This window comes from Arachis stenosperma, chromosome 2 (genome assembly GCF_014773155.1).
Source record: "Arachis stenosperma cultivar V10309 chromosome 2, arast.V10309.gnm1.PFL2, whole genome shotgun sequence".
NCBI classification, from domain to species: domain Eukaryota; kingdom Viridiplantae; phylum Streptophyta; class Magnoliopsida; order Fabales; family Fabaceae; genus Arachis; species Arachis stenosperma.
In genome coordinates, this window is record NC_080378.1 from 42,925,141 (window position 1) to 42,997,229 (window position 72,089).

The window sequence follows — 72,089 nt, forward strand, 5'->3', positions numbered from 1 at the left end:
GCCCAAGACCTAAAGGCCGAAAAGGCCTAGGAGAGGCGGTTCCACAAAGATAAAGATAAAACTCCCAAAAGGATAAGATAAGATAAGAATATCTTATCCAGGGAAGATCACGGCCAACTACTATAAATACACTGGAGCACCCAGGTATAACACATACTCTAATTCTACTCAATATCTGCTTGGACCCATGCTAACTTAAGCATTGGAGTGTCATTGCAGGTACCACCACCAACCACTCGGCATACCAAGCTCGGGTCATCAATCCCTCCATCTCGGGCCTCCCTAAGACGACCGAGCTGCACGTTTCAGGTAACCCTCGGAACAGAAGCTATGATGATTCTAACAGAAATTGAAATTAAAATGCAGCAAGGTTCACAGATGAACCAAAAGGAAATTGGGATCTCAGGGTTCAAGAGACTAGGTAGCAGAGCCTAGATCTCAATTACCTTCCCAGATCCAAGTAATCAAAGAAATTAACAAGAATTAGAAGAAGAAGCAGTAAAGGAAATTGAAATTGAATTCAATTATGCAGAAGGTGATTGAAGAGATTTTGAATGGAGGTTGAGACAGAATTTCCTCAACTCTTCACACCCAAAACTCAAAACAAGAAAATTAAAAGTGCTCAGGCAAGAATGAGGAAGAAGAGAGATCAATTCTCCTCCCCAATTCTCTGAACTCTCGGTCAAATTTCTCAAGGAAAGTGCAAAAGCTCAAAGCTCAAAGAAAGTGCCAAATTCAAAAGCAAAGCTAAAAGTTCAAAGTAAAGGTCCTAATTACATCAAACTAACTCCTATTTATACACTTTCTATTCTTGGATATTGGGATTTGGATGGGCTTTTGATTTTGTGAAGAAATGAATTAAATGGGAATTTTAATTGAATTTTCGGCCCAAAAATGATAGCTCCCAGGAGGCTGCCCTGCCCTTGCAGAGGGCAGGGCAGGATTTGGTGTTTGGTGCGTTGTTGGTGCGGCATGGTGCAGGCTTGGTGCGCAGAATGCTGCCCTGCCCTCGCGTAGGGCAGGGCAAAAAAATATGGTGCTGCCAGGATCGCGTGTGGTGCGCGCTGGTGCTGCCAGGAAAGTGATTTGGTGCGCCAGAAACGTCCCTTGGTGCGCCAGATTCATGCACCAACAAAATGCTGCCCTGCCCTCGCGGAGGGCAGGGCAGTGTTTCCAAAATGAGGTCCCGTGTTCGAATCTGGGCGGAAACACACGCTCAATCATTTTCCTTGGTTTCTTGGCATGGTAATGGACCTTAGTTCCTTGCTTCCTCATGGTCCCGTGTTCAACTCTTGTGGCAAGCATTTGGAGACATTTTCCTTTGATTTTCTTCCTTGGTGAGCCCGATACTGCCCTTGTGGAGGGCAGGGCAACATTTTCTTCTTCTTGATTCCAAGGCACAAATTTGTGCTCTGCCCTTGTAGTGGGCAGGGCAGAGTTGCCTTCTTTGCTTAGTTCCCTTATGTTGCCCTCCTAGAGGGCAGTGTGCCCTTGTGGAGGGCAATGCTTGCCTCCCTCATTGCATGCGACACACTTTTCCTTCCTTTGACCACGCTTCCTTCTCCTTGGGTCACGCTTTCTTAGGCCACGCTTTTCTCTTTTTTTCTTTTCTTCACCTACAATAAACCAAAACAACCACTCAAAGTATCACTAAATTCAAGAGGCTTATAAATCAATTAAAATTCAATTAAAATTAGCTTAAACCTCATGATTTAACATTAATTTCATGGTGGTTGCTTGATTTAAAAAAGTTATGCATTTTCACTCCAAATCACTTACTTAGGATGCAAGAAAGTGCATAAATGCTAACAAAACAAGTGAAATTAGCTTGAAAAATGGGTATATGATGACTTGTCATCAAAAGGCAAGGCTACTACTGGCAAGCATAAAAGAGGAGAATCCTCCATGTCCATCATCGATCTGATGCATGACTCCTCCTGGAGGGAGAAGAACTTTACCCAACAGGAGAAAGCTGACCAGCTGCTCCCTGCCAATGATCCAGTAAAATTTGCAAACCGGTACTGTGAGCTAAAGTACCCGGTGTTTGCAACCTCCAGGAACCTATACCTGGAGAGGACTCTAAAGATCCCAGGAGAACTCCAGCAATACACCACTGAGCAAATCAAACAAAGAGGCTGGTTTTTTCTGGAGAGAAATTTGGCTGAGGTGAATGCATCTTGGGTAAGAGAATTCTACTGCAACTACTTCTTGACTTCCCTGGATGCAGTACACCTAAGGGGAAAGCAGATTCTGGTCACTGAAGAGGCCATAAAGGACATTCTACAGCTCCCACCTAAGTCTGATCAGCCTGATGGCTACAAAAAGGCTGAGGAAGACATGCGCCTAATGAAGTTTGATTGGGATGCTGTTAAGGCGAGGATAGCCCGACTGTTCCTTGGGAGATGGGTCAGGACACCACCTTGCCCAAGGGAATCAAGAGGGCGTACTTAAATGATGAGGCTCGGATATGGCATCAGATCCTGAGTAATTATGTGATGCCGAGTACTCATGAGACAGAGATTCCAGCTGCTATGATCACCCTCCTATCGTGTGTGATGGAGGGTAAGGACCTGTACTTGCCACGATTTATCCGGACCTACATGGCCAGGGTCCACCTCCGAGGCACTCTTCCCTTTCCCTATTTGGTTACACAGATGGGCCATCGTACTGACGTGCCTTGGGAGGATGCCGATGAGAGACCACCGGCTGCGGACTGTAGGAAGATCATTCCTCACAGTAGGAACTTCCTAGCTTTGGGCTACAGACCACTACCTTTCACCGCTACTGATGAGACAGCCCCACCGTCCGCCGGACCCTCTTCCTCCACAGCTGTCCCTGCTGCCACCACTGCACCTCCACCTACCTCAGAGCCAGTGTACTGCCTCGTGCACTGCTTGTTCCGACAGCTAGATCAGATGGAGCACCATAACCGGCGCTGGTATGAGAGATAGGAGCGTCGCAGCAAGCGACGCTATGAGCATCTGAACCTGATGATCCGACAGGGCAGTGACATCCCCTCCGAGCCTGACTCACCATCAGAGCCATCAGAGGAGGAAGCAGATGAGCACGAGGAGGATACCCATCCGTAGGCAGGCATAAAATAGGCTACTCCCCATGCAGAGGTTCGACATCAAATTGAGGCTGCCGATCCTGAGATCCCGATCCAGTCAGCACCTCCTTTACAGCAGCCAGATCCTCCGCCCACCACCACCGAGACTCCAGCTACCATTCCTACCAGTGATGACACCCCTTCACACCCAGCTTGAGTGTGCATCGAGGACGATGCTTTATTTTAAGTGTGGGGAGGTCGCCATCTCTGGCGTATTATCTTGGTGAACCACTACAGACTCTTTTCTTTTATTTTGGATATTTTTTCTGTATTTTTCTCTTTATTTTTATTTTTATTTTCTGAGTACTTATACATTGCTACTTTCATGTATTTTTACTCTATTTCTGCATTTTGCACTTTAGTTCATATTTTAGCCATTTAGTTTAGTTTGTAGTTCTAACTTATTAGCTATAGAGTAGGTGGATTAATTAGTATAGTTTACCCTTTTTAGTATATTATAGTTGACTTAATTGAAAAATAAAAAGGAAGTAAGCTAGAGACTTTAACAAAGTTATAAACAATCCACACCTTGTATATATAGCATTACATGTTAGTCAGTTAACAGCATTTCATCAAGGAGAAACACTAAAACCTTAAAGGCCACCTAAAACAATTTTTTTATGAGAATAATGGGAAATTTTAACTAAACCTCCATGACATACATGAGTGATATATGATTTATGAGTTTGAGAACATACAGCCTGTGAGTTTTGAGCTTAATTATATGGTTACATTTAAACCATAATATTTTATTCCTGTGTGTTCCACTCTTCTTTTTTATTCTGGTATTCTTTGCTCTGTTTTAATCTATATGTCCAGTTATAGAATATAGATACATACCAAGAGAGTGATTGAGGCCTTGTTTGATTTTTAACTCACTATCCCAAAGAAAGCCTACCTTTTATGCCATCCTTGTTAGCCCCCTTTGAACCTTTTAATCCCCTCTTGTTCTATAACCACATTACTAGCCTTAAGCAGAAAAACAAATAAAAAAATCCCAAGTTGAATCCTTGGTTAGCTTAAGATAGAAATTGTGTAATTAATTAAGTGTGGAGAAACTTTATGGGAACATGGATGACAGAAACAAGGGTAGAAAAATTGAAAAAAAATTAAGAATTTTTGGGGAACATGCTCATGTGAAATTAAAATAATTAAATACTATGTGCATTAAAAAAAAGTTTTTATTTTCAATAAGAGGGATACAAAATAATTCCCCAAAAATGCAAATTAAAGCAAATGCACATGGTATAAGAACAAAATATGAGCATGTGACATAAAAGTGGGAATTATGGGAAAATGGGTAAAGAAGCTTTACTTTAGAAATTATGTATGTTAGGTGAGATCTTAGACTAATTAAAGATTCACTTATTAGCTCACTTAGCCTTATACATATACCCTTACCTTTACCTTGGCCCCATTACAACCTTAATTAAAGACCTCATGATTTTTGTTATGTCTATATTTTATAATTGTTGATTGGTTAGATGAAAACAAAGTTATAGAAAGTAAGGATAAAAAGAAGAATAGAGTGATTAACCCAATAAACACTGAATGATTAGAGAGTAAACACAAAATCCAGTGAGGGTTCACTGACTCATTAACATATATCTCTGCTTAAATTACTAATTGTCTTGCAAGTTTATAAAATGTTTTTCTCTCCCATCTCAATTGTAAAAGTGCTTCATCAGTATCTAAGGTTGGCTATATATATATATATATATATATATATATATGATTCCTTGAGAATGTGAATTGATTTAACTACATGTAAGCTTTATATATGAGTGAATAAAATTAGAATTGCATCATGCATTTAGTTAGTTGCATTTAGATTAGAATTTCATTGCATGGCATTCAACCACTTCAACCTTACTTTTTACCATGGACATAGCATGAGGACATGCTATTACTTAAGTGTGGGGAGGTTGATAAACCCATATTTTATGATATATTTTGTGCTTAATCTGAGTAATTTATTTAATCCTTCACCCACTTATTCATACTAATTATATGGTTTTACTTTCCCTTCCTTATTATGTGATGTATGTGAAAAACATGTTTCCTATGCTTTAAAATTAATTATTTTAATTACCTTTATTTCCATTCGATGCCGTGATTAGTGTGTTGAGTAGTTTCAGATCTTCTAAGGTAGAATGACTTAAAAGGATGGAAAAGGAAACGTACAAAAAACGGAAGGAAAATGCAAAACGGAGTTTTGAAGAAATTGCCATCCACGCGATCGCATGGACGATGCGATCGCGTGCCAAGAGCGAAGAAGCATCGACGCGGCCGCATGACGGACGCGACCGCGCGACTTGAGCAAATCGCATACGGCGCGGACGCGTGACCTACGCGACTGCATGATAAGAAGAACTCCAGGTGACGCGACCGCGTGACCCACGCGGACGCGTGACAGAGGCCACGCACCAGAAATTGCAGAAAACGCTCATAGCGGATTCTGAAGCCCTTTTTGGCCCAAATCCAAGTCCAGAAGTCATAGACCAGAGGTTATGAAGTGGAGGAATGCATCCATTAAGGGAATCTCCGAATTTTTAGTCACTTTCCATGATTTAGGTTTAGTTTTGAGAGAGGTTCTCTCCTCTCTCTCTCTTTAGGATTTAGGATTTAGGACTTCTCTTAGTTTTAGGAGTGACTCTCAATCCAAGGTATTTTGTATTTATTTATTTTCAATGTTCCATGTTTAGATTGATTTTCTTAATTAATGTTATTTGAGATATTTCAGATTGATGATTGCTGTCTTTTATTGATATAAATAATTTGGATTTTCCTGTTGCCCAATTAGGCTTATGAATATTTTCCATGTTAGATTTTACTACTTTGAATGAATTAAAGGTATTTCAGATAAGATAGATTTTAATTTAGCTTTTTACATTCTTGGCTGTGGTTGATTAATTGGTGACTCTAGAATTATCAAACTCATTGTTGATTGAAAATTGGATTTCTTCATTTCATTAATTCATATTCCAATAACTCTAGCCTTTTCCAAGGAAAGACTAGGACTTGAGGATTTGAATTAATTCATCCACTTAACTTACCTTCATAGTTAGAGGTTAACAAGGTGGGAGAAGAAGCCAATTCTCATCACAACTGATCAGGATAACTAGGATAGGACTTCCAGTTTTTATACCTTGCCAGGAGTCTATTTTACAGTTATTTATTTTTATTGCTTTGAAAATATACTTATGCCCATTGCCCAAATTTCAAAAACCCCAATTTTACCTTTTTCATAGCCAATAATAAGAACATACCTCCCTGCAATTCCTTGAGAAGACGACCCGAGGTTTAAATACTCGGTTATCAATTTATTTAGGGATTTGATACTTGTGACAACCAAAACTTTTTGTACGAAGGGATTTCTGTTAGTTTAGAAGCTATATCTACAATGCGAATATTTTTATAAATTCTTTACTAGCAAAAATCCTAACGTCAACCTCCCAACACCAAACTTAGAGTTTGAATGTGGGGGTTTAACACCAAACTTAGAGTTTGGTTGTGGCCTCCCAACACCAAACTTAGGGTTTGACTGTGGGGGCTTTGTTTGACTCTGTATTGAGAGAAGCTTTTCATGCTTCCTCTCCATGTTTACAGAAGGATAACCTTGAGCTTTAAACACAAGGTAGTCCAGGGTTTGACTGTGGGGGCTTTGTTTGACTCTGTATTGAAGGACTAGTTCACCTCTGTCAACATCAATCATAGCTCCTGCTGTGGCTAGGAAGGGTCTTCCAAGGTTGATGCATTCATCCTCCTCCTTCCCAGTGTCTATGATTAGGAAATCAGCAGGGATGTAAAGGCCTTTAACATTCACTAACACGTCCTCTACCAATCCATAAGCTTGTTTTATTGACTTGTCTGCCATCTCTAATGAGATTCTTGCAGCTTGTACCTTAAAGATCCCCAGCTTCTCCATTACAGAGAATGGCATAAGATTTATACCTGACCCCAGGTCACACAGAGCCTTCTCAAAGGTCATGGTGCCTATGGTACAGGGTATTAAGAATTTACCAGGATCTTGTTTCTTTTGAGGTAGAGTTTGCTGAACCCATGTATTTAGTTCACTAATGAGCAAGGGAGGTTCACCTTTCCAAGTCTCGTTACCAAACAACTTAGCATTCAGCTTCATGATGGCTCTTAGATATTGAGCAACTTGCTCTTCAGTTACATCTTCATCCTCTTCAGAGGAAGAATAGTTCTCAGAGTTCATGAATGGCAAAAGGAGGTTCAATGGAATCTCTATGGTCTCTAGGTGAGCCTCAGATTCCTTAGGTTCCTCAGTTTAGAACTCCTTTTTGTTCAGAGGACGTCCCAAGAGGTCTTCCTCACTAGGATTCACGTCCTTCTCCTCCTTTGTGCATTCGGCCATATTGATTATATCAATGGCCTTGCACTCTCTCTTTGGATTCTCTTCTGTATTACTTGGGAGAGTACTAAGAGGAGTTTCAGTGATTTTCTTACTCAGCTGGCCCATTTGTGCCTCCAAATTTCTAATGGAGGACCTTGTTTCACTCATGAAACTTAAAGTGGCCTTAGATAGACCAGAGACTTTGTTTGCTAAGCTAGAGAGACTCTGCTCATAATTCTCTGTCTGTTGCTGAGAAGATGATGGAAAAGGCTTGCTATTGCTAAGCCTGTTTCTTCCACTATTATTAAAGCCTTGTTGAGGCTTTTGTTGATCCTTCCATGAGAAATTTGGATGATTTTTCCATGAGGAATTATAGGTGTTTCCATAAGGTTCACCCATGTAATTTACCTCTGCCATTGCAGGGTTCTCAGGATCATAAGCTTCTTCTTCAGAAGATGCCTCTTTAGTACTGTTGGATTCATTTTGCCATCCATTCAGACTTTGAGAAATCATGTTGACTTGCTGAGTCAACATTTTGTTCTGAGCCAATATGACATTCAGAGCATCAATTTCAAGAAGTCCCTTCCTCTGAGGCGTCCCATTACTCACAGGATTCCTCTCATAAGTGTACATGAATTGGTTATTTGCAACCATGTCAATGAGTTCTTGAGCTTCTGCAGACGTTTTCTTTAGGTGAATAGATCCACCTGCAGAATGGTCCAGTGACATCTAAGAGAACTCAGATAGACCATAATAGAATATATCCAAAATGGTCCACTCTGAAAGCATGTCAGAATGACTCCTTTTGGTCATCTGCTTGTATCTTTCCCAAGCTTCATAGAGGGATTCACCATCTTTTTGTTTGAAGGTCTGAACATCCACTCTAAGCTTGCTCAGCTTTTGAGGAGGAAAGAACTTAGCCAAGAAGGCCGTGACCAGCTTATCCCAAGAGTCCAGGCTATCTTTAGGTTGTGAGTCCAACCATGTTCTAGCTCTGTCTCTTACAGAAAAAGGAAAAAGTATGAGCCTGTAGACTTCAGGATCTACTCTGTTAGTCTTAACAGTCTCACATATCTACAAGAACTCAGTTAAAAACTGATAGGGATCTTCTGATGGAAGTCCATGAAACTTGCAGTTCTGTTGCATTAGAGCAACTAGTTGAGGTTTCAGCTCAAAATTGTTTGCTCCAATGGCAGGGATTGAGATGCTTCTTCCATCAAATTTGGAAGTAGGTGTAGTATAGTCACCAAGCATCCTCCTTGCGTTATTGTTGTTGTTATTATTTTCGGCTGCCATCTCCTCTTCTTTTTCAAAAATTTCTGTCAAGTTCTCTCCAGAGGGTTGTGCTTTAGCTTCCCTTAGCTTCCTCCTTAGGGTCCTTTCAGGTTCAGGATCTGCTTCAACAAAAATGTCCTTGTCCTTGCTCCTGCTCATATTAAAAAGAAGGGAACAGAAAATAATAATAGCGATCCTCTTTACCACAGTAGAGAGATTCCTTTATGTTAGTAGAAGAAGAAAAAAATAGAAGAAGGAAAAGAGGGAAATTTGAACTCAGAGAGGAAGAGGGGGTTCGAATTTTAAGATGAAGAGAAGTGTTAGTAATTAAATAAATAAATAGAAAGAGATGAGAGAGAGAGATAATTTCGAAAATTAATTTTGAAAAAGGGTTAGTGATTTTCAAAAATTAAGAGAAGAATTAAAATTAAAATTAAAATTTGAAACAATTAGTTAATAAAAAAAATTTTGAAAAAGAGGGAGGTAATTTTCGAAAATTAGAGAGAGGAAAGTAGTTAGGTGGTTTTGAAAAAGATAAGAAACAAACAAAAAGTCAATTAGTTAGTTAAAAAAGATTTGAAAATCAATTTTGAAAAGATAAGAAGTTAGAAAAGATTTTGAAATCAAATTTTTGAAAAGATATGATTTGAAAAAAAGATATGATTGAAAAGATATTTTGAAAAAGATTTTATTTTTAAAATTAAAATTGATTACTTGACTAACAAGAAATTAAAAGATATGATTCTAGAATTTAAAGATTGAACCTTTCTTAACAAGAAAGTAACAAACTTCAAATTTTTGAATCATTCACATTAATTGTTAGCAAAGTTTTCAAAAATTTGAAATAAAGATAAGAAAAAGATTTTAAAAATAAATTTTAAAAATTTTTGAAAATAATAAAAAAATGAAAAAGATTTGATTTTTGAAAAAGATTTTGAAAAGATAGGATTTTTTTAAATTGAAAATTTGACTTGACTTATAAGAAATAGCTAAGTTTTAAAAATTTTTGACTAAGTCAACTCAAATTTTCGAAATTTTGAGAGAAATAAAGGAAATATATATTTTTTATTTTTTTAATTTTTAATGAGGAGAGAGAAAAACACAAAAATGACCCAAAACATGAAAATTTTGGATCAAAACCAATGATGCATGCAAGAACACTATGAATGTCAAGATGAACACCAAGAACACTTTGAAGATCAATATGAACATCAAGACTTATTTTTGAAAAATTTTCAAGAAAAGAAAAACATGCAAGACACCAAACTTAAAAATCTTCAATGCTTAGACACTATGAATGTAAAAATGCATATGAAAAACAACAAAAGACACAAAACAAGAAAATATGAAGATCAAACAAGGAGACTTGTCAAGAACAACTTGAAGATCATGAAGAACACATGCATGAATTTTCGAAAAATGCAAAAGTTTTTAAAACATGCAATTGACTCCAAACTTAAAAATTGACTCTAGACTCAAACAAGAAACACAAATTTTTTTTTTATTTTTATGATTTTATTATTTTTTTGGATGTTCCGAAAATTAATTTTTGGAAAAATGAAAATAAATAAAAAATTTTGAAAGATTTTTGAAAACTTTTTTTTTGAAAAGAAAATTACCTAATCTGAGCAACAAGATGAACCGTCAGTTGTCCAAACTCGAATAATCCCCGGCAACGGCGCCAAAAACTTGATAGGCAAAATTGTGATTTACTCTTTTCATAACTTGAACAATTCTTAGCAATGGCTCCAAAAACTTGGTGCACACTACTATGGTTCACTCACATTCTTCACAACTTTGCACAACTAACCAGCAAGTGCACTGGGTCGTCCAAGTAATAAACCTTACGTGAGTAAGGGTCGATCCCACGGAGATTGTTGGTATGATGCAAGCTATGGTCATCTTGTAAATCTCAGTTAGGCGGATAATAAATGGTTATGGAGTTTTCGAAAATAAAGATAAATAAAGCATAAAGTAAAGATAGAGGTACTTATGTAATTCATTGGTAGAAATTTCAAACAAGTGTATGGAGATGTTGTATTCCTTCTGAATCTCTTCTTTCCTACTGCTTTCATCCAATCTTTCTTACTCCTTTCCATGGCAAGCTGTATGTAGGGCATCTCTGTTGTCAATGGCTACTTCCCATCCTCTCAGTGAAAATGGTCCAAATGCTCTTGTCACAGCACGACTAATCATCTGTCGGTTCTCGATCATGTCGGAATAGAATCCATTGTTTCTTTTGCGTCTGTCACCACGCCCAACAATCGCGAGTTTGAAGCTCGTCACAGTTATTCAGTCCCTGAATCCTACTCGGAATACCACAAACAAGGTTTAGACTTTTTGGATTCTCAAGAATGGCCGCCAAAGGGTTCTAGCTTATACCACGAAGATTCTGATTAAGGAATCCAAGAGATACACGCTCGATCTAAGGTAGAACGGAAGTGGTTGTTAGTCACGCGTTCATAGGTGAGAATAATGATGAGTGTCACGGATCATCACATTCATCATGTTGAAGTGCAACGAATATCTTAGAACAAGAATAAGCTGGATTGAATAGAAAAAAGTAGTGACTGCATTAAAACTCGAGGTACAGCAGAGCTCCACACCCTTAATCTATGGTGTGTAGAAACTCCACCATTGAAAATACATAAGTGATGGTCCAGGCATGGCCGAATGGCCAGCCCCCCCAAATGTGATCAAAGATGTAAAATCCCAGATATATTCCAAAGATGTCTAATACAATAGTAAAATGTCCTATTTATACTAGACTAGTTACTAGGGTTTACAGAAATAAGTCTAAATGCAGAAATCCACTTCCAGGGCCCACTTTGGTGTGTGCTTGGGCTGAGCTTGAGATTTACACGTGCAGAGGCTTGTCCTGGAGTTAAACACCAAGTTGTAACGTGTTTTTGGCGTTTAACTCTGGTTTGTGACGTGTTTCTGGCGTTTTACTCCAGAATGCAGCATGGAACTGGTGTTGAACGCCAGTTTGCGTCATCTAAACTCAAACAAAGTATGAACTATTATATATTGGTGGAAAGCTCTGGATGTCTACCTTCCAACGCCATTTAGAGCGCGCCATTTGGAGTTCTATAGCTCCAGAAAATTCATTTCGAGTGCAGGGAGGTCAGAATCCAACGACATTAGCCGTCCTTTTTCAGCCTGAATCAGATTTTTGCTCAGGTCCCTCAATTTCAGCCAGAAAATATCTGAAATCATAGAAAAACACACAAACTCATAGTAAAGTCTAAAAATGTGAATTTTGAATAAAAACTAATAAAAATATCCCTAAAAGTAGCTAAATCCTACTAGAAACTACCTAAAAACAATGCCAAAAGGTGTATAAATTATCCGCTCATCAGTCCCTATGGTGTGTATGTGTTGAGGAGAGGCTTGAGTTAGTAAGTTTGAGGGGTGCTTTAACATCTAACACCTTGAACCAACTGGGTCGGGAGTGTTGACTGAAAGCTTACCATAAAGGGCTTCCTCAACACAGAACACCAAGCTTCAAATAAAAACAATAGGCTTCTAGCAAGAAAAAGAAAAGCAATAAGTTCAAACCAAGGATCAAAGAATAAAAAGGTTTCATAGAAGCAACAGAGTTAGTGTTTAAGGGGATATTGTTACCTGGAAACTAATAAGTTCATGAGCTTCAAAGATATCATGCATGAAACCCCATGAAACAGAATTAAATGTCTTCCAGTAAGGGTTTATACCTATCTCTGTCCTCATTCGTTTCTCTTTTGCTTTACTGCTTGCTTGGAGACAAGCAAGATTTAAGTTTGGTGTTGTAATTCCTAGGCATCTTAGGCTAGTTTCACAAGCCTTTTTCATTAGTTTCTACTTAGTTTCATGCACTTTCTTAGGCAATAAGCATGCATTTGAGAGAGTAATGTATGCATGTCTTGATTCAATCAAACATTGTTATTTACAAACATTTTCATGAGATTGATGCAAGAATTACTTGATGCAATGAATAGTGCATTATCTTGTGATTATGGCAAAACTTTGATGCATTTGTTTGGTTGATGATAGGTAAGGAGAAGCAAAGGAAAGGCAGAGAAGAAGTAGAGGCTATAGCGTTAGTGGCCAAAGTTAGCCCACTAACACTATGGCTAACGTTGGCTTAAGGAAGGAATGCTGGAGTTAGTGGCCAAGTTAGTGCACTAACTCCAGCATTAACGTTGGCTCAAGGAGGCAGTAATGTTAGTGGCCTAAGTTGGCTCACTAACGTTGCTACTAGCTTTGCAAAAGAGGAGAAGGTAACGTTAGTGGCCAAAGTTAGCTCACTAACATTACAACAAGGAGAAGAATGCAACGTTAGTGGCCTAAGTTGGCTCACTAACGTTGCCACTAATGTTGCCAAGGATGAGAAGCAACGTTGGTGGACCAAGTTTGCTCACCAACGTTACTACACAAGGAATGGTGCCAACGTTAGTGTGCTAACATTACCTCAAGTTAGCAAATTAACGTCTTCGATAAATTCTCAAGTTGAAGCTGGAAATTTGCTAGTGTGCGTACGCATGGAGCATTGTGCGTATGCACAAAGGGAAAAATTGCTAGTGTGCGCACGCACGAGGCACTATGCGTACGCACAACAAGAAGAACATTAGTGGCATCGTTGGTGTACTAATGCCAGCGGCAACGCTCTAAAAGAACTTTAAAGGCAACGTTAGTGCCACCATTAGTGCACTAACGGTGGTGCTAATGCCAGTGCTAACTTCAGATTCAATGGCACCCATGCAAGTCTGAGAACATTAGTGAGCTACGCCAGTGTTAACTTCTGAAAAAGCCACTCCTTACTTGCTTCAACTAAGGCCAAAGCCCACATCCAAAGACTTGAAGACTGCTTTAAGGAGTGTATATATAGGATAGTTTTTGAACTTGAAAAGAAGGCTGGGAAGCAGGGACCCCAATTGGGAAACCCTGAGTCCTTTTCTTTCTGTACTTAGTTTACTTTCATATACTTTCCTTTTCTCTTTGGATTTTCTGAGCAATGATGAACTAAACCCCACATCATTATGGGGAGGAGCTCTATTGTAATTCAAATGAATGAATGAAATTCTTCTTCTTCTCAATCCGCTTGTTGTATCTAAGAGATAACTTCTGTGTTTATTTGATCTACTCATTCCGGAAGGGGGTTTAGATCCATTGAATTTCTATGTGAGCCTTGGGAGGGAAATCATAGAAATTAGTTTGAAGCCCTTTCTCTCACAACTCTCTTAATCAATACATTTGGGATGAATTGAGATCTTGAGAACTTGTATGGCTCATGGATAAAAGAAATGCACTTCACCTCTTCTCATGACAATTAGATCAAGGAATTGGCAAATTGATTGTGTTAAGAGAAATTGGGTTGCCAAGGAATTAGGACTCAATTAATTATAATCCACCATAGATCTACTTCATATGATTGAGAATGAAGTTGAGACCCATTGATTCATAATGGATTATGATATCTTCAATCTCTAATGAATCTTTCTCTTTGTTATTCTTCACTTTAATTGCCTTGAGTTTCCTTTAATTGCTTTGAGTTTACTACTTTCTTTAATTCCCAGCTCCCAAAACCCATTTACATTTCATGCAATTTACCTTTTATTGTGAATTACATTCTTGCCTTTACTTTCTTGTCATTTAAGCTTCAGCTCATTTAAGTTTCTTGCCATTTACGTTTCAGTTCTTTAGTTTCTTGCCATTTAAGCTTCTGCCATTTACATTTTACAATTTACTTACAGCACTTTAATTTCCAGCAATTTAGTTTCTGTTGATTAAATTTCACCAAAACCATCAAATATTAGCTTGACTAGACAAATCACCCCACTAAAGTTGCTTAATTCATCAATCCCTGTGGGATCAACCTCACTCTTGTGAGTTATTACTTGAAGATTCGGTACACGTGCCGAAGGGGTTTGCGCTGTGCAAATTCCCACGTAATCAGTGGGATCGACCTTCACTCGCCTGAGGTATTACTTGGATGACCCGGTATACTTGCCGGTCTATCTGTGTGAAACGTGCGGAGTCAGTTTCGTGCACCAAGTTTTTGGCGCCGTTGCCGAAGATTGTTTGAGTTTGACAAACTACTGGATTATCTTGTTGCTTAGATTAGGTACTTTTTACTATTTTGTTTGACTCTTTTATTTTTTTTTCAAAAAAAAATCAAAAAATTTTTCAAAAATCTTTGCTTTTCTTTATTAATCTTTATCTTTTGTTTGAGTCTAGTGTCAGTTCTTAGGTTTGGTGTCCTTTGTGTGTTCTTTATTTTCCTTAAGTTTTCAAATTGTTCTTGAGTGTTCTTCTTGGTATTCAAGTTGCTCTTGTTTCTTTTCTTGTTTTGATCTTAAAATTTTTAAGTTTGGTGCTTTTGGTTGTTTTTCTTTCTAATTTTCAAAAAACTAGTGTCTCTGATCTAAAAATTTTAAGTTTGGTGTATTTTGATTGTTTTTCTCTTTCTTCATTAATTCAAAAATAAAAAATAAAAAATTTCTTTTCTATCTTTATTCAAATTTTTGAAAATCTTGCTTTCTTTTTTTCTTGATTTACAAATGTTAAAGTTTAGTGTTTTCTTATTAGTGAAGTTAACTTCTAATTTTCATTTCTTATCTTTTCAAATCTTTTTCAAATTTCTATCTTATCTTATCTTAATTTCAAATTTCAAAATAAAATCTTTTTCAAAAATCAAATTTCAAATCTTATCTTTCCAACTTGTTTTCAAACATTTATCTTATCTTGTTTCAATTTCTAAATTCAAAATCAAATCTTGTTTCAAATATTTTCAATTCTTATCTTATCTTGTTGACTTTTTCTTTCCAATTTTAATTTCAAAATCTTTTAAAATCAAATCTTTTTCAAATCTTCTATCCTATCTTATTTTCAAATCTTTCTTAATTAGTTACTTATCTTATCTTATTCTCTTCAATACTGTTCTTTCTCTTTCCTATTTTTCAAAACTTCCTAACTAATTTCTCTCTTCTATTTTTGAAAATTTATTACTTTTTTCTCTCTCTTCTTTTTCGAAAATCATCTTTCAATTTTCAAATCTTTTTAGTTAATTAGCTTTTAATTTTCCTCTTGTTTTTCGAATTTAATTAATACATAAAATAAAAACAAAAATATTTTAATTCTAGTTTCCTTTTTTTTCTCAATTTTTGAATTCTTTCCCCCCCTCACATTTGAATTCAATCTCTTTTTCTACTCCCATTCTCTTTCTTTTTCAGATATCTCACAAGAAATTCTCTATACCGTGACACAGAGACTTCCATTCTTCTTCTTTCTTGTCTTTCTTTTACTGGTTTATGAGTAGGAATAAATATAAAGAACCTCTCTTTGATCCTGATCCTAAACCTGAGAGGACCCTAAGGAAGCATTTGCAAGAAGCTCAAGCACAACACTCCGGAGGAAACCTCACAGAGCTATTCGAACAAGAAGTTTGAAACATAGATATGGTAGTCGAGCCTAATAATAGAGGAGATGTACGGAAGATTCTTGGTGACTTCATTGCACCAACTTCTAACTTCTATAGAAGAAGCATCTCCATACCTGCCATTAGAGCAAATAACTTTGAGCTAAAGCCTCAGTTAGTCTCTCTAATGCAACAGAATTTCAAATTCTATGGACTTCCACCGGAAGATTCACATTAATTCTTATCTGAATTCTTGCAAATCTATGACACTGTTAAGACCAATGGAGTGGATCCTAAGGTCTATAGGCTTATGCTTTTCCCTTTTGCTGTTAAAGACAGAGCTAGGATATGGTTGGATTCCCAACCTAAGGAAAGCCTAGACTCTTGGGAAAAGTTGGTCAATACTTTCTTGGCCAAGTTCTTTCTACCTCAAAAGATGAGCAAGCTCAGGGTGGAAGTTAAAACCTTCAGACAAAAAGAGGGTGAATCCCTATATGAAGTTTGGGAAAGATACAAGCAACTGATCAGGAGATGTCCTCCTGACATGATCTCAGAATGGACTATCCTAGGTATCTTCTATGATGGTCTATCTAAGATGTCCAAGATATCCTTGGACCATTCTGCTGGTGGATCACTCAACTTGAAGAAAACACCTGCAGAGGCATAGGAACTCATTGAAATTGTTGCAAACAACCAATTCATGTACACTTCTGAGAGGAACCCTGTGAACAATAGGGTAGCTAAGAAGAAAGGAGTCATGGAGGTTGACACTCTGAATGCAATATTGGCTCAGAACAAGATCTTGACCCAACAGGTTAATATGATCTCTCAGCATTTGACTGGAATGCAAGTTGGTCAACTGAGTAAGAGGATCCCTGAGACTCCTCCTAATACTCTTCCAAGTAATACTGAGGTTAATTGATGAGTCCATATTATCCGATATATTTCAGCTTGATTTGAGTGGATTTCATCACATAAACCTACACATAAGCACCAAAATTGCATACTTTTGTATTTGATCCCTAAATTGAACCTAAATGTGAAAAAATGCATTTTTGTGCTTAAATTGAGCAATTAAATTCCACTTTTATTCTATTTGATGCCATGACATGTTTGTTGAGTGATTTCAGGCCAAAGAGGCAAGAATGGATGTGCAAAAGTGGAAGGAAGCATGTACAAAGAGAGAAAACATGAAGAAAACAAGGAGGAAGCACTCAGCCATGCGTGCGTGCGTACGCAGAAAATGGAATTCAGCATGCGTGCATGCGTACAACCCTCTGTGCGTACGCACAAGTGGAAATTCGGCAAAGTGTGCGAACGCACACATCTGTGCATACGCACAGGTACCAGCGCATGCCTTCATTAAAAAGTCACGTGCTACACAGTTTTGGGGGTCTCTAGGCCCATTTCTGAAGTGCTAAAGGCTGGTTTGAGAGGCTATATTAAGGAAATGTCAACACATAACAAGAGAGCCATCTTAGAATAGGAAAAACACATAGTAGGAGTAGCAATAGTGTAGATTAGGAAATTCTCTCTTAGGGTTTACATTAGGGTTTTGTAGAATTTTATACTTCAAGTTTGATTTTGGATTCTAGCAATTTTCATTGTAAGTATTTCTTTAATTGTCTCTTTTATTACACCACTTGTTCTACACTTACTTTTATTTTCATCTCCTTTGTCCATATTTACATGGTCTTACAATTTTGGATTCCTAGTTGATTAATTTGATGTTTAATGGCTTTTATATGATTGTTTGAGTTGCTTTTATTGATTTTGATCATTTATGGTTCATAGCTTTTACCATTTTCCCAATTTTGCCATGTTTTATATTTTTGTTCACTATGTGTTTGATGAAATGCCAATTTTGTTTATGGGGTAGATTTCCACCCCCTTGGCTTGGGAAAAATGAGTTTATGGATTACTAGAGCCATAATGTCCAACATTTAGTGATAATTCTTGGGTTGTTAGTTGTTATTGTTTCCACTAATGCTAGGTTTTTACCAATTAATTTGGTAAGTTAGTTAGGAATTGTGGATTAATAACAATTATGCTCACTTAACTTATCCTTCGATGTTAAGGGTTGACTTAGTAAGATTAATCCATCATAATTATCATAGTTGTGGTTATGGCAAGGAAGGGATTCCATAACTCATCCCAAGTCAAGGTTTCCTTTATGGTTTGAACCATTTTTACATCACTTTAAAGCTTTACTTGTTTATTTTACACACATAGTTCTTTTATTGCTTTATTAGTTTATTAATTGCAATTTTGTCTTGTTCTTTTTTCACTTTATTGCTTGCTTTTAATCATTGAAAACCCCTTTGCTTTCTCACAACCAAAATTGTACGCATTCATTGGCATTAGTTCCTTGGGAGAACGATCTGGGAGTCCAAACACTCTTGGTTTATATTTGCTTTGATTTATGACAATCTTTAGGATTCTAATTTGATATTGGTCAATTGTTAGGTTTAGAACTATACTTACAACGCCAATCTTATTTTGAGATAAATTTTGAACCCACTCCAGGCCATTATCAAATTTTGGCACCGTTGCCGGGGAGCTAGCGTCATGAGTGCTATATTTTGGTTGTTGTAAATATGTCCATAGTGTAAATAGATACTTTTTGGGTTGTTTGCTTGTTTTTGCTATTAATTAGGATTTTTTCTTTGTGTGTTAATTGATGTCTTTTGTTTTTTACTTTCTATTTCCTCTGAGTTATCACCCTCTTGGTTTGGAGTTTGGTTGTGATCGTTTTGTAGGGTTTGATAACTTCAATTTTGGATTGCGTTATGGGATTGAAGCATCAATTGTAGAAGGAGCCACCTCCTCTATACCACAATGAGCCATACCCTTCCCAATGCACATACCTAACCCAAGGATATGGTGGATTTCACTTTGACTATACACCTCCACCACCATATACTTATGACCCCTACCCTCAACACAACCCCCAATCACCACATTTTCAAACACCACACCAAAACCACTATCCACATTCTCACATACCACCACAAAACACTTACCAACATGAGTCACCTCCCACATATACAACCTTTTTCCCAAATTATGAACCTCATCTTTCACCACAATGTGAAACTTTTCCACCCTTGGCCCAAGAATTACAAGACCTTCAAGCCTTTCTCCAAGAGCAAGAAGGATTTTGAAAGACACAAGGGCAACTCATGGCTACCATAGCCGAAGCAGTGAACCGCTTGATTCTACTTCGCTCATCCGATCAAGGCATTCCTCTTGAGGAATGTAAAGGATCAACTAAGGCTCGTAGTGAAGAGGGGAGCATGGAGCCACAAGGGAAAGAAGAAGGGTTGGAGCTTGAAGTGCAACAAGAGGGAGAAAGTGGAGTATTGGAATTGGAGAAAAGAAAGGGAGAACTGAGAGAGATTGATCAAGATGAGGATTCCATCATTAATAATTTTTTTTCCTCCTTGATCAACCCCTCAATGATCCTAATGAGCCTCTTCCCAATGAGTTTGAGAGAGACATGGAGGTAGACTTCTCACAACCTCCATGTTATGACTTAAGTGATGGGGAAGAAGAGGTTGGTGAGGAAGGAGTGTACAACCAAGAGCACATTGAGTTGGTAGCAATTTCATCTATGAGCTTCATTGGCCCCTACCAATATGCTATCTTGGAAATAGATTACCAACTCAAGGTCCTTCTTGGGTTGGTACATGGTGGAGAAAGAAGTGTGGGTTCCCAAATGGATCCAAGTTTCTTCAAGAAGACCAATTCAAAACTTGGAGTTCAAGTGGGGTGTAGAGCATAATTGGGTGATTTTCGGAGAGTGTTGGGGTACTACAAGGGTAAATTGAGAGCTTATCCATCCGGCTTCAAGCGTAAAGATCAACAAGAAGGTGAGCGGAAACCTAGAATATGGGATCCCAAAGAACGTATGAAGTGCAACCTTGGATGGAAATTCAAGGAGGAGTGGAAATATAAGTCACCCTAGCAAGAGTTTCCTAGAAAAGTCCAACTTAAGGACTATAAACCAAAGTGCTAGGTGGGAGACACCCCACCATGGTAACATCTCTCTTACCCTTTCTCTTTGTTATTAGTCTTGATTTCTTGCATTTTTGTTTATCTTGGTTAGCTTAGGATTAGTTTAATTTTGAGATTAGTAGGTTAATTTGCATATGGATCATGATTTTGTGATGTTTTGTATGTTTTGGGGTTGATTTGGGATGAGCTAAGGTTCAATACCTTAGAATTTTGAAGAAATTTTTTGGGAAAAACAGGGGTGTGCGCACGCACAGAACAACAAAATTTCACCTTTTGTGCGTACGCACCCACCTGTGCGTACGCACACAAGCCTTTATGCTCCCTGTTCGCAGCACCAGCACGCCTTGTGTGCACGCATTCCCCTGTGTTTTGCGCCTTGTGTGTTGATAAGGAGGGATTCTCGTATGGTTAGGAATTTCACACAAAATGATTTCGTTGGTAGTATAGTTCCCAACCAACTAACAATCCTCAGATCAAATTTTGAAAGATTGGTTGTCACAAGTTCAACCCCAATAAAAGTTTAACCAAAGTATTCAAACCTCAGGTCATCTCACGAAGAATGGGCAAACATGTGCATTAACATTGGTTAGAAATCCGGGGTTGGAAATCATAGTCACAAATTTAAACTACTAAACTTATCATGCAAGGAACCTTAAAATGCAAGAAACTAAATCAAGTAACTAAATCAAGAAAACGTATAATCTACTTCTACTCTAGAATTAAGCAATTAACTAGAACAAGAACTAAACAAGTGGGATTTTTGGTTTTCAAATATGAATAATAAAAGGGACTCTTGGCTAAGCATGGGAATTGGGGTCACCATCCTTGTCTACAACCATCATTTGCCAATTATGAGGAACCAAACTCACTAAGTCTACCTCCAAGAGCCTTAAGTACGTAACATCGACTCCTAGGCTTGAGGTACGTCAAGTGGCTTGATTAATTTCAGCCCATAAGTCCCAACCAATCTACTAATTAGATTAATGGTGGGTTGGTGTCAATGGGTATCAACTTGACCACTAAGGGTTCTCCAACCAACAATCCAATGAGACCCAATGACTCAAGGTCACCCAATTCTCATAGCTTAAGCCAAGAGTAAAGAGAACGACTACATAATCAAAGGAAACATTTCATCAAACACATGGAATGCACTAACAAAAGACATATTCAAATTGCAATTAAATTGGAAATTATAAGGACCCACTAACAAGTATCCATAAAGAACAACTCAAATAACACTAATGATCATAGAAAACATCAATGTGCTCATAGAATTCAAGATCCATAATATTCATGAAATGGGTAGAAAATTGGAAAATAACAAGATAACATAATTCAACACAAGATCTAAGAAAAATTATACTAGAGAATTCAAATTAAGTAATCATAACTAGCAATTAACAAAATCCAATCCATAAATTCAACAATGGGAGATCAAAATCAAACTAGATCTAGAGAGGAATAAGGGTTTCTCTCTCTAGAAGAACAAAAAACCAAAAACTAGCAAAAATTGTGTCTAAGTGTATAATGAGTGATACCCCCTTTCCCCTACAGTTCCTAGGTCTTTTCCCTTCATAGCTGGTGCGCGAAATTGTGAACAATACTTTTCACAACTCTCATAATCCCCGGTCATGAACTCCAAAACCTTGGTAGTTCAATTCCATGGCATTACACAACTTCGCACAACTAACCAGCAAGTGCACTGGGTCGTCCAAGTAATACCTTACGTGAGTAAGGGTCGATCCCACGGAGATTGTTGGTATGAAGCAAGCTATGGTCATCTTGTAAATCTTATTCAGGCAGACTCAAATGGATATGATGATGAACGAAAATAATATAAAAGATAAAGATAGAGATACTTATGTAATTCATTGGTAGGAACTTCAGATAAGCGCATGAAGATGCCTTCCCTTCCATCTCTCTGCTTTCCTACTGTCTTCATCCAATCCTTCTTACTCCTTTCCATGGCAAGCTTATGCAAGGGTTTCACCGTTGTCAGTGGCTACCTTCCATCCTCTCATTGGAAATGTTCAACGCACCCTGTCACGGCACGGCTATCCATCTGTCGGTTCTCAATCAGGCCGGAATAGAATCCAGTGATTCTTTTGCGTCTGTCACTAACGCCCCGCCCTCAGGAGTTTGAAGCACGTTACAGTCATTCAATCATTGAATCCTACTCAGAATACCACAGACAAGGTTAGACCTTCCGGATTCTCTTGAATGCCGCCATCAGTTCTCGCCTATACCACGAAGATTCCGGTTAAAGAATCCAAGAGATATTCACTAGAGCCTTGGTTGCTTGTAGAACAGAAGTGGTTGTCAGTCACTTTGTTCATAAGTGAGAATGATGATGAGTGTCACGGATCATCACATTCATCAAGTTGAAGAACAAGTGATATCTTGGACAAAGAACAAGCGGAATTGAATAGAAGAACAATAGTAATTGCATTAATACTCGAGGTACAGCAGAGCTCCACACCTTAATCTATGGTGTGTAGAAACTCCACCGTTGAAAATACATAAGAACAAGGGTGATCATTGGTTTCGGCCCCAGAGAGGGAACCAGAGGAACCAAGATGAAAATACAATAGTAAAAGGTCCTATTTATAGGAAACTAGTAGCCTAGGGTGTACAGAGATGAGTAAATGACATAAAAATCCACTTCCGGGCCCACTTGGTGTGTGCTTGGGCTGAGCAATGAAGCATTTTCGTGTAGAGACTCTTCTTGGAGTTAAACGCCAGCTTTTATGCCAGTTTGGGCGTTTAACTCCCATTTTGGTGCCAGTTCCGGCGTTTAACGCTGGGAATTCTGAGGGTGACTTTGAACGCCGGTTTGGGCCATCAAATCTTGAGCAAAGTATGGACTATCATATATTGCTGGAAAGCCCAGGATGTCTACTTTCCAACGCCGTTAAGAGCGCGCCAATTGGGCTTCTGTAGCTCCAGAAAATCCACTTTGAGTGCAGGGAGGTCAGAATCCAACAGCATCTGCAGTCTTTTTTAGTCTCTGAATCAGATTTTTGCTCAGCTCCCTCAATTTCAGCCAGAAAATACCTGAAATCACAGAAAAACACACAAACTCATAGTAAAGTCCAGAAAAGTGAATTTTAACTAAAAACTAATAAAAATATACTAAAAACTAACTAGATCTTACTAAAAACATACTAAAAACAATGCCAAAAAGTGTATAAATTATCCGCTCATCACAACACCAAACTTAAATTGTTGCTTGTCCTCAAGCAACTAAAAATCAAATAAGATAAAAAGAAGAGAATATACTATAGGCTCCAAATTATCAATGAAACTTAGCTCCAAATTAGATGAGCGGGACTAGTAGCTTTTTGCCTCCAAATAGTTTTGGCATCTCACTTTATCCTCTGAGGTTCAGAATGATTGGCTTCTTTAGGAACTCAGAATCCAGATAGTGTTATTGATTCTCCTAGTTAAGTATGATGATTCTTGAACACAGCTACTTATTGAGTCTTGGCCGTGGCCCAAAGCACTCTGTCTTCCAGTATTACCACCGGATACATACATGCCACAGACACATAATTGGGTGAACCTTTTCAGATTGTGACTCAGCTTTGCTAAAGTCCCCAATTAGAGGTGTCCAGGGTTCTTAAGCACACTCTTTTTGCCTTGGATCACAACTTTATTTCTTTTCTTTTTCTTTTCCTTTTCTTTCTCCCCTATTTTTTTCGTTTTTCTCCCCTTTTTTTTTTTGTATTCACTGCTTTTTCTTGCTTCAAGAATCATTTTTTTATGATTTTTCAGATCCTCAGTAACATGTCTCCTTTTTCATCATTCTTTCAAGAGCCAACAATTTTAACATTCATGAACCACAAATTCAAAAGACATATGCACTGTTCAAGCATACATTTAGAAAACAAAAAGTATTGTCACCACATCAAACTAATTAAGCTAGTTTTAAAGATGAATTCGAAATCCTGTACTTCTTGTTCTTTTGTGATAAAAATAGTTTTCATTTAAGAGAGGTGATGGATTCATAGGACATTCATAACTTTAAGGCATAGACACTAAGACATTAATGATCATAAGACACAAACATGGATAAACATAAAGCATAATTTTCGAAAAACAGAAAAATAAAGAACAAGGAGATTAAAGAACGGGTCCACCTTAGTGATGGCGGCTTGTTCTTCCTCTTGAAGGTCTTATGGAGTTCTTGAGCTCCTCAATGTCTCTTCCTTGTCTTTGTTGCTCCTCTCTCATGATTCTTTGATCTTCTCTAATTTCATGGAGGAGAATAGAGTGTTCTTGGTGCTCCACCCTTAGTTGTCCCATGTTGGAACTCAATTCTCCTATGGAGGTGTTCAGTTGCTCCCAGTAGTTTTGTGGAGGAAGGTGCATCCCTTGAGGTATCTCAGGGATTTCATGGGGTCTCTTGTTTGCTCCCCTCTTGAATCTCTCTTTCATTGAAAGCCCTCTTCATAAATGTCTATGAGGACTTGGTCCAACCTTTGATCAAAGTTGACCCTTCTTCATGGCCACAACTTCATAGAAGTGGTCTTGATGCACCCTTGAGATGAATCTCTCCATCTCCCATGACTCGGAGGAGGAGGCTTTTGCCTTCCTTTTCCTCTTTCTAGAGGTTTCTCCGGCCTTGGATGCCATAAATGGTCATGGAAAAACGAAAAGCAACGCTTTTACCACACCAAACTTAAAAGGTTTGCTCGTCCTCGAGCAAAAGAAAGAAGAGAGTAGAAGAAGAAGAAATGGAGGAGAGGGAGATGGCTTTGTGGTTCGGCCAAAAGGGGAAGAAGTAGTGGTTTGAATTTGGATGGTGAGGTAAGTGGGGTTTTATGGAGGTGAGTGGTGAAGAGAAAGATGGGATTTGATAGGTGAGGGGTTTGTGGGGTCCACAGATCCTTAGGTGTCAAGGAAAAGTCATCCCTGCACCAAATGGCATTCAAAAACACGTTTTGAGCCAATTCTGGCGTTAAACGCCAGGCTGGTGCCCATTTCTGGCGTTTAACGCCAGGTTCTAGCCCTTTCCTGGCGTTTAACGCCAGTCTGGTGCCCCTTTCTGGCGTTAAACGCCCAGAATGGTGCCAGACTGGGCGTTAAACGCCCAACTGCTACCCTCACTGGCGTTTAAACGCCAGTGAGTTCTTCCTCCAGGGTGTGCTATTTTTCTTTCTGTTTTTCATTCTGTTTTTGCTTTTTCAATTGATTTTGTGACTTCTTATGATCATCAACCTACAAAAAACATAAAATAACAAAAGAAAATAGATAAAATATAACATTGGGTTGCCTCCCAACAAGCGCTTCTTTAATGTCAGTAGCTTGACAGAGGGCTCTCATGGAGCCTCACAGATACTCAGAGCAATATTGGAACCTCCCAACACCCAACTTAGAGTTTGAATGTGGGGGTTCAACACCAAACTTAGAGTTTGGTTGTGGCCTCCCAACACCAAACTTAGAGTTTGACTGTGGGGGCTCTGTTTGTCTCTGAATTGAGAGGAGCTCTTCATGCTTCTTCTCCATGGTGATAGAGGGATATCCTTGAGCCTTAAACACAAAGGATTTTTCATTCACTTGAATGATCAGTTCACCTCCATCAACATCAATCACAGCCTTTGCTGTGGCTTGGAAGGGTCTACCAAGGATGATAGATTCATCCATGCACTTCCCAGTCTCTAGGACTATGAAATCAGTAGGGATGTAGTGGTCTTCAATCTTAACCAAAACATTCTCTACAAGTCCATAAGCTTGTTTTCTTGAGTTGTCTGCCATCTCTAGTGAGATTCTTGCAGCTTGTACCTCAAAGATCCCTAGCTTCTCCATTACAGAGAGAGGCATGAGGTTTACACTTGACCCTAAGTCACACAGAGCCTTCTTGAAGGTCATGGTGCCTATGGTACAAGGTATTGAAAACTTCCCAGGATCTTGTCTCTTTTGAGGTAATGTCTGCCTAGACAAGTCATCCGGTTCTTTGGTGAGCAAAGGGGGTTCATCCTCCCAAGTCTCATTTCCAAACAACTTGTCATTTAGCTTCATGATTGCTCCAAGGTATTTAGCAACTTGCTCTTCAGTGACATACTCATCCTCTTCAGAGGAATAATACTCATCAGAGCTCATGAATGGCAGAAGTAATTCCAATGGAATCTCTATGGTCTCATTTTGAGCCTCAGATTCCCATGGTTCCTCATTGGGGAACTCAATGGAGGCCAGTGGACGTCCAGTGAGGTCTTCCTCAGTGGCGTTCACTGCCTCTTCTTCCTCCCAGAATTCGGCCATGTTGATGGCTTTGCACTCTCCTTTTGGATTTTCTTCTGTGTTGCTTGGAAGAGTACTAGGAGGGAGTTCAGTAACTTTCTTGCTCAGCTGTCCCACTTGTGCCTCCAAATTCCTAATGGAGGATCTTGTTTCAGTCATGAAACTTTGAGTGGTTTTGATTAGATCAGAGACCATTGTTGCTAAGTCAGAGGTATTCTGCTTAGAACTTTCTGTCTGTTGCTGAGAAGATGATGGAAAAGGTTTGCCATTGCTAAACCTGTTTCTTCCACCATTATTGTTGTTGAAACCTTGTTGAGGTCTCTCTTGAATCTTCCATGAGAAATTTGGGTGATTTCTCCATGAAGAATTATAGGTGTTTCCATAGGGTTCTCCCATGTAATTCACCTCTTCCATTGAAGGGTTCTCAGGATCATAAGCTTCTTCTTCAAATGAAGCATCCTTAGTACTGCTTGGTACATTTTGCATTCCAGACAGACTTTGAGAAATCAAATTGACTTGTTGAGTCAATATCTTGTTCTGAGCCAGTATGGCATTCAGAGCATCAATCTCAAGAACTCCTTTCTTCTGACTTGTCCCATTGTTCACAGGATTCCTTTCAGAAGTGTACATGAATTGGTTATTTGCAACCATTTCAATGAGCTCTTGAGCTTCTGTAGGCATCTTCTTCAGATGAAGAGAACCTCCAGCAGAGCTATCCAAAGACATCTTGGATAGTTCAGAGAGACCATCATAGAAAATACCTATGATGCTCCATTCAGAAAGCATGTCAGAAGGACACTTTCTGATTAATTGTTTGTATCTTTCCCAAGCTTCATAGAGGGATTCTCCATCCTTCTGTCTGAAGGTTTGGACTTCCACTCTAAGCTTACTCAATTTTTGAGGTGGAAAGAACTTTGCCAAGAAGGCATTGACTAGCTTTTCCCAAGAGTCCAGGCTTTCTTTAGGTTGAGAATCCAACCATATTCTAGCTCTGTCTCTTACAGCAAAAGGGAATAGCATAAGTCTATAGACCTCAGGGTCTACCCCATTAGTCTTGACTGTGTCACAGATTTGCAAGAATTCAGCTAAGAACTGATGAGGATCTTCCAATGGGTTTCCATGGAACTTGCAATTCTGTTGCATTAGAGAAACTAATTGAGGCTTAAGCTCAAAGTTGTTTGCTCTAATGGCAGGGATAGAGATGCTTCTCCCATAGAAGTCGGGAGTAGGTGCAGTAAAGTCACCCAGCACCTTCCTTGCATTGTTGGCATTGTTGTTGTTTTCGGCTGCCATGGCTTCTTCTTCCTTGAAGATTTCTGTTAAGTCCTCAACTATGAACGTGTGCCTGACAACCACCTCCGTTCATAGAGATTTGTGCCTTAGCTTCTCTTAGCTTTCGCTTCAAGGTTCTTTCAGGTTCAGGGTCAGCTTCAACAGGAATGCCTTTGTCTCTGCTCCTGCTCATATGAAAGAGAAGAGAACAAGAAAATGTGGAATCCTCTATGTCACAGTATAGAGATTCCTTGAGGTGTCAGAGGAAAAGAAAAATGGAAGACAGAGGTAGAAAATTCGAACTTATCAAAGAAGATGGAGTTCGAATTTTGCATTAAGGAATAGTGTTAGTCCATAAATAGAAGGATGTGAAAAGAAGGGAAGTAATTTTCGAAAATTAAGTAAAAGATTTTGAAAACATTTTGAAAAACACTTAATTGATTTTCGAAAATAAGAGTGGAAAAGAAATCAAGTGATTTTTGAAAAAGATTTTGAAATTAGAAATAAAAAAGATTTGATTGAAAACTATTTTGAAAAAGATGTGATTAAAAAGATTTGATTGAAAAGTTATGGTTTTAAAAAGATATGATTGAAAAGATATGATTTGAAAACAATTTTAAAAAGATTTGATTTTTAAAAATTAATGACTTGCCTAACAAGAAAAGATATGATTCAAACATTAAACCTTCCTCAACAGAAAAGGCAACATACTTGAAATGTTCAATCAAATCATTAATTGTTAGTAAGTATCTTTTGAAAACATTTGATTGAAAAGATTTGATTTGAAAAAGATTTGATTTTGAAAAACTTTGAAAACTTGAAAAAAAATTGATTTGAAAAACAAAATCTTCCCCCTTTTGCCATCCTGGCGTTAAACGCCCAGAATGGTGCACATTCTGGCGTTTAACGCCCAAAACTCTACCCTTTTGGGCGTTAAACGCCCAACCAGGTACCCTGGCTGGCGTTTAAATGCCAGTCTGTCTTCTTCACTGGGCATTTTTGAATGCCCAGCTTTTTCTGTGTGATTCCTCTGCAGTATGTTCTAAATCTTCAATTCTCTGTGTTATTGACTTGAAAAGACACAAATTAAAAATATTTTTGGATTTTTAATAATGAGGAATAATCAAAATGCAAATAAAATCAAATAACAATGCATGCAAGACACCAAACTTAGCAGTTTGTATACTACTGACACTAACAAAATGAGAATGCATATGAGAAACAACAAAACACTCAAGTCAATAGAATTCAAAGATCAAAACAAGAAAATCATCAAGAACAACTTGAAGATTAATTAAGACACATGCATAAATTCGAAAAATGCAAGAAGAGCAAAAACATGCAATTGACACCAAACTTAAAATGAGACACTAGACTTAAACAAGAAATATTTTTGGATTTTATGATTTTATAAATTTTTTTTGTGCTTTTTTGAAAATTAAGTGAAAAGGAAAATAAGGGTATCAAAATTCTTAATGAGAATTCCAGGAATCATGCAATGTTAGTCTAAAGCTTTAGTCTAAAGGAATTAGACATAGCTAGCCAAGCTTCAGCAGGACATTGCATTCAAGAGCTAAATTGATGAGGATCAATCAGCTTTGGTGATGATAAGAACATCACCTTGAAACACTAGAATTCATTCTTAAGAACTCTGAAGAAAAATACCTAATCTAAGCAACAAGATGAACCGTCAGTTGTCCATACACAAAACAATCCCCGGCAACGGCGCCAAAAACTTGGTGCGCGAAATTGTGAACAATACTTTTCACAACTCTCATAATCCCCGGTCATGAACTCCAAAAACTTGGTAGTTCAATTCCATGGCATTACACAACTTCGCACAACTAACCAGCAAGTGCACTGGGTCGTCCAAGTAATACCTTACGTGAGTAAGGGTCGATCCCACGGAGATTGTTGGTATGAAGCAAGCTATGGTCATCTTGTAAATCTTAGTCAGGCAGACTCAAATGGATATGATGATGAACGAAAATAATATAAAAGATAAAGATAGAGATACTTATGTAATTCATTGGTAGGAACTTCAGATAAGCGCATGAAGATGCCTTCCCTTCCATCTCTCTGCTTTCCTACTGTCTTCATCCAATCCTTCTTACTCCTTTCCATGGCAAGCTTATGCAAGGGTTTCACCGTTGTCAGTGGCTACCTCCCATCCTCTCATTGGAAATGTTCAACGCACCCTGTCACGGCACGGCTATCCATCTGTCGGTTCTCAATCAGGCCGGAATAGAATCCAGTGATTCTTTTGCGTCTGTCACTAACGCCCCGCCCTCAGGAGTTTGAAGCACGTCACAGTCATTCAATCATTGAATCCTACTCAGAATATCACAGACAAGGTTAGACCTTCCGGATTCTCTTGAATGCCGCCATCAGTTCTCGCCTATACCACGAAGATTCCGGTTAAAGAATCCAAGAGATATTCACTAGAGCCTTGGTTGCTTGTAGAACAGAAGTGGTTGTCAGTCACTTTGTTCATAAGTGAGAATGATGATGAGTGTCACGGATCATCACATTCATCAAGTTGAAGAACAAGTGATATCTTGGACAAATTAAAGAACAAGCGGAATTGAATAGAAGAACAATAGTAATTGCATTAATACTCGAGGTACAGCAGAGCTCCACACCTTAATCTATGGTGTGTAGAAACTCCACCGTTGAAAATACATAAGAACAAGAGTAATCATTGGTTTCGGCCCCAGAGAGGGAACCAGAGGAACCAAGATGAAAATACAATAGTAAAATGTCCTATTTATAGGAAACTAGTAGCCTAGGGTGTACAGAGATGAGTAAATAACATAAAAATCCACTTCCGGGCCCACTTGGTGTGTGCTTGGGCTGAGCAATGAAGCATTTTCGTGTAGAGACTCTTCTTGGAGTTAAACGCCAGCTTTTATGCCAGTTTGGGCGTTTAACTCCCATTTTGGTGCCAGTTCCGGCGTTTAACGCTGGGAATTCTGAGGGTGACTTTGAACGCCGGTTTGGGCCATCAAATCTTGGGCAAAGTATGGACTATCATATATTGCTGGAAAGCCCAGGATGTCTACTTTCCAACGCCGTTGAGAGCGCGCCAATAGGGCTTCTGTAGCTCCAGAAAATCTACTTTGAGTGCAGGAAGGTCAGAATCCAACAGCATCTGTAGTCTTTTTTAGTCTCTGAATCAGATTTTTGCTCAGCTCCCTCAATTTCAGCCAGAAAATACCTGAAATCACAGAAAAACACACAAACTCATAGTAAAGTCCAGAAAAGTGAATTTTAACTAAAAACTAATAAAAATATACTAAAAACTAACTAGATCATACTAAAAACATACTAAAAACAATGCCAAAAAGTGTATAAATTATCCGCTCATCAATAGCCAGCCTGGAATTGGACCTCCAGAGCCTTAGAAATCGCCAATCATGATTTCATTAATGAGGTCACGTGCTGGGCACCATGCGTACGCGTCAAGCACGCGTGCGCATCGATGAACAACTCAATCCACGCGTAAGCGTAAGGTACGCGCACGCGTCGGTAAGGTTTTTCCAATAGACGCGAATGAGTCAGCTATGCACGTCGATTCCCAGCAGCATGCATCCATGCGTACGTGGAGGTATGCGTGCGCGTCGATGCTTAAGCTCCAAAGCTCCAAAGCTTCATGTTCCTTCCATTTGTGCATGCTTCCTTTCCATCTTCTAAACCAATCTTGCCCTGTAGACTCTGAAATCACTCAACAAACGCGTCACGACATCGAATGGTAATAGAAGAGATTAAAATAAAGAATTTTTACGGTGAAGTAAGCATGTTTTCAATCATGAGGCAAAATAAGGAAGGAAACACAAAACCATGCATTTTATGTGGATAAGTGCGGAAAGTATTGATAAAATCCCCTCAAATCAATACAAGATAAACCACAAAATTGGGGTTTATCATGCGTACGCACGCAACCCCTGTTTCGTGGTCCTTTGTGTGAGCACACAATGCTGTGCGCGTGCACACGTTCATACACACCCTCTAGTGGGACCGCTGGCACAGCTTGTGCGCGTGAACCCCACCCTTTTTCGCTCCTGTGTGTGCACACAGACACCTGTGCGCACACACACATGATCTTTGTCTATACAAAAAAAGGGGTGTCCTGGCGTGCGCACACACTAGTGCGTACGCACACCTCTTACACCCCCCACTGTCCAGAGCGTTCGCACGACTTGTGTGAGTGCATAACTCCCATGTTTTACCTAGTGTGCATACGCACAAGTGCTGTTTTGGACAAATTTCTCATTGCTCTTTCAATTAAGCCCTAACGCACTTCCACCCTTCCATCCCTCCCTTTCTTGAATTTTCCATGTTTCTCTACTTGTTTTACTTAGTTTTCATAGCGTGTCATTTTCATTTTAGTAATTATATTAGTTTTGGTTTACTTGTTTCTAAATTGAATAAGTTGCAAGTGTTGCTTTATAATGATTGGATTGCTTCTTGATTGAATTTCATCAATGCACTTATACCTTGCCTTAAATTACTAGCACTTAATTGAATTTGCACATTTAGTTTTGTTGCATATTAGGTGAAATTTTTTAAGTGCATATAGAATTAAGTGAAGTGAGTTGAAATTACTTGTTCATCATGATCTTTCATATTACATTCATCACATGACCGGTACTTGTTCCTTGTTAATGCTTTGCATTTTTTTGAGTGACTTAACTTGATTTTTATCAAGCTTATCACTTTGTGTAACAAGTACCTTCACCATGTGACTTTTTCCTTATATTTCATGATGAATAAGTGGTCTCCTTTTCATTAATTGATTGGTTGTTGTTTATTGTGCTATCTCATATAAATTTTGCGCTTTCACTTGCACAATTCCAATATCCAATTTCTTATACACTCAATTCACTCTTGTGGTTACCTAGGGTTGTGATGAGCGGATAATTTATACGCTTTTTGGCATTGTTTTTAGGTAGTTTTTAGTAAGTTCAAGCTACTTTTAGGGATATTTTCATTAGTTTTTATGTTAAATTCACATTTCTGGACTTTACTATGAGTTTGTGTGTTTTTCTGTAATTTCAGGTAATTTCTGGCTGAAATTGAGGGACTTGAGCAAAACTCTGAAAAAGGCTGACAAAAGGACTGCTGATGCTGTTGGAATCTGACCTCCCTGCACTCGAAATAGATTTTCTGGAGCTGCAGAACTCCAAATGGCGCGCTCTCAACGGCGTTGGAAAGTAGACATCCAGAGCTTTCCAGAAATATATAATAGTCTATACTTTATTCGGAAATTTACGACATAACTTGGCGTTGAACGTCAAGTACATGCTGCTGTCTGGAGTTAAACGCCAGAAACACGTCATGATCCGGAGTTGAACGCCCAAAACACGTTATAACTTAGAGTTCAACTCCAAGAAAAGCCTCAGCTCGTGGATAGATCAAGCTCCGCCCAAACATACACCAAGTGGGCCCCGGAAGTGGATTTATGCATCAATTACTTACTCATGTAAACCCTAGGAGCTAGTTTATTATAAATAGAACTTTTTACTATCATAATCTCATCCTGGATTGTAATTTGAATCCTGTGATCACGTTTTGGGGGCTGGCCGTTCGGCCATGCCTGAACCTTTCACTTATGTATTTTCAACGGTGGAGTTTCTACACACCATAGATTAAGGGTGTGGAGCTCTGCTGTACCTCAAGTTTCAATACAATTATTATTACTTTCTATTCAATTCTCTTTTATTCTTATTCCAAGATATACGTTGCACAACACTTTGATGAATGTGATGATCCGTGACACTCATCATCATTCTCACCTATGAACGCACGTGATTGACAACCACTTCCATTCTACTTTAGGCCGGGCGCATATCTCTTAGATTCCCCAACAGAATCTTCGTGGTATAAGTTAGATAGATGGCGGCATTCATGAGGATCCGGAAAGTCTAAACCTTGTCTATGGTATTCTGAGTAGGATTCTGGGATTGAATGACTGTGACGAGCTTCAAACTCCTGAAGGCTGGGCGTGATGACAAACGCAAAAGAATCAAGGGATTCTATTCCAACCTGATTGAGAACCGACAGATGATTAGCCGTGCTGTGACAGAGCATAGGAACATTTTCACTGAGAGGATGGGATGTAGCCATTGACAACGGTGATGCCCTACATACAGCTTGCCATGGATAGGAGTAAGAAGGATTGGATGAAAGCAATGAGAAAGTAGAGATTCAAGAGGAGCACAGCATCTCCATACGCCTATCTGAAATTTCCACTATTGGTTTACATAAGTATTTCTATCCCTTTTTATTTTCTATTTATTATTAATTATTCGAAAACCCATAAACCAATTTAATCTGCCTAACTGAGACTTACAAGGTGACCATAGCTTGCTTCATACCAACAATCTCTGTGGGATCGACCCTTACTCACGTAAGGTATTACTTGGATGACCCAGTACACTTGCTGGTTAAGTTGAACGGAGTTGTGAATTCAAATAGAGCCAATTATTAAATTTCATACAAGTACAAAGAGCATGGATCACAATTTCGTCCACCAAGTTTTTGGCGCCGTTGCCGGGGATTGTTCGAGCATGGACAACTGACGGTTCATCTTGTTGCTCAGATTAGGTAATTTTCTTTTCAAAATTCTTTTTCAAAATTTTTTCTTTTATTTTTCGTTTTTCTAAACTTCATTTTCGAAAAAAAATAAATAAATAATAAAAATCCAAAAAAATTAGAAAATCATAAAAACCAAAAATATTTTGTGTTTCTTGTTTGAGTCTTAAGTCAATTTTTAAGTTTGGTGTCAATTGCATGCTTTAAAATTTTTTCTTGCATTTTTCAAAAATTCCATGCATTCATAGTGTTCTTCATGATCTTCAAGTTGTTCTTGGTAAGTCTTCTTGTTTGATCTTGATATTTTCTTGTTTTGTGTTGTTAGTTGTTTTTCATGTGCATTTTTTGTTTGTTAGAGTCCATGCATTAAAGATTTCTAAGTTTGGTGTCTTGCATGTTTTTTTTTGCATCAAAAATTTTTCAAAATTATATTCTTGATGTTCATCATGATCTTCAAAGTGTTCTTGGTGTTCATCTTGACATTCATAGTGTTCTTGCATGCATTATGTGTTTGATCCAAAATTTTCATATTTTGGGTCATTTTTATGTTTTTCTCTCTCATAATTAAAAATTCAAAAATAAAAAATATATCTTTTCCTTTTTTCTCTCCAAATTTTCGAAATTTTGGGTTGACTTGGTCAAAAATTTTTAAAAATTAGTTGTTTCTTTCAAGTCAAGTCAAAATTTCAATTTTTAAAAATCTTTTCTTTTCAAAATCTTTTTCTTATCTTTATATCATATTTTCAAAAATATGCTAACAATTAATGTGATTGGTTCAAAAATTTGAAGTTTGTTACTTTCTTGTTAAGAAAGGTTCAATCTTTAAATTCTAGAATCTTATCTTGTAGTTTCTTGTTAGCTAAGTCATTTTAAAAATTAAATCTTTTTCAAAATATCTTTTTCTTAAAAATCTTACCTTTTTATCTTATCTTTTTCAAAATTTTTATCTTTTTCAAAATTTGATTTCAAAATATCTTATCTAACCTCGTATCTTCTTATCTTTTCAAATTTGATTTTAATATCTTTTTCAATTAACTCTTTGACTTTTTGCTTGTTTCTTATCTTTTTCAAAACCACCTAACTACTTTTCCCTCTCTAATTTTCGAAAATACCTCCCTCCTTTTCAAAAATTCTTTTTAATTAATTAAGTGTTTCATGTTTTAATATCTTTTAATTTTCGAAAATACTAACCCCTTTTTTCAAAATTATTTTTGAAATTCTCCCTCTCTTTTCTTATTCTATTTAATTATTTAATTAATAACACTTCTCTTCACCTCTCTTCATCTAAAAATCCGAACCATTCTCCTTTCCTTATCCCCTTTCTTCTTCTACTAACACAAAGGAATCTCTATACTGTGACATAGAGGATTCCTCTTTCTTTTCTTGTTTTCTTCTCTTTCATATGAGCAGGAACAAGGATAAAGGCACTCTTGTTGAAATTGATCCAGAACCTGAAAGGACCCTGAAGAGAAAATTAAGAGAAGCTAAGTTACAACAATCTAAAGGTAACCTTTTAGAAACATTAGAACAAGAGAAGGAGATGGCAGCCAAAAATAATAATAATGCAAGGAGAATGCTTGGTGACTTCACAAAGCCAACGTCCAAGTTTGATGGAAGAAGCATCTCCATTCCTGCCATTGGAGCCAATAATTTTGAGCTTAAGCCTCAACTAGTTGCTTTAATGCAACAAAACTGCAAGTTTTATGGACTTCCATCTGAAGATCCTTATCAGTTTCTAACTGAGTTCTTGCAGATCTGTGAGACTATAAAGACGAATGGAGTTGATCCTGAAGTCTACAGACTCATGCTTTTCCTTTTTGCTGTAAGAGACAGAGCTAGAATATGGTTGGATTCGCAACCCAAGGATAGCCTAGACTCTTGGGATAAGCTGGTCACTGCCTTCTTGGATAAATTCTTTCCTCCTCAAAAGCTGAGCAAGCTGAGAGTGGATGTTAAAACCTTTAAACAAAAAGATGGTGAATCCCTCTATGAAGCTTGGGAAAGATACAAGCAGCTGACCAAAAGATGTCCATCTGACATGTTTTCAGAATGGACCATATTAGATATATTCTATTATGGTCTCTCTGAATTTTCGAAAATGTCACTGGACCATTCTGCAGGTGGATCTATTCACCTAAAGAAAATGCCTGAAGAGGCTCAAGAACTCATTGATATGGTTGCAAACAACCAATTCATGTACACCTCTGAAAGGAATTCCATGAATAATGGGATACCTCAGAAGAAAGGAGTTCTTGAAATTGATGCTCTGAATGCCATATTGGCTCAGAACAAAGTGTTGACTCAACAGGTCAACAAGATCTCTCAAAATCTGAATGGATGGCAACAAGCATCCAACAGTACTAGAGAGGCAGCTTCTGAAGAAGCTTATGATCCTGAAAACCCTGCCATGGCAGAGGTTAATTACATGGGTGAACCTTATGGAAACACCTATAACTCATCATGGAGAAATCATCCAAATTTCTCATGGAAGGATCAACAAAAGCCTCAACAAGGCTTTAACAATGGTGGATGCAATAGGCTGAGCAATAGCAAGCCATATCCATCATCTTCTCAGCAACAGACAGAGAATTCTGGACAAAACACTTCTAATTTAGCCAATCTAGTCTCTGATCTGTCAAAGGCCACTTTCAGTTTCATGAGTGAAACAAGATCCTCCATTAGAAATCTGAAGGCACAAGTGGGCCAGCTGAGTAAGAAAGTCATTGAAACTCCTCCCAGTATTCTCCCAAGCAATACAAAAGAGAATCCAAAAGGAGAGTGCAAGGCCATTGATATAATCAATATGGCCGAATGCACAAGGGAGGAGGGGGACGAAAATCCTAGTGAGGAAGACCTCCTGGGACGTCCCTCAAGCAAGAAGGAGTCTCTTATTAAGGATCCAAAGGAATCTGAGGCTCATATAGAGACCATAGAGATTCCATTAAATCTCCTTCTGTCATTCATGAGCTCTGAAGACTATTCTTCCTCTGAAGAGGATGAAGATGTGACTGGAGAGCAAGTTGCTCAATATTTAGGAGCTATCATGAAGCTGAATGCCAAGTTGTTTGGTAATGAGACTTGGGAAAGTGAACCTCCCTTGCTCATTAGTGAACTGGATACCTGGATTCAGCAAATTTTACCTTAAAAGAAACAAGATCCTGGCAAGTTTTTGATACCTTGTACCATAGGCACCATGACCTTTGCAAAAGCTCTGTGTGATCTGGGGTCAGGGATAAATCTTATGCCACTCTCTGTAATGAAGAAGCTGGGGATCATTGAGGTACAACCTGCCTTGTTCTCTTTACAATTGGCAGACAAGTCATTGAGACAAGCTTATGGAATAGTGGAGGACGTGTTAGTAAAGGTTGAAGGCCTTTACATCCCTGCTGATTTCATAATCTTAGACACTAGAAAGGAAGAGGATGATTGCATCATCCTTGGAAGACCTTTTCTAGCCACAGCAGGAGCTGTGATAGATGTCAACAGAGGTGAATTAGTCCTTCAATTGAATGGGGACTACCTTGTGTTTAAGGCACATGGCCATCCTTCTGTGACAAAAGAGAGTAAGCATGAAGAGCTTCTCTCAGTTCAGAGTCAAGAAAAGCCCCCACAGTCAAACTCTAAGTTTGGTGTTGGGAGGCCACAACCAAACTCTAAGTTTGGTGTTGAGACCCCATATCCAAACTCTAAGTTTGGTGTTGGGACTATACAACATTGACCTGATCACCTTGTGGCTCCATGAGAGCCACTGTCAAGCTATTCACATTAAAGAAGCGCTTGTTGGGAGGCAACCCAATTTTATTTATCTAATTTTTATTTTATTCTATTTTATTGTTATTTTGTGTTTTATTAGGTACATGATCATGAGGAGTCACGAAAAAATCATAAAAATTAAAAACATAATCAAAAACAGCAGAAGAAAAAAATCACACCCTAGAGGAAGCACAGGCTGGCGTTCAACGCCAGTAAGATGCATCTGGCCGGCGTTCAATGCCAGAACAGAGCATCATTCTGGCGCTGAACGCCAGAAACAAGCAACATTCTGGCGCTGAATGCCAGAAATGTGCCCAGAGAGGAAAAACTGGCACTGAACGCCAGTAACAAGCATGAAACTGGCGTTCAACGCCAGAAACATGCTTTACATGGGCGTTGAACGCCCAGAATGTGCACCACACGGCGTTTAAATGCCAGAATGGTGTGCAAAGGCATTTTACATGCCTATTTGGTGCAGGAATGGAATTCCTTGACATCTCAGGATCTGTGGACCCCACAGGATCACCTCAGGATCTGTGGACCCCACAGGATCCCCATCTACCATATTCCTACCTTACCTCCTAATCCTATTTTTTGTGATTACTCTTCCCCATGTCACACTTCCCAACACCCTTCACCAATCACCTCAATTCCTCTTCCCAATCACCCCCTTCACCATTCACATCCATCCCCTCTTCCCCATAAATCCCACCTACCTTCAAAAATTCAAAAACATTTTCCCACCCATTCCCACCCTAAATGGCCGAATACACACTACCCCCTCTCCCTATATATACCCTTCCATTCTACTTCATTTTCACACAACACAACCCCTTCTTCTTCACCTAGGCCGAACCTACACTTCCCCTTCTCTACCATATTCTCTTCTTTTTCTTCTTCTTCTCTTCTTTCTTCTATTGCTCGAGGACGAGCAATATTTTAAGTTTGGTGTGGTAAAAGCATAAGCTTTTTATTTTTCCATTACCATCAATGGCACCTAAGGCCGGAGAATCCTCTAGAAAAGGAAAAGGGAAGACAAAAGCTTTCACCTCCGAGTCATGGGAGATGGAAAGATTCATCTCTAAGAGCCATCAAGACCACGTCTATGATGTTGCGGCAAAGAAGAAGGTGATCCATGAGGTCCCTTTCAAGCTCAAAAAGAATGAGTATCCAGAGATCCGACATGAGATCCGAAGAAGAGGTTGGGAAGTCTTAACCAACCCCATGCAACAAGTCGGAATCTTAATGGTTCAAGAGTTCTATGCCAATGCATGGATCACTAGTAACCATGATCAAAGTATGAACCCGAATCCAAAGAATTATCTCACAATGGTTCGGGGAAAATACTTAGATTTTAGTCCGGAAAATGTGAGGTTGGCGTTTCACTTGCCCATGATGCAAGGAGATGAATGCCCCTACACTAGAAGGGTTAACTTTAATCAAAGGTTAGACCAAGTCCTAATGGACATATGTGTGGAAGGAGCTCAGTGGAAGAGAGACTCCAAAGGCAAGCCAGTTCAACTAGGAAGACTGGACCTCAAGCCTGTGGCTAGAGGATGGTTGGAGTTCATTCAACGCTCCATCATTCCCACTAGCAACCGATCTGAAGTTACTATGGATCGGGCCATCATGATTCATAGCATCATGATTGGAGAGGAAGTAGAAGTTCATGAAGTCATCTCCAATGAATTCTACAAAATAGCCGAGAAGCCCTCCACCATGGCACGGCTAGCTTTTCCTCATTGAAGAGGATAAGCCCATCACCAAGAAGAGGATGGAGCAAGCAAGAGAGACCCTTCACGGTTCTCAAGAGATGCATGAGGAAGCTTATCATCAAGAAATCCTTGAGATGCCTTAAGGAATGCACTTTCCTCCCAACAACTATTGGGAACAACTCAACACTTCCTTAGAAGATTTGAGCCACAATGTTGAACAATTAAGGGTGGAACATCATGAGCACTCCATCATTCTCCATGAAATAAGAGAAGATCAAAGAGCAATGAGGGAGGAGCAACAAAGGCAAGGAAGGGACATAGAAGAGCAAAAGGACATTGTTGGTCCTTCAAGAAGAAGATGCCACTAAAGGTGGATTCATTCCTTGTTCTTATCTCTTTCTGTTTTTTTTATTTCTATGTTATGTTTATCTGTTTTGTGTCTCTACTTCATGATCATTAGTATGTAGTAACCATGTCTTAAAGCTATGAATAAAATCCATTAATCCTTCACCTCTCTTAAATGAAAAATGTTTTAATTCAAAAGAACAAGAAGTACATGAATTTCGAATTTATCCTTGAATTTAATTTAATTATATTGATGTGGTGACAATACTTTTTGTTTTCTGAATAAATGCTTGAACAGTGCATATTTTTTATCTTGTTGTTTATGAATGTTAAAACTGTTGGCTCTTGAAAGAATGATGAACAAAGAGAAATGTTATTGATGATCTGAAAAATCATGAAATTGATTCTTGAAGCAAGAAAAAGCAGTGAAAAAGAAGAAGCTTGCGAAAAAAAATGGAGAAAAAAAATAGAAAGAAAAAGAAAAAGCAAGCAGAAAAAGCCAATAGCCCTTAAAACCAAAAGGCAAGGGTAAAAAGGATCCAAGGCTTTAAGCATCAATGGATAGGAGGGCCCAAGGAAATAAAATACAGGCCTAAGCGGCTAAATCAAGCTGTCCCTAACCATGTGCTTGTGTCATGAAGGTCCAAGTGAAAAGCTTGAGACTGAGTGGTTAAAGTCGTGATCCAAAGCAAAAAGAGTGTGCTTAAGAGCTCTGGACACCACTAACTGGGGACTTTAGCCAAGCTGAGTCACAATCTGAAAAGGTTCACCCAGTTATGTATCTGTGGCATTTATGTATCCGGTGGTAATACTGGAAAACAAAGTGCTTAGGACCACAGCCAAGACTCATAAGTAGCTGTGTTCAAGAATCAACATGCTTAACTAGGAAAGTCAATAACACTATCCGAAATTCTAAGTTCCTAGAGAAGCCAATCATTCTAAACTTCAAAGGAAAAAGTGAGATGCCAAAACTGATCAGAAGCAAAAAGCTACAAGTCCCGCTCATCTGATTATAGTTAATATTCATTGATATTCTGGAATTTATAGTATATTCTCTTCTTTTTATCCTATTTGATTTTCAGTTTCTTGGGGACAAGCAACAATTTAAGTTTGGTGTTGTGATGAGCGGATAATTTATACGCTTTTTGGCATTATTTTTAGGTAGTTTTTAGTAAGTTCAAGCTACTTTTAGGGATGTTTTCATTAGTTTTTATGTTAAATTCACATTTCTGGACTTTACTATGAGTTTGTGTGTTTTTCTGTAATTTCAGGTAATTTCTGGCTGAAATTGAGGGACTTGAGCAAAACTCTGAAAAAGGTTGACAAAAGGACTGCTGATGCTGTTGGAATCTGACCTCCCTGCACTCGAAATAGATTTTCTGGAGCTACAGAACTTCAAATGGCGCGCTCTCAATAGCGTTGGAAAGTAGACATCTAGAGCTTTCCAGCAATATATAATAGTCTATACTTTATTCGGAAATTGACGACGTAACTTGGCGTTGAACGCCAAGTACATGCTGCTGTCTGGAGTTAAACGCCAGAAACACGTCATGATCCGGAGTTGAACGCCCAAAACACGTTATAACTTAGAGTTCAACTCCAAGAAAAGCCTCAGCTTGTGGATAGATCAAGCTCAGCCCAAACATACACCAAGTGGGCCCCGGAAGTTGATTTATGCATCAATTACTTACTCATGTAAACCCTAGGAGCTAGTTTATTATAAATAGAACTTTTTACTATCATAATCTCATCCTGGATTGTAATTTGAATCCTGTGATCACGTTTTGGGGGCTGGCCATTCGGCCATGCCTGAACCTTTTACTTATGTATTTTCAACGGTGGAGTTTCTGCACACCATAGATTAAGGGTGTGGAGCTCTGCTGTACCTCAAGTTTCAATACAATTATTATTACTTTCTATTCAATTCTCTTTTATTCTTATTCCAAGATATACGTTGCACAACACTTTGATGAATGTGATGATCCGTGACACTCATCATCATTCTCACCTATGAACGCACGTGATTGACAACCACTTCCGTTCTACTTTAGGCCGGGCGCATATCTCTTAGATTCCCCAACAAAATCTTTGTGGTATAAGTTAGATAGATGGCGGCATTCATGAGGATCCGGAAAGTCTAAACCTTGTCTATGGTATTCCGAGTAGGATTCTGGGATTGAATGACTGTGACGAGCTTCAAACTCCTGAAGGCTGGGCGTGATGACAAACGCAAAAGAATCAAGGGATTCTATTCTAACCTGATTGAGAACCGACAGATGATTAGCCGTGCTGTGATAGAGCATAGGAACATTTTCACTGAGAGGATGGGATGTAGCCATTGACAACGGTGATGCCCTACATACAGCTTGCCATGGAAAGGAGTAAGAAGGATTGGATGAAAGCAATGAGAAAGTAGAGATTCAAGAGGAGCACAGCATCTCCATACGCCTATCTGAAATTTCTACTATTGATTTACATAAGTATTTCTATCCCTTTTATTTTCTATTTATTATTAATTATTCGAAATCCCATAAACCAATTTAATCTGCCTAACTGAGACTTACAAGGTGACCATAGCTTGCTTCATACCAACAATCTCTGTGGGATCGACCCTTACTCACGTAAGGTATTACTTGGATGACCCAGTACACTTGCTGGTTAAGTTGAACAGAGTTGTGAATTCAAATAGAGCCAATTATTAAATTTCATACAAGTACAAAGAGCATGGATCACAATTTCGTCCACCAGGTTGCTTGTGCCTTAAGTTTTACTTCTTTATGTGCAACCTAGGCCACCTAATTGAGGAACATATGCTATTTATTTCGCTTGTGTGGTTTCTATTTTTACCCGGCCAATATGTATGTTCTAAAGTGTGCGCACAATTAGAATACACACATTGTCTTTTATCATACCACACATATCTTACTTTTTCCTCAATTATTGTTTCCTTGTGTGTACAGCAACCCGGAGCCCCCGCATCCACCAGCTGAAGGTGGAGGAACGTAGAGGCATTCTTCCCAGATCGTGTTCATGCACGGAGGACCGTGTAACGCTTAAGTGTGGGGGAGAATTCATCATTTTTGAGGCGTAAACTTTCTTTTCCAAACACTTTTCACTTTATTTTTGTTTTCTTTTATTTTGTTTCTTGTAGATATTTGGAGTGTTTTTGATTGTTGCATTGCATTTTCCTCATTTCGCATCTTTTGCATGATATATACTTTATAAATAGAAGTTGTGATGGGATATTGTGAATAGCATAGTGCCTAGTCAATTTTGTCCTAATTATTCATGTTAGTTTTTATTTGTTGAAAATTAGGAAAAGAACTAGGAAAATTTTGAAAAAAAATTGCATCCATCACATCATACATACATATAGGGAATAACTTTGGTGAAAAATAACATAAATTTTCCAAGAATTTTGTTTTAAGGGTGTCTAATTGAATTGATTTGGAAAATTGTTTTTAAACTTGCTTGAATGACTTTTATGGAACATAGAAGAGTAAAGAACAAATACCTTGTGAGTTTTAAGCTTTAATGAGTGGTTACGCATTTTAACCACTATTTTTGTTCATCGTATGCTATGCTCCTTCTATGATAGTAATCTTGGTTTTGCTTGATTCTTTATATCCAATGTTTGATGGTTTGAATGCATTTAGCATGATTGAGGCCATCATTGAATTAAACTCACTCACCCATATAGACCTACCCTTGTATCTACCTTTGTTAACCCCTTTTGAGCCTCTTAATCCCCTTTGTTCTAATTGTAACCACATCAAAACCCTAAGTGTAAAACCATGTAATGACCTTGAATTGCATCCTGGATTAGCTTAGGTTGAAGGTGTGTGTTCATTTAAGTGTGGGGGAAGTTATGGGAAACATTGGTAGTGAATGAAAAAGTTATTTTGGGTATTTCATTGAAAACTTGGAAAATGGGTGCATATTCATGTATCAATTTGCTTTAACCATATGCATTTGTCATAGAAAAAAAAAAGAGAAATAAAAAATAATAATAATAAGAGGGGACAAAGGTTGCCCCAAAGAAAAAAATGAATAAGGAATGCATATGTGTTTTGAGTAGAAACTAAGGCATGAATGTGTGTGAATAGGAAAAACACATAGTAGGAGTAGGAATAGTGTAGATTAGGAAATTCTTTCTTAGGGTTTACATTAGGGTTTTGTAGAATTTTATACTTCAAGTTTGATTTTGGATTCTAGCAATTTTCATTGTAAGTATTTCTTTAATTGTCTCTTTTAGTACACCACTTGTTCTACACTTGCTTTTATTTTCATCTCCTTTGTCCATATTTACATGGTCTTGTAATTTTAGATTCCTAGTTGATTAATTTGATGTTTAATGGCTTTTATATGATTGTTTGAGTTGCTTTTATTGATTTTGATCATTTATGGTTCATAGCTTTTACCATTTTTCTAATTTTGCCATGTTTTATGTTTATGTCCACTATGTGTTTGATGAAATGCCAATTTTGATTATGGGGTAGATTTCCACCCTTTTAGCTTGGAAAAAATGAGTTTATGGATTACTAGAGCCATAATGTCCAATATTTAGTGATAATTCTTGGTTTGTTAGTTATTATTGTTTCCACTAATGCTAGGTTTTTAGCAATTAATTTGGTAAGTTAGTTAGGAATTATGGATTAATAATAATTATGCTCACTTAACTTATCCTTCGATGTTAAGGGTTGACTTAGTGAGATTAATCCATCATAATTATCATAGTTATTGTTATGGCAAGGAAGGGATTCCATAACTCATCCCAAGTCAATGTTTCTTTTATGGTTTGAACCATTTTTACATCACTTTGAAGTGGCGTTAAGCATCCCTAGCGGTACGAAAAGAGAGGTCGTGATGATATCATCTACGTCCGTACTGCTTCTCGTGGAGTAGATCCCACATCCAACCAAGTCTTTGACCAGGGAACGGGATAATTCCCACTACCGCTGGAAGGCCAGCCGGGCCGTGAGCGCGGTGGGAACGGGCTTCCCAAAAAGCCAGCCCCGGGCTAGGGTCGGCATAGAATGAAGGGGATGGCCCTAATGTTGTGTTGGCAAAGCCAACTTCTTGGGTTGCGGGCAGAGAAGAGCGGACGTGGGGACTCAGACCAGGGCGCAGCGTAACTAAGAGAGCCATTCCATTTAGAGCGTGACAGAATGGGCGGGCACGAATTGATTTTGGGAAAGCTGGTGTCCGAGCCAATTTGTAAGACGACTACAACTTCACCTATTAGATTAGTATTCGCCGCCTATCCCGAAAAAAATGGGATGAAATAGAAAGAACGCGAAGCGCTAGCGCTATATTTACTTGTTTATTTTACATACATAGTTCTTTTATTGCTTTATTAGTTTCTTAATTGCAATTTTGTCTTGTTCTTTTATCTTTTTATTGCTTGCTTTCAGTCATTGAAAATCCCTTTGCTTTCTCACAACCAAAATTGTACGCATTCATTGGCATTAGTTCCTTGGGATAACGACCCGGGAGTCTAAATACTCTCGGTTTATATTTGCTTTGATTTGTGACAATCTTTAGAATTCTAATTTGATATTGGTAATTGTTGGGTTTGGAACTATACTTACAACGCCAATTTTATTTTGAGATAAATTCCTAACCCGCTTTAGGCCTCTATCATTAATCCAAGAGAAGAGTACAAGGCCATCACTATAGAAACTGAGGCCGAATCTGAAGAGGATGCATTGGAGTTGAAAGCCAATAAAGAAGTCCTTACTAGGCATTTAATACCCAAAGAAGCACCATTCCTGGCGTTGAACGCCAGTAAGGAAGTCCTTACTGGGCGTTCAACGCCCAAAGAAGCACCATCACTAGCATTGAACGCCAGTAAGGAAGGCCTTACTCGGTGTTCAACGCCCAAAGTGGTACAGAAGCTGGCACTGAACGTCAGTAATGGGGCAGCTGGGCGGTGAAAAGATAAAAAGATAAAAAGGAAAAACGAAAATAAATAAACAAGCAAAAGAAAAATATTTACAATAACCAATAATAAGGCACACGTTAGCAACTCCCCGGCAATGGCACCATTTTGACGTTAGGATTTTTGCCAGTAAAGAATTTCATAAAAACAGTCGCGTTGTAGATATAGTCTCTAAACCGACAGAAATCCCTTCGTACAAACGGTTTGGTTGTCACAAGTAACAAACCCCTAAATAAATTAATAACCGAGTATTTAAACCTCGGGTCGTCTTCTCAAGGAATTGCAGGGAGGTATGTTCTTATTATTGGTTATGAGTTGTAAATTGGGGTTTTGGAAGTAAGGTGCGAATATATTATATGATAAGTAAAATAATACTAATAAAATCTCTTGGCAAGGTATAAGAACTGGAGGTCCTATCCCAGTTATCCTTATCAATTGTGATGAGGATTGGATTCTTCTCCCACTTTGTTAACCTCTAACTATGAAGGTAAGTTAAGTGGATGAATTAATTCCAATTCTCAACTAACAATGAGTTTGATAACTCTAGAGTCACCAATTATTTAACCAAAGCCAAAAGGAAAGAAAATTGTAACTACTGGAATAAAAATGCTTTTAGATGGGAAGCAATAATCATGTAAATAAAAGAAAGCAATAATAACCGAAATACCTCAAATAATATTAATTAAGAAAATTATATGTAACATGAAAGAGTTCATAAATTAAATAAAAATAAAGAACCTGGGATTGAGAGTCACTCCAAAAACTAAGAGAAATCCTAAATCCTAAGAGAGAGAGGAGAGAACCCCTCTCAAAATTAATCTAAATCATGAGGAGTGAAGTATGAGAGCCTGATATGAATGGATACAATCCCTCTACTTTATAGCCTCTAATCTGTGTTTTCTGGGCCGAGAACTGGGTCAAAAACAGCCCAGAATTCACTGGTTGCGAATTCAAATTCGCTGATTTCCGTCACTTGCGACGCGGCCGCATGGGGCACGCGGTCGCGTCGCCTAGCGTTAGGGTCACTATGGCATATTATATATCAAATCGAAGCCACGGACGTTAGCTTTCCAACGCAACTGGAACCGTGTCGTTTGGACCTCTATAGCTAAAGTTATCGCTGTTTGAGTGCGAAGAGGTCAGGATGGACAGCTTAGCAGTTTCTCCAACTTCTTGTATTCCTTCCACTTTTGCATGCTTCCTTTCCATCCTCTGAGCCATTCCTGCCTTGTAATCTCTGAAAACACTTAACACACATATCAAGGCATCTAATGGTATAAAAGGAGAATTAATATTAATAAAATTAAGGTCAAAGAAGCATGTTTTCAATCAAAGCACATAATTAGGAAGGCAAATACAAAACCACGCAAATAGTATGAATAAGTGGGTGAAGAGTTGATAAAATCCACTCAATTAAGCACAAGATAAACCATAAAATATGGGTTTATCACTGGGCATTTGATGAATCCATATTTCATAGTATTTATTTGCTCTATTTGGGTGGATTTCATCAACTTTTCCTACGTTTATTCAATGAAATAGCATAGTTTCATGATTTCTTCCTAAATTGTGCTTAAAAGTGAAAACATGCTTTTTTGTGCTTAATTTTAGTCAATTTTATTCACTTTAATCCCATTCGGTGCCTTGATGTATTTGTTAAGTGATTTCAGGTTTCCAAGGCAAGTATGGGTTGAAGAAGTGAGAAAAAGAGCATGCAAAAGGGAAGAAACCATGAAGAAATGGAGTTTGGAAATTCCAGCATGTGTGCGCACGCACAAGTATGCATTCGTACGCACAAGGGAGATTTGCGAGTGATGCGTACGTGTGACCCACGCGTATGCGTGGGAGGAATTTTGGCCGGCGACGCATACGCATGACCGACGCGTACGCGTGACCTCGAAATCATGTGAGCTCATTAATGCAAATTGCTGGGGCGAATTCTGGGCCTCCAAAACCCAACCCAACTCATTTCTGAAGCTATTTCAACCCCAACTCAAGTGGTCTCTTTCTTTTCTTTTCTTTTCTTTTTGTTTATGACCAGGAGCAGGGATAAAGAACCCCTCTTGACTCCTGATCCTGAACTTGAAAAGACTCTAAGGAGGAGCCTGCAACAAATTAAAGCACAAAACTCTAGAAGAAACCTTTCAAAAAGTTTTGAACAAGAAATAGAGGACATGGCCGAACTTCAAGAGAAGCTTAGAAAGGTCCTTGGTGATTTCACCATGTCTAGCTCTGACTTTTATGGCAGAAGCATTGCTGTACCTGCCATTAGAGCTAACAATTTTGAGCTTAAGCCTCAGTTAGCCTCTCTTCTGTAGCAGAACTGCAAATTCCATGGACTTCCACTAGAACACATCAGTTCTTAGCAGAATTTTTATAGATCTGTGATATTGTAAAAATTCATGGAGTAAATCAAGAGATTTACAAGCTAATGCTTTTTCCCTTTACTTTAAGGGATAAAGCTATAAACTGGTTAGATGCATAGCCTAAAGAGAGTCTTGACTCTTGGAAAAAGCTGGTTAATATTTTTCTAGCAAAGTTTTTTCCTCCTCAAAGGATGAGCAAGATTAGAGTGGAAGTGCAAACCTTCAAAGAAAGAGAAGGTGAAACCCTCTATGAAGCTTGGGAAAGATACAAGTAGCTGATCAGGAGATGTCCTCTTAACATGCTCTCAGAGTAGTCCATCATAGGCATGTTCTATGATGGTTTGTCTGAGATGTCCAAAATTTTATTGAACAACTCTACAGGTGGATCTCTGCACTTGAAGAAAACACCTGCAGAAGCAAGAGAGCTTATTGAGATGGTTGCAAACAACCAATTCATGTATACCTCTCAGAGGAATCCTGTAAACTATGGAACCTCTCAGAAGAAAGGAGTTCATAAAGCTAAGACTCTAAATGCCATCTTGGCTCAGAATAAGATCTTGACCCAACAGGTCAACGTGATCTCTCAACATCTCATTGGGATGCAAACTGCAGCTGGCAGTGCTCAGGAAGCTTCTCTTGAAGAAGAAGCTTATGATCCTGCTCAACCCACCATAGAGGAGGTGAATTACATGGGAGAATCCTATGGAAACACTTACAACTCTTCATGGAGGAATTATCCTAACCTTTCATGGAAGGATCAACAAAAACCTCAGCAAGGTTTCAATCAAGGTGGTAGGAACCATAATAGGTTCAACAACAGGCCACCATTCCCATCTTCTAAAGGGAATATGGAGACCTCTCAGCAGAGTCTTTCTGACTTAGCCATTATGGTTTCCAGCCACACTAAGGCCACCCATAGTTTCATTAATGAAACAAGGTCCTCCATTAGAAACTTAGAGGTTCAAGTTGGTCAACTGAGAAAGAGGATCCCTGAGATCCCTACTGACACTCTTCCCAGTAATACTAAGGTTAATCCTAGAGAAGAGTGCAAAGCCATAACCATAGAGGTTAAGTCTGAATTGGAGGAAAATGGGAAGGCATTGAACGCTAGTGAAGAAGCTTTCACTGGGCATTCAACGCCTACCAACCCAGGGAAGCTGGCATTGAACGCCAGCAAGGACATCCCTGCTGGGCGTTCAACACCCAGAATGCTAGAGGGACTGGCATTTAACGCTAGTCAAGGTGGACAGCAAGGGCGTTCAACGCCCAATAAGCTGACAAAGCTAGCGTTGAACGCCAGCCAAAGCACACCCCTTAAGTGCTTAAATCCCACTCAAGAACCTTCTAGCCCAAAACCAAAGGAAACCATAAAAACAATTGAGGTTTCTTTGAATGCACTTCTGTAGTGGATGTATTCTGATGACTACTCATCCTCAAGTGAGCATGAAGACACTAGGGAAGACCAAGTTGCTCATTTCCTAGGAGCTCTTATGGGGCTGAATGCCAAGCTATTTGGTACAAAGCCTCTGAAGGTAGAACCTCCACTGCTCACCAAAGAACTCCATACTTTGGTTTAGCAAGAGCTACCTCAGAAGCTTTCAGATCCTGGACACTTTCTGATTCCTTGTACCATAGGCACTATGACCTTTAATAAGGCTCTGTGGGATCTAAGGTCAAGCATTAACCTTATGCCACTCTCTGTAATGGAGAAGTTGGGTATCTTTGAGGTACAAGCTACACACATCTCTTTAGAGATGGCAGACAAGACCATGAAGAAGCCATACGGTTTAATAGAGGATGTCTTGGTTAAAGTTGAAAGACCTTTCCTAGTCACAGCTAATGCTATCATTGATGTGGCTAAAAGAGAACTAACCCTAAAGTTAGGGGAGGATCATATCTTATTTAAGATGTCTCATCCCAATTCTCCCTCTAAAAGAGAGATAACTGTGCAACACCTTGTGTGCCAACCCTCTCTTTCTGTGCAAAGCATTACAGAGCCTCCAAACATTAATTCTAAGTTTGGTGTTGGGCATCACTTAACAAGCTCTAAGCACAGAGGTACTAAAAAGAAAGTACCTTCTGGATGGACAAGAAAGTTCCTACTAAAGTCCTCTCACCTGGCATGAGAGTTGTCTTCAGTAAGAAACTAACCTTACCACACACAGTGAGCCGTGTCCTATCTCTAGAGCATGTGAAGCTCATTCATGAGAGGATAAGAAGAAAATTCACTGTCAGGGGCAAAAATCTAAGCCCATACTCACCTCTGTAAGGAGCTAAAGGTCAAGCTAGTGACTTTAAAAGGGCACTTGTTGGGAGGTAACCCAACTTTACTCAACCATATTTATTTTCATTTTGTTTTTCTTTCAGTTGTCAGAGTCATGATCATGTGCATCAGTCAAGAGACAGAATTCACAGCAATGAAAACAGAACACTCCAAAAAGAGTGTCAAAGTTGAACGTCACTGAGGAAGCGCTCACTAGCCGTTCAATGCCCCAAGAAGGAAGGATTGCCGGCATTGAATGACAGCCAGGGAGCAGCCCTTGGGCGTTCAAACGTCAGTGCAAGAGAGCAGGGGCTCTGGAATTCCCTAGCCTCTTAGTACTAATAGGTCCCACGGAAGCTCCACCTACCCCCACCTTCTTCCCCAGTGATCATATTTGCTCGAGGACGAGCAAAACTTTTAAGTTTGGTGTTGTAAAAGCTCTGCTTTGTGACTTCTTCCACTCTTAAGTATAGAAGAAGAGGATGGAGCAAACTAGACAGCATGCACATAAGCCTGTGCAGCAACCTTAACAAAGACAAAGGAGTGACATTGAAGAGATCAAGCATCACATTGGATCCTCAAGGAAGAGTAGTAGTCACCATCATTCAGGTGGATTCGTTCTCTTTTACTCCTTTCCTGTTATTTTTCTGTCTGTTTTATTATTTTTTCTCTTGTTCTAGTTGCATGATCATTTGCATTGATGTCCTTAAATTGTAAAATGTTCAATATATCTCTCACCTTGCTTAAATAAAAAATTATTTGAAAAGAATTGAGAGATGCATGAATTTCAAGTTTAAAATAAGATTAGTTTAATTAGTTTGATGTGGTGTCAATTACTTTTATTTTCTGAATGTATGAAATAAACAGTGCATATTTGAAGTTAAAATTTATGAATGTTGGCTTTTGAAAGAATAAGGAAAAAGGAGAAGTATTATTGGTGATCTGAAAAATCCAAAAATTGATTCTTGAAGCAAGAAAAAGCAGCAAAAAGAAGAAGAAAAAGCTTGCATGCAAAAAAAAGTGGCAAAAAAAACATAAAAAGAAAGAAAAAAATAAAAAGCAAGCAGAAAAAGCCAATAACTCTTTCAACCAAAAGGCAAGGGTAAAAGGGCTCAAGGCTTTAAGCATCAGTGGTTAGGAGGGTCCAAAGGAATAAAGTCCTGGCCTAAGCGGCTAAACCCAACTGTCCCTAACCATGAGCTTATGGCGTGAAGGTGTTAAGTGAAAAGCTTGAGAACTCTGGACACCTCTATCCAAAGTAAAATGAGTATTCTTAAGAACTCTGGACACCTCTATCTGGGGACGCTAGCAAAGCTGCGTCACAATTTGAAAAGGTTCACCTAGTTAAAGTGTTTGTGGCATGAATGTATCCGGTGGTAATATTGAAAAACAGAGTGCTTAGGGTCACGGCCAAGACTCTGAAAGCTGTGTTCAATAATCAAAATAAGCTTAACTAGGAAAGTCAATAATATCATCTGGATTCTAAGTTCCTAAGGATGCCAACATCTCTGAGTTTCAATGGATATTCAAAGGCAAAAAGCTACTAAGTCCCGCTCATCTGATTTCACTAAGCTTCATTTGAAACTTAGAAATTTAATGTATCTTAATCTTTTTTTTTATCCTACTCTATTTTTAGTTGCTTGGGGACAAGCAACGGTTTAAGTTTGGTGTTGTGCTGAGCGGATATTTTATACGCTTTTTGGCATCACTTTCATATAATTTTTAGTAGTTTTTGTTTGTTTTTATTAAGTTTTTATAGGTTTTAGTGTTAAATTCACATTTTTGGATTCTACTATAAGTTTTTGAGTTTTTGGACAATTTCAGGTATTTTCTGGCTTAAATTGAGGAGCAGGAGCAGATGCTGTCCAAATCTGACCTGCCTATATTCGGAAGAGCATTTTTAGAGATATAGAAGATTAAATGGAGCGCTTTCAATGGATATGAAAATCTGACTTCCAGAGCTTTCCAACAATATATAATGGTCCATACTTTGCTTCTGATTAGAAAACCCAAAACTGGCGTCCAACTCCAGCTTCCTACCCCTTACCATGCGTCCAGCGCCCAAAGAGTAGAGCCCAGCATTCAAAGGCCCAGAGAGGATCTCCTAGCTAGCGTTCCACACCCAAGAGACCTCAATACACGTGGATCTCATCAAAGCTCAGCCCAAACACTCACCAAGTGGGCCCCAAACGAGGATTTTAGCACTAAATAGACTCTTTTACCCTTACTAGTCACCTGTTTAGTATTTAAGGGTTTATGTTTATGTAATTCGGAGTTGTCGAAATCTTTTACACCTCTTGTAGAGGGAGGTCTGCCATATTTTCGTTTTCCATGTATTTTCCTTTCAACACGAGTCTCTAAACTTCCTAGGTTGAGAGTAGGAGCCCTGCTGAGTCCTATGAATTAATAAAAGTACTATTGTTTCTTCTTCGATTAGTGTTTGATATATCTTTAAGATGTATATTCTGATCTTCATCATGGTGAGTAGGATGATCTGACAAATTACCTCTGTTCATCACATTAAGACGAATGTGCCTGATAAACACCCGCATCTACTTGGGTTCGTGTGAGTACCTGAAAGAAAAGCACGAGCCAACAGCTATGTTTATACGTCTCTCAGATGGTTAATCCACGATTTCGTTGGGGACTTCTCGAGACACCAATTCATCCAATCTCTGGGGAGATTAGTGTCTCCGTGGTATAGGCTAGAATCAAAGAAGTAGCGTTCTTTGATCAAGAAGATTTGACATTGTCTGTGGCATTTTGAGTAGGATCGCCAAGAGAATGGACTGCTATGCGCTTCACCCTTCGTCAGATTGGATGACCACAGCCAATGTCATTCATTCTGTAGCAGAGGAGACCAATGACCACGGGCAATGGCTTTGATCATTTACAGCCTGCCATAGAAAAAGATCATTCACAAGCAAAGAAGACAGTAGTACCAGAGTTATTTCAGAAAGACAAAGCAACTCCAACTCTCAACTCCATTCCCATTATATAATTCCTAATAGCTAACTTCATAATCCAACTCCTTCTGATTCCGCCTAACTAAGACCTACAAGACAACCATAAGCTTGCTTCAAGCCACAATCCACGTGGGATCAACCCTGACTCACTCAGGTATTACTTGGACGACTTAGTGCACTTGCTGGTACTGCAGCTGTTGTACGAAATAGTGTGGGTTTTGCGTACACGTGCACCAATACTATAATAGACATACTTTGCTATTTCAACTACATCAGCTCCATCTCTTTTGTCTCACGGGTAGTTCTAAGAAAGTACTTCTTTTAAAATTCCTCTCTGAAAACACTCCACAGAAGATCACCTTCATCCTGCTGCAATAAATTCTAAATGCCTTGCCACCAGTGTTAAACATCTCCTTCCAATATATAGGTAGCAAACTCTACATATTGTTCTTCCAAAATATGCTTTTCCCTCAAGGACCTCTCTATGCCACGAAACCAGTTTTCAGCTTCAGTTGGAACAGTCGTACCCTTGAACTTCGGAGGATTAACTTTCAAGAAAGCGGCTAAAGTCATAAGCCTATAACGATTCATCATATCCACATCACCATACACACCATTCTCACTGTTATGATCACCATTGCACTCTCCGTTATGCTCCCCAAATGGTTAACTGCTCGAGTAGTAGCAGTTGCCGTTTCACGCACAGCCTCAGCCTTAGCGTGAATGATAGCAAACAGATTATCATCATTTTGCGGTGGATTGTTAGTAGTAGTTTCTTCCCAATCGCTACATCTCCATGGAGCCATCCTGATTTTGTTCGCACCAATCAATCAACATCAAGGTGATCACTCTTAATACCTCAAGTTGGGCATGAACATTATCAGAATGAAACCACGAAGATAATCATGCAACACATATCACATGGATATCCTTTAAGCACGAGACACACAGTAGAGCATGCAATAAAGCATGATTCAGTCCATTCTACAAGCTCTACCAGGAAGGACCACTTTGATACCAAATTATAACAGCTCAACTCCTAGCATGTCTAGATCATACTAGAAGCTAAACGTTACCAACTTGCTTTCCCTTACTTAATATTAGTTAATAAATATAAGCCTGTTCACTATTAACACCTTGCGAATTTATGTATAATCTTTTTTCAAAACAATAGCAGTTAAAAAGTTGCATACATTCAATGTAATAAGGAGAAACAAACACAAACATATGTAGAACAGTAGAAAGCAGTATATGAAACATGACATTATAATATGCATCACGATACAAGAATAGCTATTTTAAACAAGTACAGAACCATGATACAATACAGCATCCCTCAGTTAGTGACTCATGTAATATATACATATATGTACATAAGACGTCCCAGGGCCTGGCATGTCCAAAAGCCCCTAAGCTGGCACCCAGGTTAGCCTAATTCTATGACATGCCAAAAGTGAGAGAAACACTCTAAAGAACTGGAGTTAGACTAGGCGTCCCAAAAAAGTCTCCTCATCTCTGATCCAAAAGCCCCTCACGAAGATCCACCAGGTAGGTGGGGATTCCCGTCCGTTGGTGCCTTGTCTGGCTCATCGATGTTAGAAGAGATAACTATAATGTCAGGGTCCTCCTCAGGGTCTTCTTACTCTTCCATGTCCTCCTCACCTCCTGAAATAGTAGCTGATGAACTACTGTTGGCCACCAAAACTATGAAAGGATGACTGATGAACTATATTTTGTCGGTATAGAATTTTCCAATAGAATTGTGTCGTGAGTATAGTCTAAACCAATAAACTATAACGTATCAAAAAAAGAAAGTGTGTGTCCACAATTCGAATCAAAAACCGAGAGTATTAGTCTCGAGTCATTCTCCCTAGGAGTTGCCCTAAGATGCACATCATTGGTTAGGAGTTCTCTTGGTGTTTGAGGTTGAATACGAGAAGTGTAAACAAACTTGCATAAAAAGCAATGAACAAATAACAAGTAAGCTAAGGGGCACAAGAAATTGAACTAAACAAAGGTGAGTGATAATCAATCAATGTAAAAGCCTTGGCTAGGGTTGGGAATTAGAATTCCTATCCTCATTGTCTCCAACACTTGTGATAAGAATTGGTTATTACTCCACTTAGTTAACCCCTAACTATAAAGGAAAGTCAAGTGAAAATAATCAAATTGAGTCCACAAGAATGCAAGGCATTGTGAAACTGAGAAGAGAAATTGAATTCAAGCTATCTAACACAAGCAATCAAAAATAATCAAATAACTAACAACAATGAACATGAAATTCCTCAATGCATTAATAGAAATCAAAGTAACAAGTTCCAAATCCATGATCTACAATGCTAGAGTAACAAGAACACTAAATTGAGAGTAGAAGAGTGAGATCTACAAACTAGAACAATGTAGAATTGAGATTGAATTCAAATCTAACTAAAGAATCCAAGTGGAATTGGAATTGACAAAGTCAAAACCTAGAGAGAAGTTAGAGTTTCTCTCTCTAGAAACCTCCAAAACTAACTACTAAAAATATCTAAAAGTGTGTAATGATGTTCATCCCCCCAATCCTTGGTCCTCTTAAGTCTTTTGGCACCAAAATTGCTTTAGAATTGGCCCTGAAGGTCACGTGAAATTGCCAGCCACAAATTCACTTAAAATGTCACGTGCCGAGCGCCACGCGTACGCGTCGATGAGATCTTCAAGTCACGTGTACGCGTAAGGCACGCGTACGCTTCGATGGGATTTTTGTTCATCCACGCGAATGCGCCAGCATTTTGCGCCGCTTCCAGAATCATTCATCCACACGTGCGCACATGCCACGCGTGTGTGATGACTTACATCATCTTCCTCTTTTTCTTATCTAAAAGAACCATAAAAAGAGCATAAACTCAATTTCCTTGGAAATTTCATGAATCAAATGACACATATTATGGTACATTACTTTGAAATAAGTTGTGTTGAATTTCAAGTGAAAAGAGAAACAAAAAGGGTAAGGAAACAACAAAGAAAGCTGGGCGTGTGAAGCTGGGTGTGCCACTTGGAGCTCTGGGCATGGCACGCCAAGCTTTTGAAACTAACACTCAACAATGGACGTGCCACTTGGAGCTCTGAGCGTGACAGGCCAAGCTTTAAAGTTAATTCTCATCAATGGGCATGCCACTTGGAGCTCTGGGCGTGAAACGCCAAGTTTGTAAAGCCAAGATCTCGGAAAGGGCATGCCACTTGGTGTTTTAGGCGTGGCACACCAGGCTTAAGTTCCAGAGGAATTATTTTGAGCCCCACTATGGGTGTGGCACGCCAAAGTATTGGCGTGACATGCTGGGGCATATGCCAGACTGACCTTCTCTCATTTAAATGCAGATATCTTGAGCTACACAACTGCAAATGAAATGATTCTTGTGCCATTAAAAAGTAGACATCCAGATCTTCCCAACCATATATAAAACTTCATAATGGACACTGGAATTGAGGAAGATGTTGACCCTGAAAATACAAGGAGAAAAATACGTCACTGCAGAGTTACCAGCCGGACCTCTTCATCTTTAAAGGAACATATCTTGAGTTGTAGAGATTTAAATGATCTGAATTTGGCAACAATATATAACACTTTAGGGTGGACGTTAAAACTAGAGGTGAGAAAGGCCATTATTTCAGCAATGCAAAACCTGAGCAGGCCACTTGATATCGAAGGCATGGCACGCCAGCTCTATTTTCATAATGGGTGTGGCACGCCAGGTTCTGGGCGTGGCATGTGATGAGCGGATAATTTATATGCTTTTTGGCATTATTTTTAGGTAGTTTTTAGTAGGATCTAGCTACTTTTTAGTATATTTTTATTAGTTTTTAAGCAAAATTCACATTTCTAGACTTTACTATGAGTTTGTGTGTTTTTCTGTGATTTTAGGTATTTTTTGGCTGAAATTGAGGGACCTGAGCAAAAATTTGATTCAGAGGCTGAAAAAGGACTGCAGACGCTGTTGGATTCTAACCTCCCTGCACTCGAAATAGATTTTATAGAGCTATGAAAGCCCAATTGGCGCGCTCTCAATTGCGTTGGAAAATAGACATCCTAGGCTTTCAAGAAATGTATAATAGTCTATACTTTGCCTAAGTTTTGATGACACAAACCGGCGTTCAAACTCCAACTTCCTGCCCTATTATAGCGTTAAACGCCAGAAACAGGATAAAAGTTGGAGTTAAACGCCCAAACTGGCATAAAAGCTGGCGTTTAACACCAAGAAAAGTCACACGAAAGCTTTAATGCTCAGCCCAAGCACACACCAAGTGGGCCCGAAAGTGGATTTTTGCATCATTTACTTATTTCTGTAATCCTAGTAACTAGTTTAGTATAAATAGGACTTTTTTCTGTAATCCTAGTAACAAGTTTACTTATTTCTGTAATCCTAGTAACTAGTTTACTTATTTCTTGGTTATTCTGGTTCCCTCTCTGGGGCCAAAACCAATGAACACCATTATCGCTTATGTATTTTCAACGGTGGAGTTTCTACACCTCATAGATTAAGGTGTGGAGCTCTGCTGTTTCTCGAGTATTAATGCAAAGTACTATTGTTCTTCTATTCAATTCAGGCTTATTCTTATTCCAAGATATTCGTTCACACACAAGAACATGATGAATGTGAGGATCAAGTGACACTCATCACCATTCTCACTTATGAACGCATGCCTGACACACACTTCCGTTCTACATGAAAACAAGCTTGAATGCATATCTCTTGGGTCTCTAATCAACGATTTACATCATTTTCCCTCTGACAATGGGGCATCTGAATTTGAGATTAGAACCTTCGTGGTATAGGCTAGAATCAATTGGCAGCATTCTGGAGATCCGGAAAGTCTAAACCTTGTCTATGGTATTCCGAGTAGGATCTGGGAAGGGATGACTGTGACAAGCTTTAAACTCGCGACTGTGGGGCACAGTGACAGTGCGCAAAAGGATCATTGGATCTTATTCCGACACGATCGGGAACCGACAGCTGATTAGCCATGCGGTAGCTGTGCCTGGTATTTTTCATCCGAGACGAGAAATCCGACAGTTGATTAGCCGTACAGAAACCATAGAGGACTATTTTCACTGAGAGGACGGGAGGTAGCCATTGACAATGGTGATCCCCAACATACAGCTTGCCATGGAAAGGAGTATGAATGGTTGAATAAATGCAGTAGGAAAGCAGAGATTCAGAAGGAATAACGCATCTCCATACGCTTATCTGAAATTCCCACCTATGAATTACATAAGTATCTCTATCTTTATTTTATGTTTATCTATCTTTTAATTATCAAAACTCTATAACCATTTGAATCCACCTTACTCACGTAAGGTATTACTTGGATGACCCAGTTCACTTGCTGGTCAGCTGCACAAAGTTGTGTATCACGATTTCGTGTACCAAGTTTTTGGCGCCGTTGTCGGGGATTGTTCAAGTTTGGACATCTGACGGTTCATCTTGTTGCTTAGATTAGGTATTTTTCTTTTTATTTTGTTCTTCAGAATTTTTAAAAGTGAATTCTAGAGTTTTAGAGGATGCCTTTATCATCACAAGAGCTAGTTGATTCCCATCAATTTGGCTGTTGTATGTAATGTCTTGCTGAAGCTTGGCTAGCCATGTCTAATATTTTTAGACTAAAGCTTTAGACTAACATTGCATGATTCCTAGAATTCTTTTTAAAAATTTTGAGTTTCTTATTTTCTTTTCCAAAAATAATTTAAACAAATACAAAAAAAATTATAAAAAAAATTAAAAAAATATTTTTTGTTTCTTGTTTGAGTCTAGAGTCAATTTTAAGTTTGGTGTCAATTGCATGTTTTCTTTTTTTTTTTGCATTTTTCGAAATTTTATGCATTATGTTCTTTATTGAACTTCAAGTTGTTCTTGAAGATTTTCTGTGTTTTGATCTTTAAATTCTCTTGTTTTGTATGATTTGTTGTTTTTCACATGCATTCTCAATTTCTTAGTATCCATAGTATACAAACTTCTAAGTTTGGTAACTTGCATATCTTTCTTTTCTAAAAATTTTTCAAAAATATATTTTTGATGTTCATCATAATCTTCAAAGTGTTCTTGGTGTTCATCTTGACATTCAAAGTGTCCTTGCATGCATTATTTGTTTTGATCTTGCATTCTCTTGTTTTAATTCATTTTGTTGTTTGTCTCTCTCATCATTAAAAATTTAAAAATTCAAAAATATATCTTTTCAAGTCAATAATACAGGGTATTGAAGATTCAGAACATTCAGCAGAGGAATCACAGAGGAAAGCTGGGTGTTCAGAAAAATGCCTAGTAAGGAAGCATTTCTGGCGTTCAACGCCAGCCAGGGTACCTGGCTGGGCGTTAAACGCCAAAAAGGGTAGTATTTTGGGCGTTAAATGCCAGAATGGTATCCATTCTGGCGTTTAACGCCAGGATGGCACAGGAGATGAGATTTTGTTTTCAATTCAAATCTTTTTCAAATTTTCATGTTTTAATTCTTATTTTTGAAATCTCTTTCAAAATCAAATATTTTCAATCATATCTTTTTCAAAAATTCAAATCTTTCTCATTTTTCTTTCACTATTTTCAAAAATCTTGATTCAAAAATTTCAAGTTTGTTACTTTCTTGTTAAGAAAGATTCAATATGTGAATTTTAGAATCATGTCTTAGTTTCTTGTTAGCCAAGTCATCAATTTAAAAAAAAAACAAATCTTTCAAATTGTTTGCCAATCATATCTTTTTAAACCATATCTTTTTCAAATCACATCCTTTTAAATTCTAATTTCAAAATCTCTTTCTAACTTTTTATCTTTTAAAATTTATTATTTCTTATCTTTTTCAAAACCACCTAACCACTTTCTCATTTTTTATTTTCAAAAACCATTAACCATTTTTCAAAATTCTTTTTAATTAACTAATTGTTTTAAATTTTGATTTAATTTTTCGAAAATTACCTCCCTCTCATCTCTTTCTATTTAATCACTAACACTTCTCCTCTACTAGCAATTCGGACCCTCTCATTCTTTATGTGTTCGAATTCACCTCTATCTACCTCACCCTTTTATTCTTATTTTCCTCTGACACCTTAAGGAATCTCTATACTGTGACATAGAGGATTCCTCTTCCTTTCTGTTCTCTTCTTTTTCATATGAGCAGGAGCAAGGACAAGAACATTCTTGTTGAAGCTGACCCTGAACCTAAAAGGACTCTGAAGAAGAAGCTAATAGAAGCTAAAGCACAACAATCTAGAGAAAACCTTACAAAGAATCTCGAAAAAGAAGTAATGACTGAACCCAACAACAATAACAATGCAAGGAAGGTGCTTGGTAATTTTACTACACCAACTTCCAACTTCCATGGAAGAAACATCTCAATCCCTGCCATTGGAGCAAACAATTTTGAGCTTAAGCCTTAATTAGTTTCTCTGATGCAACAGAATTGCAAGTTCTATGGACTTCCATCAGAAGAACCTTTTCAGTTCTTAACTGAATTCTTGCAAATCTGTGATACTGTTAAGACCAATGGAGTTGATCCCGAGGTCTACAAGCTTATGCTTTTCCCTTTTGCTGTAAGAGACAGAGCTAGAATATGGTTGGACTCTCAACCTAGAGATAGCCTAAACTCTTGGGATAAGTGATGAATGCGCATCATGTACCCTTTTTCTTATCTAAAATGGCCATAAAAAGAGCATAATCTCATTGAATCAATGCAATTTCATGAACCAAATGATATATATTATGGTACATTACTTTGAAATGGGATTGTGTTGAATTTCAGGTGAAAAGAGCAACAAAAGGGAAAAAAACAAAAAATAAAGTTAGGAGTGTGAAGCTGGGCGTGCCACTTGAAGCTTTGGGCGCGGCACGCCAAGCTTTTGAAGCCAAATCTCAAAGAGGGCATGCCACTTGGTGCTATGGGCGTGGCACGCCAAGATTGTGAAGCCAAGTCTTAAAAAGGGCGTGCCACTTGATTATATGGGCCTGACACGCCAGGCTTAAGTTCCAGAGGAGTTATTTTGAGCCCCACAATGGGCATGGCAGGCCAAGAAGTGGGCGTGGCACGCCGGGGTATATGCCAGCCTGACCTCCTCTCATTTAAACAAAGATATCTTGAGCTACACAATTTCAAATAAAGTAATTCTAGTGCCATTAGAAAGTAGACATCCAGAGATTTCTAACCATATATAACACTTTATAATGGACACTGGAATTGAGGAAGATATTGACCCCGAAAATACAAGACGAAAAACACGTCACTGCAGAGTTACCAGCCTGACCTCTTCATCTTCAATGGAGCATAACGTGAGTTGTAGAGGTTTAAATGATCTGATATTGGTGGCGTTGGAAAGCTGAAATCAAGAGATTTCCAACGATATATAACACTTTAGGGTGGACGTTAAAACTGGAGGTGAAAAAGGCCATCATTTTAGCATTGCAAAACTTGGGCGTGCCACTTGATATCGAAGGCGTGGCACGCCAACCCCTTTCATACAATGGGCGTGCCACTTGGAGTCTTGGGCGTGATACGCTAGTTCAAATGGCCAGAGAGGAGATTTTAGTGCATCATTGAAGGTGTGGCACGCCAGTTTCACAACATATGGGGCATGGCACGCCAGAAGTGGGTGTGGCACGCCGGGCTACTTGACAGACTGACCTAGTCACCTTCAAATGGGCATAACTTGAGCTACAAAGGTCCAAATGAGTTGATTCTATGAGCCTTGGAAATTTGACATCCAGGGTTTTCCAACCATATATAATACTTCATAGTGGACATTCATTTTGAGGCCCAACCAACTCCATACTTTCAACGTTGCAAATTAGGTCATACTCCAAAGGGCAAAATCAAGTGGGAGTGGCACTTGGAACCACACGCCAACTTCTTCCTGCAGCCCCCAACCTTCAACTAAGCCCACTCCAACTCTCATTAAAGCTACAATTGTCAACCAATCAAGGCCACAAGAAGCATCTAGAATAGTTTATTTTCATTTCATTGTAATTTGCTTTTAATTTCATTTAAGTTTGTAATTTAGGAGAGCCTATATAAAGGCCTTAGTTTCATAGAATTAGTCATCCTGGATGGGGGGGGGAGTCTTCGGACCCTCTCTGTTCACCATCAGCTTCCTTTCTTTTCTTTCTTACTTTTGTAAATATCTTTTAGTTATGAATCACTAACTCTTTCCATTGGGAAACAGTGCTCTATTATTTTTCAATGGATTGATTGTTTTTATTCTTCTTCTTCTATTCATTTCTCTTTAATTTACTAGAAAGAATTTCATTCTTCATTCTAGCATTATTTATCTTGGAAAAGAGATTGAATGTATTTGGGTTTTATGGGAACCTTGGAAGAGGAAACATAAAACCATGCTTGAAATTCTTTCTCACACTTGAGTAGAATATGGGTTTTGGTGTTTGGATATGGTGACATATAATCCTCCCTCTACTTGGACCTATGATAATATGTAGTATAATCAGGGACCATTCTTCATCTCTTCTCATGAGCAATTGGACCAAGAAATTGGCTATTGATCAAGATTTGAGAGATTGAGTCACCAAGGAATTGGGACACAATCAATCATGATTGCCAAGAGGTCAATGAGTTGCATGATTGAAGATGAAATAAAATGAATTAATCTGTAGAATGCAATATCTCTTGATCCCAATGCTTATTTTATCTTTCTTTCTTTTATTTACTTTATGGTTATTTACATTTTCTGCACTTTACGTTTCTAGCACTTTACTTTCTTGTACTTTACTTTCCTTGCCATTTACTTTCTTGCACTTTATTGCTTTCCGTTACTTTCATGTCATTTGCATTTTCTTGTTGATTATCACTCCAATTATGATAGTCTAACTAGGATAATCAATTAACTTTTGTTTGCCTTAGTCCGATAATCTCTGTGGGATTCAACCCTACACCTAGTGGGTTATTACTTGACGATATTTGGTGCGCTTGCCAAAGAACAGATTCACTTTATATGTGGGTAGTGAATTTCGGTCATCAATAAGCTGGTCACGACTTGCTTAGCCAAATTCTTTCCTCCTCAAAAGCTGAACAAGCTTAGAGTGGATGTTCAAATCTTCAGGCAGAAAGAAAGTGAATCCCTCTATGAAGCTTGGGAAAGATACAAGCAACTGACCAAAAAGTGTCCTTCTGACATGCTCTCAGAATGGACCATCCTGGATATATTCTATGATGGTCTGTCTGAATTGTCTAAGATGTCATTGGACCATTTTGCAGGTGGATCTATTCACCTGAAGAAAACGCCTGCAGAAGCTCAGGAACTCATTGAAGTGGTTGTAAATAACCAGTTCATGTACATGTCTGAAAGGAATCTAGTGAATAATGGGATGCCTCAGAGGAAGGGAGTTCTTGAAATTGATACTCTGAACGCCATATTGGCTCAGAACAAAATGTTGACTCAGCAAGTCAATATGATTTCTCAGAGTCTGAATGGATTGCAAACTGCATCCAACAGTACTAAAGAAGCATCTTCTGAAGAAGAAGCTTATGATCCTGAGAACCCTGCATTGGCAGAGGTGAATTACATGGGTGAAGCCTATGGAAACACCTATAATCTATCATGGAGAAATCATCCAAATTTCTCATGGAAGGATCAACAAAAGCCTCAACAAGGCTTTAATAATAATAATGGTGGAAGAAATAGGTTTATCAATTGCAAGCCTTTTCCATCATCCCCTCAGCAACAGACAGAGAATTCTGAGCATAATCCATCTAGCTTAGCAAATATAGTCTCTGATCTATCTAAGACCACTCTTAGTTTCATGAATGAAACAAGGTCCTCCATCAGAAACTTGGAGGCACAAGTGGGTCAGCTGAGTAAAAGGGTTACTGAAACTCCTCCTAGCACTCTCCTAAGCAATACAGAAGAGAATCCCAACAGAGAGTGCAAGGCCAAAACTGTGACCAACATGGCCGAACCTGGAGAGAGTGAAAAGGTAGTGATTCACAATGAGGAAGACCTCAGGGAACGTCCATTGGCCATTAAGAAGTACCCCAATGAGGAACTACAGGAATCTGAGGCTCATACAGAGACCATAGAGTTTCCATTGAACTTTCTTTTACCATTCATGAGCTCTGACGACTATTCATCTTCTGAAGAAGATGAAGACATTGCTGAAGGGCAAGTTGCCCGGTATTTAGGAGCAATCATGAAGTTGAATGCCAAGCTATTTGGTAATGAGACTTGGGAGGATGAGCCTCCATTGCTCATTAATGAACTAAATACCTGGATTCAGTAAACTTTACCTCAAAAGAAATAGGATCTTGGTAAATTCTTAATACCCTATACCATAGACACCATGACCTTTGAGAAAGCTCTATGTGACCTAGGGTCAGGTATTAACCTCATGCCACTCTCTGTAATGGAGAAACTAGGAATCTTTGAGGTACAAGCTGCAAGAATCACACTGAAAATGGTAGACAAATCAATGAAACAGGCTTATGAACTAGTAGAGGACGTGCTGGTGAAGGTTGAAGGCCTTTCCATCCCTGGTGATTTCATAATCCTAGACATTGGGAAGGATGAGGATGAATCCATCATCCTTGGCAGGCCTTTCCTTGCCACAGCAAAAGCTGTGATTGATATTGACAGAGGAGAGTTAGTCTTTCAATTAAATGAGGACTACATTGTATTCAAGACTCAAAGTTCTCCTTCTGTACACATGGAGAAGAAGCATGAAAAGCTTCTCTCAATACAGAGTCAAACAAAGACCTCACATTCAAACTCTAAGTTTGGTGTTGTGAGGCCACAACCATGCTCTGATTATCTGTGAGGCTCCATGAGAGCCCATTGTCAAGCTATTGACATTAAATAAGAGCTTATTGGGAGGCAACCTAATTTTTATTTATCTATGTTAAATGTCCATTTTCCATTATTATTTTATATTTTCTTTAGGTTGATGATCATGTGGAGTCACAAAAACAACTGCAATAATTAAAGCAAATTCAAAAATAGCATTAAAAACAGCACACCCTGGAGGAAGAACTTACTGGCCTTTAAACGCCAGTAAGGGTAGCAAGATGGGCGTTACACGCGCAGTCTGGCACCATTCTAGGCATTTAACGACAGAAATAGGCACCAGACTGGCGTTTAATGCCAGAACAGGGCACCAAGTTGGCGTTAAACACCAGAAAAGGTATAAAAGCTGGCATTTAACACCAGAAACAGGCAGCAGTCTGGCATTAAACGTCAGAATTGCATTCTATGGGCATTTTGCATGCCTAAATGGTGCAGGGATGAGAAATCCTTGACACCTCAGGATCTGTAGACCCCACAGGATCCCCACCTACCCCATCTCTCTCTCTCTCCCCCTCACACATCTCTATAACACTTGATGACAAGTCATCATATACCCATTTTTCAAGCTAATTTCACTTGTTTTGTTAGCATTTATGCACTTTCTTGCATCCTAAGTAAGTGATTTGGAGTGAAAATGCATAACTTCTCTAAATCAAGCAACCACCATGAAATTAATGTTAATCCATGAGGTTTGAGCTCATTTTAATTGAATTTTAATTGATTTATAAGCCTCTTGAATTTAGTGATACTTTGAGTGGTTGTTTTGTTTATTATAGGTGAAGAAAAGAAAAGAAAAGGAAAAGCGTGGCATAAAAAGTGTAGCCCAAGAAAGAAGAAGCGTGGTTTAAGGGAGGAGAAGCGTGCCGCATTGCATGGGGGAAGCAACATTGCCCTCCACAAGGGCAGAATGCCCTCTAGGAAGGCAACATAAGGTGACCAAGCAAGATGAGGCAACTCTGCCCTGCCCACTCCAAGGGCAGAGCACAAAATGTGCCTTGAAACCAAGAGAAAAAGAACATTGCCCTGCCCTTGTGGAGGGCAGAATCGGGCTCTCCAAGGAAGAAATTCAAGAGAAAAATGTCACCCATGCATGCTACAAGGTTCGAACAAGGAACCATGAGGAAGCTAGGCACTAAGGTCCACTACCGTGCCAAGAAGCCAAGAAAAAATGTAGCGTGTTTGCCTCCTCCGTGATTCGAACTTGGGACGTGAAGGAAGGAACATTGCCCTGCCCTTGGCGCGGGCAGGGCAGCATTTGGATTGGCGCACGATCCTGGCGCACCACACACAAATCTGGCGCACCAAATCCTTCCCTGGCAGCATCTGGCACGCGCAACACTCGTCCCTGGCAGCACCAACTCTTCCTGCCCTGCCCTTGGCGCGGGCAGGGCAGCGTCCCACGCACCAACGCGCATCGTGCGCACCATGGCCGCACCAGGCTCGCACAAGGCTGCACCAACACGCACCAATTGCTAGCACCAAGCATCAATTTTCTGCCCTGCCCTCCACAAGGGCAGGGCAGCCTCCTGGGAGTGACTTTCATGGGCCGAAAATTCAATTAAAAATCCAATTGAATTCATTTCTTCACCAACTCAAAAGCCCATCCAAATCCCAATATCTAAGAATAGAAAGTGTATAAATAGAAGCTAGTTTGATGTAATTAGGACTTTTACTTTTAGCTTTAAACTTTTGAACCTTTGAATTTTTACTTTGGCATTTTTACCTTCACTTTTGAATTTTACCTTTCTTTGAGCTTTGGCACTTGTTCTTGGTGACTTGACTGAGAATTCTGAGAATTGGGGAGGAGAATTGATCTCTCTTCTTCCTCATTCTCGCCTAAGCATTTCTAATTTTCTGTTTTTTGAGTTTTGGGTGTGTGAAATTAAGGAAATTCTGTCTCAATTCCCATTCAAACTCTTTTCAATTTGTTTTCTGCATAATTCAATTTAAATTCTGTTCTTCTATTGCTTCTTCTTTAAATTTTCTGTCAATTGCTTTTATACTTCAGATCTGGGAAGGAAATTGAGTTTTAGGCTCTGCTACCTAAGCTCTTGAGTCCTGAGATCACAATTCACTTTGGGTTCTTCTGTGAACCTTGCTGCATTTTATTTCCTTTCTGTTTGAATGCTTATAGCTTCTGATTCAATTTTTGCTCTCTTAATTGTTGCCATTTACTTTCTATTGGTTTAGATTCTGCAATCCCAGTCCTCAAACCCCTTTTATATTCAAGCCATTTATCTTTCTTGCCATTTAAGTTACTGCAATTTAAGTTTCTTGCACTTTAAGTTTAAGTCATTTATTTTCTTGTTCTTTAAGTTTCTGCAAATTTACTTTCCTGTTCTTTAATTTACTGCATTCCTCCCTTCCCCCTTTACATTTACTGTCATTTACTTCTTGTTAAACACAAATCACTCAACCAAAACATGATTCGCTTGACTAAATCACCCACTAAACTAAAATTGCTCAATCCTTCAATCCCTGTGGGATCGACCTCACTCATGTGAGTTATTATTACTTGATGCGACCCGGTACACTTGCCGGTGAGTTTTGTGTTGGATCGTTTTCCACACATCAACACTCTACCCAAAATACCACTCACCTATCAAATTCTATACTCTTCCCTATATTCTCTCCATCAATCACCTCCATCCCTCTTCCCCAAAAACCCCAACTACCTCAGTTTTTAAATTCAAACACTTTTCTCTCCCAAACCTAACCCCAATTACACGAACCTACCTCTTCTCCCTACTGCTATATCAACCCTCATCACTCCTTCAATTTTACACATCACAAACACTACTTCTATCCCTTGGCCGAACCACATTCCACCCTCCATCTCCTCCATTTTCTTTTTCTTCCCCTTCTTTCCTTCGTCTTTTTCTCGAGGATGAACAATCCTTTTAAGTTTGGTGTGGTAAAAGCATTGCTTTTTTGTTTTTCCATAACCATTTATGGCATCTAAGGCTGGAGAAACCTCTAGAAAGAGGAAAGGAAAGGCAAAAGCTTCCACCTCCGAGTCATGAGAGATGGAGAGATTCATCTCAAAGGTCCATCAAGACCACTTCTATGAAGTTATGGCAAAGAAGAAGGTGATCTCTGAGGACCCTTTCATGCTCAAAAGGAATGAGTATATGGAGATCCGACAGGAGATCCGAAGAAGAGGTTGGGAAGTTCTCACCAACCCCATTCAACAAGTCAGAATCTTAATGGTTCAAGAGTTCTATGCCAATGCATGGATCACTAGGAACCATGATCAAAGTATGAACCCGAATCCAAAGAATTGGCTTACAATGGTTCAGGGGAAATACTTAGATTTCAGTCCAGAAAATGTAAGGTTGGCATTCAACTTGCCAATGATGCAAGAAAACGCACGCCCCTACACTAGAAGGGTCAACTTTGATCAAAGGTTGGACCAAGTTCTCATGGATGTATGTGTGGAAGGATCTCAATGGAAAAGAGACTCAAGAGGCAAGCCGATTCAATTGAGAAGTCTGGACCTTAAACCTGTGGCTAGAGGATGGTTGGAGTTCATCCAACGCTCTATCATTCCTACTAGCAACCGAGCCGAAGTAACTGTGGATCAGGCCATCATGATCCATAGTATCATGATTGGGGAGGAAGTGGAAGATCATGAGATCATACCTCTAGAACTCTACAAGGTGGCTGACAAGTCCTCCACTTTGGCAAGGTTAGCCTTCCTTCACCTCATCTGTCACCTATGCAATTTAGTTGGAATTGTCATAGAGGAAGACATCCTCATTGAAGAGGACAAGCCCATCACTAAAAAGAGGATGGAGCAAATAAGAGAGCCCACTCATGGACCTCAACAAGAGCATGAGGAAATTCCTCATGAAATTCCTGTGATGCCTCAAGGGATGCACTTTCCTCTACACAACTATTGGGAGCAACTCAACACCTCTTTGGAAGGCTTGAGTTACAACATGGACCAACTAAGGGTGGAGCACCAAGAGCACTCCATCATTTTCCATGAAATTAGAGAAGATCAAAGAGCCAAGAGGGAGGTGCAACAAAGGCAAGGAAGAGACATAGAGGAGCTCAAGAGCACCATTGGTTCTTCTAGAGGAAGAAGACGCCACCCTCACTAAGGTGGACCCGTTCCTTAATCTCCTTGTCTATTTGTCTTTCTGTTTTCGTCTTTGAGCTTCATGTTTTACTATGTTTTGCGTCTTTACTACATGATCATTAGTGTCTAGTGTCTATGCCTTAAAGCTATGAATAATTCCATGAATCCTTCACCTCTCTTAAATGAAAAATGTGCCTGATTATAAAAGAACAAGAAGTACTTAGATTTCAAATTTTATCTTGAAATTAGTTTAATTATTTTGATGTGGTGGCAATACTTTTTGTTTTCTGAATGAATGCTTGAACAGTGCATATTTTTTATAGTTAAGTTTATGAATGTTAAAATTGTTGGCTCTTGAAAGAATGATGAACAAAGAGAAATGTTATTGATAATCTGAAAAATCATGAAATTGATTCTTGAAGCAAGAAAAAGCAGAGAAAAAGAAAAAAGTAGCGAAAAAAATGGCGAAAAAAAAGAAAAGAGAGAAAGAAAGAAAAAGAAAAAGCAAACAGAAAAAGCCAATAGCCCTTTAAACCAAAAGGTAAGGGTAAAGATGATCCAAGGCTTTGAGCATTAATGGATAGAAGGGCCTAAAGGAATAAAATCCCGGCCTAAGTGGCTAAATCAAGTTGTCCCTAACCATGTGCTTGTGGCATGAAGGTCCAAGTGAAAAACTTGAGACTGAGTGGTTAAAGTCGTGATCCAAAAAGAGTGTGCTTAAGAACTCTGGACACCTCTAACTGGGGACTTTAGCAAATCTGAGTCATAATCTGAAAATGTTCACCCAGTTATGTGTCTGTGGTATTTATGTATCTGGTGGTAATATTGGAAAACAAAGTGCTTAGGGCCACGGCCAAGACTCAAAAAGTAGCTGTATTCAAGAATCAGCATACTGAACTAGGAGAATCAATAACACTATCAAAAATTCTGAGTTCCTATAGATGCCAATCATTCTGAATTTCAAAGGATAAAGTGAGATGCCAAAACTGTTCAGAAGCAAAAAGCTACTAGCCCCGCTCATCTAATTGGGACTAAGTTTCACTGATATTGTTAGAGTCATTGTATATTCTCTTCTTTTTATTCTAATTTGTTTTTAGTTGCTTGGAGACAAGCAACAATTTAAGTTTGGTGTTGTGATGAACGGATAATTTATATGCTTTTTGGCATTGTTTTTAGGTAGTTTTTAGTAAGTTCTAGCTACTTTTTAGTATATTTTTATTAGTTTTTAAGCAAAATTCACATTTCTGGACTTTACTATGAGTTTGTGTATTTTTCTATGATTTCAGGTATTTTCTGGCTGAAATTGAGGGACCTGAGCAAAAATCTGATTTAGAGGCTGAAAAAGGACTGCAGATGCTGTTGGATTCTGACCTCCCTGCACTCGAAATGGATTTTCTGGAGCTAGAAAAACCCAATTGGCGCGACCTCAATTGCATTGGAAAGTAGACATCCTGGGCTTTCCAGCAATATATAATAGTCCATACTTTGCACAAGTGTTGACGACGCAAACTGGCGTTCAAACACCAACTTCCTGCCTTATTCTTGCGTTAAACGCCAAAAATAGGATAAAAGTTAGAGTTAAACGCCCAAACTGGCATAAAAGCTGGCGTTTAACTCCAAGAAAAGTCTCTACACATGAAAGCTTCAATGCTCAGCCCAAGCACACACCAAGTGGGCCAGGAAGTGGATTTCTGCATCATTTACTTATTTCTGTAATCCTAGTAACTAGTTTAGTATAAAAGGACTTTTTACTATTGTACTGGAGATCTTTGGACGTTTAGTCCTTAGACCTAGGTCTTGGTTATTTTGGTTCCCTCTCTGGGGCCAAAATCAATGAACACCATTATCACTTATGTATTTTCAACGGTGGAGTTTCTACACCTCATAGATTAAGGTGTGGAGCTCTGCTGTTCCTCGAGTATTAATGCAAAGTACTATTGTTCTTCTATTCAATTCAAGCTTATTCTTATTCCAAGATATTCGTTCGCACACAAGAACATGATGAATGTGATGATCAGGTGACACTCATCACCATTCTCACTTATGAACGCGTGCCTGACAAACACTTCCGTTCTACATGAAAACAAGTTTGAATGCATATCTCTTGGGTCTCTAATCAACGATTCACATCATTTCTCCTCTGACAATGGGGCATCTGAATCTGAGGTTAGAACCTTTATGTTATAGGCTAGAAATAGTTGGCAGCATTCCTGAGATACGGAAATTCTAAACCATGTCTGTGGTATTCCGAGTAGGATCTGGGAAGGGATGACTGTGACGAGCTTTAAACTCACGACTGTGGGGCGCAGTGACAATGCGCAAAAGGTTCATTGGATTTTATTCTGACACGATCAAGAACTGACAGCTGATTAGCTATGCGGTATCTGTGCCTGGTATTTTTCATCCGAGACGAGAAATTTGACAGTTGATTAGCCGTACAGAAACCGTAGAGGACCATTTTCACTGAGGGATCGGGAGGTAGCCATTGACAACGGTGATCCCCAACATACAGCTTGTCATGGAAAGGAGTATGAATGGTTGAATGAAGGCAGTAGGAAAGCAGATATTCTGAAGGAATAACGCATCT

The 72,089-nt window shown here is 38.7% G+C and overlaps 2 non-coding genes across 2 annotated transcripts; one reads left to right on the forward strand and one right to left on the reverse strand.

Annotated features, from left to right (window-relative positions):
* Positions 1-27,180: 27,180 nt before the first annotated feature.
* LOC130963794 (small nucleolar RNA R71) lies at positions 27,181-27,288 on the forward strand. Its single transcript, XR_009079912.1, has one exon. It is a non-coding gene; the product is annotated as a small nucleolar RNA R71 (small nucleolar RNA).
* An 8,914-nt stretch (positions 27,289-36,202) lies between these two features.
* Positions 36,203-36,306, reverse strand: LOC130964130 (small nucleolar RNA R71). Its single transcript, XR_009080238.1, has one exon. It is a non-coding gene; the product is annotated as a small nucleolar RNA R71 (small nucleolar RNA).
* Between the last annotated feature and the right edge of the window lie 35,783 nt (positions 36,307-72,089).